This window comes from Manis javanica, unplaced genomic scaffold (assembly GCF_040802235.1).
Source record: "Manis javanica isolate MJ-LG unplaced genomic scaffold, MJ_LKY HiC_scaffold_25, whole genome shotgun sequence".
NCBI lineage: Eukaryota > Metazoa > Chordata > Mammalia > Pholidota > Manidae > Manis > Manis javanica.
The window spans coordinates 1099666-1171754 of NW_027332171.1; the positions used below are offsets into that span (position 1 = coordinate 1099666).

The window sequence follows — 72089 nt, forward strand, 5'->3', positions numbered from 1 at the left end:
AGTATGCAATAAAGTATTTTTAACTATAGTGGCATTGTTGTCCATTAGAGTTCCAGAACTTATTCATCTTGCATATCTGAAACTTTGTATCTTTGACCGACATCTCTTATCCCCTTCCCAAGTCCCTGGTAATCATCATTCTATTCTCTGCTTCCATGAGTGGAGGATGTTATGCAAAGGATGAAATGAGACAGAAAGACAAATACTGCAAGAACTCCCTTACATGTGTAATCTAACATAACCAAAGTCCTAGAAAGATAAAAGTGTGTTAACCATTTTGTTGACTCAAATTTCAGGGATTTTCTACTATTACTATATTAGAGCAAAATAGGTTTTTTCAAGTCAGATATCTGACCATCAGAGGACAAAAGTCTTTTCAGTAACAATATCTGTATGTCCAAGGACTTTCATATCCCAGATAATTTAAAAACATTCAAATAGTTGAGATGACCAAAATCCAGTTCAACAGTAGAAGGTAGATAGTCTTCATATTTGAAGCAATGGATTTATATCTAAAGAAAATAGCTTAAGAAAGGAGTAGACTAGATGAAAAAAAGAACAGAACAATTTCCCTGAAATAAAAGCAGAGTAAAGCCTTCCACAAACGATCTATTTCTCCGTGTGTATTTTTCTAGTTCTGTTATAACTGGGTGCATTTTATGGCCTAATTTCAAGAGTTAGACATACAGAAAGATTTCTAAATATAAATCTTCTCCATTTTTTCCTAGATCCCTGATGTTCTTACCATGAGAAACATTTAATTCTGTTGAAATGTGAAATTCCATCTTTAATGTTTTTTTTATGTTGTTTCAGTAGAAATCCTACTTGTGCCAGCATCCACCTAAAATCAGAATTCTGGGGTTTTTTACTGCCACCTAGTAAATATCAGAAAGCTATGTAAATGGTATACTATGTTTGGAATTATGTTATTGCTTTTTATCAAAGGTCTCGACAAAGAAGAGCCCAGTTTATGACTGTATTAAGGGCCAAATGTATTCAGTTCCCCCCATTTGAGACCCCAAGGGACACATTTGTCCTAGACCCAAGTGTAAGGAAAAACTTCCTCAGGAATCCAGAAGATTCTTCCTCTTAGACAATGAAGACTGTGTAGTGAGCCATTTCTCTTTGTTTTGTTTTGCTTTCCAGAACTTCAAAAACATATCTGTGGCTTCATTTCCTACTCTGTGTTTTCTCAAGTGTAGTCTCTTAACAGTCTCTTCAAGATCTCCTTTTGTAGAATGTGATGGTAAATGTGTTGGTCGCTGAAGACACTGGTCCTCATATATGTCCATCAGGCAGTTCAAGAATAAGTATTGGTCAGAAAGGCTAGATTGGAATGGGGCATTAGCCAGGACAACAGAGCCGTCTTGGAAGATGGGTTGAAAAGAAAATATGGAAATCAGAGGTGGGTGGGTGGCATGGGGAGTCAAGCTTGTAGAATGTGCAGGAAGTAAGGGGCCACGTAAGTCATACATTGCTCTTTCAGTTGAGCCCTAATTACTATTTTCAAATAATGCTGCTCTCAACATTTTTTTTTTTAGATAATTATTTTTTATTGAAGGGTAGTTGACACACAGTATTACATTAGTTTCAGGTGTACAACACAGTGATTGAACATTTATATACATGATAATTCTAGGTACCAGCTATCACCATACCAAGTTGTTACAATATTTTGACTTACATCCCAGTTACTTACTTATTTTACAATTGGAAGTGTGTACTTTTTTTTTTTGAGGGCATCTCTCCTATTTTTTTTGATCAAATGGTTGTTAACAACAATAAAATTCTATATAGGGGACTCAATGCTCAATGTATAATCATTAATCCACCCCAAGCCTAATTTTCATCAGTCTCCAATCTTCTGAAGCATAACGAACAAGTTCTTTCATGGAGAACAAATTCTTACATAGTGAATAAGTTACATGGTGAATAGTACAAGGGCAGTCATCACAGAAACTTTTGGTTTTGATCATGCATTATGAACTATAAACAGTCAGCTCAAATATGAATATTCATTGATTTTTATACTTGATTTATATGTGGATACCACATTTCTCTCTTTATTATTATTATTTTTAATAAAATGCTGAAGTGGTAGGTAGATGCAAGATAAAGGTAGAAAATATATCAACATTTTATAAATGCATTTTTATGTGTATAGGTAAGTCCAGAAATGGACTTACTGGGTCAAATTATGTCAGCTTTCTAATTTTAACTGATGATTCGGTTACTGTAAAAAAACCCAGCCTAACTCAATTGTGTTTGATTTTTTAATTTCTTTTTATAGACAGACACTGAGATAAAATAAATTTCAGTACTTGTTAACTTCTCATGGAAAGGGAAGACTAAAGATTATGTCATCTTAGTAATATAAATGTCAAAATGTAAATTAATTAAAATATTAGGATAAAGTTTAAGTAAATGTTTTTATTATTTTGTGGATAGAGAACTTTGTAAGCATTACACTAAAGATTATTAGATTTGATTAAAAAAAATAGGAAACTTCCATGTTTCAAAAGCATGAAAAATAAGTTGAAAAATAAGAATACATGAAAAACGGGAAAATAAAAGTAAAACAACATAATACAAAATAGGCTTAATACCTTTGGTATATAAGAGTTCTCATTAATCAGTAAGAGATAGCAGGTACTTTAAAAAATTTAAATTGCAATTTGATATCCATCCTCATCTGAAATCAGATGACTGGCCAATATTGAAAACAAGCATTACTGACATGGATGTGGGGTAAATGTGGTTGGTGGGAGTATAGACAGTGACAGACTATTTGGGGTTTACACATCAAAACTTAAACATGCATATCCTGGGATGCAGAAATTCTAATTTGGAAATTTATGCTAAAGAGTTGATAAACCAAGTGCTTAATGTCACCAGTACAAAGAAAGTTCGTCACAGTTTATATTTTTGAAGAAATTAAATAAAAAATTAGAAGTTAGTGTCTGATATATAAAATGTTTCAATGTTATGGTACAATAGAAAAATCTGTTATTTTCAGCCATTCAAACTGATAAGGTAGAACTTTACTTGTAGAGATGGTAAGATTCCCTTTTAATGACTTACTGAAGCACTGAATGTATAATATTATGTTATTTTTGGCAAAACAAATTCACATGCCTAGTAGAAATCTGGAAAGATATATATAATGATAGTAGCAGCCGTTATCTGTGAGTAACTGGATTTGGGTAATTTTGCTTTAAAAAGACATTCCATTGCATCCAATTTTAAAAAATGATTTAAAGTGGCTTCTATTCTGAAAATCAGAAAAAAATCCTACACATATTCATAACCTGAAATTAAAGATTTTCCCCGTTAATTTGAGTTCTGATATTATGCGTCTTATATAGTTATCTTAGGAAGTTATCTTAGTGAATAATTATCTGGATAGTTATCTTAGGAAGGTTGACTTATTAAGCAAAGAGGTATTCAGGGAAGACAGTTTTAATTGTTCTTTTGGTATGTTATGGTTACACGAGGCATTGGCTGGAGGCATCTCATGGAGAGCCTGGGACCAGCAAAGTCAGATCTCTAGTAACTGAGGTCAAAGCTAACTTATCGTTAGCTTCTCTTCTGAATGAATATGGTTCCACTCCCTCTTCGGACCAATCATCATATGTGGATCTAGACTGTCAGGTGCAATGTCAGGTCAGGATCCAATGGTGGCCTTTCTGTCTTGCAACCTCAGGTTGTGTTATGGAACCCAGAGACATCTTGTTCCAACGAGCACAGCCTTTGAATTCAGGATCAAGTATTTTAAATTTTGACTGGTGACCCTGAGCAACTTCACCTTTATGCACCTCAGAATCTTCTTCCGTGGAATGGGGAACATAAGGCTTACTTGGCAGGGAGGTTTACTTGTGAAAACCCAGCACTTTTTATTGCCTGTTATTAGGTATCTCTTTGTGTCCCTTCCTCCAAATGCAAACTCCTCAAAGGCAGCAACTCTACTTTGTCACCATTGTTGGCTCCTACCAGGCAATAATTCTTTCTGAATAGATGACTGAGCAAATGGATGGCCAGGGCCTGAAATGCAGCAGTTACCAAGCAAGTCTTTGTTCTCCTGTACTTCACCTTCAGCCTGCCCCTTTTGTCCCCCTATTCACTTTTGTTGTTACATTACGTCAAGTAAATGACAATTCATATGAAAGCACGCTGTGAATGCAAAACAGTGTACAAATATAGGGTGATAACATCACTGTAATGCTAAGGGAAATATTTAATTGTTTCTCTCTCTGCTTCCAGCAAACTGTTAACCTCTTTCTCAGGAAAAGGCTGTGCCAGTTATTTTCCTACACATTGTAGGTGCTCAGTAAATGTTTATGGAATGAGTTTTAATACACAAAAAAAATCACCTTCTAATTTCAATGTGTCTTGAGAAGCCTAATATTTTATGTGAGAGGTGGGAGATCTTAATCAGCCTAAAGCTTTAACAAAACCCAAAGAATTGCACATGGACATTTTACCTTTCAGAGTGTGATGATGGAACACTGTCGAAATCATAAAATTTTATGTGTGCCTTTCTAAAGTTGCCTGTAGTTGTGTTTTCAAGATGCTCTCACCTACCTTTGCATTAGAAAGGTGAGCCCACCAGGCTCCCTATCTTTGCTGCTGTCTCCCTCTTCACCCAGACACATACGCAGTCCATGCTGTTCCCTTAGACACTGAATTGGAAGTCTAATATAATAATCAGCACAGGGAATAGTTTTGGATATTTGTAGGAAATGTAATTTCTGTGGAGAAGCTGGCAGTGTGCAGATGCAATGGGAGTTATTAAAAAGTTACTAAGCAACATGTATATTTGGATTTTCCCATCTATCTGTTAATGCCTTCCAGTTTAATTCCTCTGTGGTCTGAGACATACTTAGTATGATTTGTGAAGGTGTGTTTTATGGCCCAGAATGTGGTCTATCTTGGTGAATGTTCCATGTGAGCTTGGGAAGAAATGTGTGTTCTGCTGTTGTTGGTGGGTGAAATATTTTATATCAAGTAGATCCAGTTTAATTCAACTGTACTCTTACTGATTTCCTGCCTATTGGATCTGTAAATTACTGACAGGGGTGTTGAAGTCTCCAACCATAATAGTGGGCTTCTATTTTTCCTTGCATTTCAATCAGTTTTTGCTTCACTATTTTGACACTCTGTAGTTAAGTGCATACACATTAAGGGTTGTTACATACGGGAAAATTGACCCCTTTATCATGATCATTATAAAGACCCTCTCTTCATTTCTAATAATTTTCCTTGTTCTGAAGTCTGTTTTATCTCAAATTCCTTTATCTGCCCCAGCTTTCTTTTGGTATATCTTTCTCCATTGCATTACTTTTAACCTGTGTCTTTATATTTAAAGTGGGATTCTTGGAGAAAACATACAATTGGGTCTTTAAAATAAATCCATTCTGCAGTCTCTGTCTTTTGATTGGTGAATTTAGACTGTGTGATCAGGTGACTTAAAATCAACTTCATTATTGTAAATTATATAGCTCACTTTATAGCAAAGTAAGTCATAATTTTAGAACAAACCCCATTTAACCACCATCCATATCAAGAAATGAAACATTGCTAGTGCTTCAGAAGCCCTAGAGTATTACACCCTGACCACCTCTCCCAGAGAGTGCAAATTACAATTCTGACTTTTATAGTAATCTCTTGCCTGTTTTTAAAAAAATTATCGTAATAAATTTCTGCACCCATAAGCAATATAGTTAATTTTATCTGGTTTTGGATTTGATATACATTAGATCATATTGTAGGTATTATTTGTGTCTGGCATCTTTTGCCTAATAGTGTGCTTGTAAGGTTGTCCTATGTTGTTGCTTGTAGCTATGATTTGTTTGCACATATCCCTATATGATATGCCATTGCATAATATAGCCCCATTGCTCATCCACATCTTTATGGATTATTTGCTATTGTTATGGATGGTTTACTATTTGGAGCTTTTATGAACAGTGTAGTCATGTTAGTCCAGGGCTTCCAAGAGGCAGACTCCAAGACAGGACTGATTGGCTGTGCAAAGGTTTTTAGCAAAGGAGATAAATGCCTGTGAGAGGGAATGTGGAGGGAGTCGGAGAGTTCCGGACCGGTGCCAGACCATGGTGAGAGCCCCATCTCAAGTGAAGGGCAGAGAGAAGGAAGGCTTGGGTGGAAGCTAAGTCTTGTTTCAGCCCTCTGGGTTGGCAGAAAGGGAAGGATGGCAAGAGCGGGTAGTGATTATTGGTAGGTGGGCTTTGGAGGCTAAGATGGGGCTTATTTCTGGTTCTAGCTACCATTTCCCAGTTGTATGACTCTGGGCTACAGTTACGCCAACAGGTTATTTTTCAGGCTCTGTTCCCTTTGTTCAGCAGGAATGATGTTGCTTATCTCATGGGGCTGTGGAGACTCCTGGTTCAGAGGATGAACATCAACTTAGAACATAGTTCAAGGCACAGAATGAGTGCTCATTTAAAGAGTCATATGAAGAATGGTGGTTCTTGGGCATGGATGAATTATATATCAATGGACTCTGTGCTGACACATGCTCAGTATGGAAAAAATGAGTCCCCTCTGAGACGTATGCAAGTTCCAAGAAAGGTGGTTTTGGAGGCGATGTTGGGGGTTTAGTCTTGAGATTTGAAAGTCTATCAAGGAGCTCTATTTTTTTTTTTAGGATATATTCAATTTTTTTTGTTTCGGTATCATTAATATACAATTACATAGGCAACATTGTGGGTATTAGATTCCTCCCATTATCAAGCCCTCACCACATACCCCTTTACAGTCACTGTCCATCAGTGTAGTAAGATGCTATAGAGTCACTACTTGTCTTCTCTGTGCTAGACTGCCTTCCCCGTGATCTCCCCTACATTATGTGTGCTAATCATAATGCCCCTTTTTCCCCTTATCCCTCCCTGTCAACCCACCCTTCCCAGTCCCTTTTCCTTTGGTAACTGTTAGTCCATTCTTGGGTTATGTGAGTCTGCTGCTGTTTTGTTCCTTCAGTTTTTGCTTTGTTCTTATGTTCCACAGATGAGTGAAATCATCTGGTACTTGTCTTTCTCCACCTGGCTTATTTCACTGAGCATAATATCCTCCAGCTCCATCCATGTTGTTGCAAATGGTAGGATTTTTTTCTTTCTTATGGCCAATTAGTATTCCATTGTGTATATGTACCACCTCTTCTTTATCCATTCATCTGCTGATGGACCCTTAGGTTGCTTCCATTTCTTGGCTATTGTAAATAGTGCTGCGATAAACATAGGAATGCATATGTCTTTTTGAAACTTCTTTCTTAAGGTAAGGTTGATCCTGCATTCTTAAGGTAAATTCCTAGAAGTGGAATTCCTGGGTCAAATGGTAAGTCTATTTTGAGTTTTTTGAGGAACCTCCATATTGCTTTCTACAATGGTTGAACTAATTTACATTCCCACCAGCAGTGTAGGAGGGTTCCCCTTTCTCCACATTCTCACAAGGGGCTCTTTTTAATCACTTTTTATTTTGCCTTTAAAAAAATTCCATTTAGAGAGTAACCTTGCAAATGAACATTCAAAGCTTGAGGGGAAGATTTCTTAACACCATGAATTGTATTTTCTATTGGAAAAAATGAGACCAGAAGAAAAGGAATAGGATATGCTACCCTGAATGTTACTTTAGAAACAAATTGGAGTGATTTATCATCAGGGATTTTTGATATAGTGGAAATCCCTGAACTCTTCCTGTGTAGAGGCTTCCTGAATATAGAAGAGGGGATTCTTTCCTTGAGACAGAGGGGAAAGCCCCTGCTCTCACCATAATAAAGAGGATTTAGTCTGCACACAGAACCACACAGACTGATGGAAACCTAACATAAATTATGAAATTACATATATGTATATCATTTATTTCCACAATTAAAATTGAAGTTGAAAATTAAAATTGAAATTAAATACTGGAAATTAAGAATGAATCAATTGTCAGTTAGTAGCATTCCCTTGGCAGATTTAAAGAGTGGGGATGTGAGAGCTTAACTGACATCCCTAAACTGTCAGAGTCGGCATCTTTTGGATCTGAGGTTAGAGCTCGGATCATCTGAGAAATATCCACTTTGCAGATTATTGTACTGATTATATCAAACAGCAACTGTGAGGTGTCTGGCACCATGATCCATGAATAGTAGGCACTCAGTAAATGTTAATTCTTTTATGCATATTGTGGAGGAATGGTGGGAGGCATCTTGGGAATCGAGCTTTCTTCAATTGGTTTATAACTTAGTGGTAGGCACAGAATGAGTGCTCATTTAAAGGGTCATATGAAGAATGGTTTATGTTATAAACAATTTGATTCTTCAATTGAAACCAATAAAGCAGATAAAATTTTTGTTGGTGTGCTAGACCCAGTAAGTTTTACACGTATGATTTAATTAGGTCTTACCGGTTTGAAATGTCTTAAAATGTGTGGCTAAGTTTGAGGTGTACCATTTGGGTTGCCAGTTTTGGTTTGACAGGTGTCGTGGCTGTGAAAATGACATGGCATAAAGTGATGTCAATATTATGCTACCAGACCTGTCAGGATCTTTTTGTGAGAGCGCCCTCTTCCGGTCTGGAGCGTGTCCTCATTCAGTGCTAACCTCTGACGTCCTAGGTGCTGAGAGCCTGCTAGCTTTCCCTCTCAGATCCTTACTGTGCAAATGACTGAAACTCAAAGAGTAACTGCTTTTAAAAAGGAAGGTTGGCATTTTAAGAGGAGACAAGCCTCAAGCTAACATGAGTTACAAATGGTCAAATTCCAGGCATCAGCATGCAAATAAAGGAAAGTCTGAGGGCTGGCAAACCCCTCCCAACTCCCCCAAACCCTTTCCGGGCTTTAGAATGTCTGTCACTTCCTGATGCTCTGAGTGGGGGTTGAGAGAAAGCAACCTCCTCAGAAACTTCTTTTTAATATCTCTTCCTCGGGGCAAAGATGCAAACATGGGGCAAGATGCCCATTAGAGGATGTCATCAGCGGGGCAAAGAGGAAAGGACAGCATTTGAATTGTTTGGAGAAAGACTGGAATCATGCATGAGAAGAAATGGCAGAGATGTTCCTATGTTCTGGCCAAGTCTCCGAGTTCCCAGAGGGCTTGTAAATAAGACCAGATGGTACACACACACTCAGAGAAAACGCCCACTTGTCTGTGGGCACTCCATCCTTCCCTCTCCCCACTGCCAGTCTGTTCTCTAACTACATTATGTTTTGATTTATTCTACTTTGGGTGCAGTCTAATCAGGCACATGTAGCTCCTTCCAGTCTGCAAGCTGCTCTCTCTTGTGACCAGAGAATTTGACACTGGGGTATTTATTCATCCTCCTGGTGTTGATGTGTGTGTTTGGGGGCAGACACTTCAAGTGGGAAGATAAAAGGAGTGTGGAGAGTGGAGAGAGGTTGTGGCCTTTAAGAATCTCTTGTTAACCTTTTCAGTTTTGAGCAGTAGAGAAGGGATTTTCCAAGTCTAAGCATAGGGGTGCGTTTGGGGAAATGGTTCTCTAAATCCTTGCAAATGAATCACTGCTTTACTGCTTGAATGTCCCTGTGAAGGAAGGATTTGCAGAATCCAAGATTCACGGCTTCATAAATTCATCAGTCTCTGGGGTGTAAAGGGCACATCCTCATATGTGTTCTCTAAATGCAAGTGCCTCCATCCTAGCAGTCAGACACTCAGGTTCCCCAGAGTGAATCGGTCTCAGGATTTTCCTTTGTGGTACATAAGGAAAATGGCCAAAAAGGTCTGGAAGATACGGCACAGGCTAAACACTTGATTGTCTTAAATCCTGCCTCCCCACCTCCAGTTAAGCTGGAGTCAGCATGGAGAATCTCATATTATTGAGTTTCTATTATTTGCTAACTGTTATGCCGGGCATTTTGCATATGTTAACATATTAAATACTGCAAACAACTCATTTACAGATGATTTAATGGACAATGACATTTATAAATTTGAGGAACACATTGCACCATAACCCTCACATCATGAACCCATACCTTCTTCACATCACATATTGCAACCTTTCCATCAGGTGATAGAGCACAAAACACAGAGATTTTTCTAGAATATTCTGGTTTTGTTTAATTAAAAATGTGCACTAATGTAGCACTATTTAGGGCAGGAATCGATATAAAAAAGAAAAGGATGACAGACTCATAAAAAGCAACTTCCAAGTTAAACATACCATGAAAATTTTAATTTAATAAAGATTTAATTATGTTAACTAGATTTTAATATAAATTCTAATTTAACATAATATGAAACATTTATGTTCATTTACTTCATAAACAGAAAGTAGTGTTGGATTTTTATTAAATAGCTAAAAAAAGAATAAAAAGTGATTCTTAAAACATGTATGGCCAATTAAAGGGCAAAGAGGCCTCTAGGTTAGAAAACAAGGTATGACTTTCAAGGGCTGCAAGGTTATTTTAATTTCTACCACCATAGGTAGCACTAGGCTGAATATCCTTGGACATAGATGCACATCTTAGAATACATTTCTAGAAGAACAATAGCAAAAACATGCACATTTTAATGATTTTTGATACATGCTGCCAAACTGACTTTTAGAAACTTCGTACAATTTGTATTTTTACCAATTGTATATGAGAAGGCCTATTTTCCTGTACCTTTGTTGGCATTCAGTATTATTGCTACTTCTAACACTTTTTTAGTAGGAAAAATTTCTCACTGTTATGTTTTCATTTTTCAAATATTAGTATGGTTGAGTATTTTCTCATCCGATCATTAGCCATTTGCATTCCTCCTTTTGTGAATTGCTTGCTCTTAACTGTGCCTCTTATTTTCTTTGTTGGCTTATCTTTCTCTAATTTTCTTTGTAAGAGAGATTTACATAAACTATTGTTGACTATATGTGGTACACATATTTTCCCTTGGTTAAAACATATTTCCTTTATGTTTTATTTGCCGTACAGATTTTAACACAATTGTAGTCAAGCCTATCCTTTTTGTCTTCGTGGTTTTGTTTTTTGCATTAAGTTTAGAAAGATCTTTTCTATTTTAAGACTACTTATATATTTATCTCTATTTTCTAACTGCCATGTAGAATGTTCACTTTTCAAAAGCATATAGCTCTTCACTTATTACAACTTGCTTTATTAGTGTGGTGCAAGCTTATTTGAAGTCATCCTAAAATATTTTGAAACTAGAAAGTGTACAAGTGAATAAGCGTAGTGTATATAAATAAAATAACCTTTTATCTTTGCTTAAAAACTATTTAAACGTGTTCTAGAAAATGTTTGTAGTAAAATTGAAATTGTGAATATTTTATAAAACCATTTAATACTTTAACTCAGTTAAGTCAGCTTCACATTTCTAAGGGGAAAGAGCTGCATTTCAGAGATAGAAGATTTCTGAAGAGAGGAAGAAAGCTAATCTTGCCAGAGTATTTTGTTTTCGAAAGGAGGGTTCATGCGGTGCTAACAGCAGGCTCTTTTTCTCTATAGTCAGAGAGGAAGGAGGCAGAGGAGGATGAAGAAGCCTCAAGGTAAGTTCACACTTGCTTTCAGGCACAAACCAGGTCAGATTTCTCAGAGTAGGGAAATGGGTGCTTATATAAAAATATAAATTGTGCTAAGATATCTAATGAGGATGCAAACCCCTTGAAGTCAGAAATATGGCCATCTGTCTTTCACTGCATTTAAGCAGTTCTACATAAGCTTAAGTAAGTTACGCCCAGAGACAGTTAAGGTGGAAACGGCTGCAGATTGATGCTAGAGGGCTTTTTATTTGTGCTGATGCTCTTGTTTGCTTTTCAACTATCTCTAGCCATGTATTATATTTACAGTAATTCGTACTGCCCCAAATTTGAATTGTTATGATTAGCAATTTCATTAAAGCTCTTTTAAATTTAAAAATAATATAATAATATGTAGAAAAGGTGTCTAATTTTGTTCAGTCTCTCTTTCATTGAAACAAATCTATAAGATGCCTCATTAGTTGTACCATAGGACAGTGATATAAGCATTACAGTTTGCAAAAGTCAACATTACTGTGAACAGTGAATTGTTCATTTATTAAACAAATCTGTGTTATGTGTCTACTATGTGCCAGACCCTGTGTTAGGTTCTGGGAGCACAACAGTGAGCAAGTGTCAGGCTCTGTCCTCAAGGGAGTTACAGTCTAGTGTAGGGTACAAGCTATGGATCGAGTGATTACAAACAGTAATGTTAATGCACAAATTGGGTAAATCAAATGCCATGGGCTTGGGAAAGGGGTGGGCAGATTCTAATGGAGGAAGTGCTGCTTGAGCAGAGACCTGAAGGGTGAGATGCCATCAGGCAGGTAAAAACCATATGAGGAAAGAGAAACTCCTGGTGCAAAGAGCTCAAGACAAACAAACAAACAAACAAACAAAAAAGAGTGCTGTGGCCAGCACACTGCCCAGACCCCAGAGTGCTAGGAGAGAGAGAGAGCTTGGGGTGAGGAGTTGGAGAGGTAAGCAGAGCTGTAGCAAAAAAACCCAGAAAGGACTTTGTAAACATGTTAAAGAATTTAACTTGAAGGCAGTGGGGAGCTCATGAGTGTTTTTGAGAGCTGGCCTCATAAACTGAAATCAATAAAATAACACACAAGCATTAAATGGGCTAAATAGGCAGAATAGTGACACTTCAAAGATTCCTATATCCCAATCCCAGGGGCATGTAAATAGATTACCTTTCAGGCAGAAGGGACTTTTCAGATGTGTTGAGTTATTGAAACAAATCTATAAGATGCCTCATTAGTTGTACCATAGGACAGATATAAGCATTACAGTTTGCAAAAGTTATGGGCCTTGAAATGGGGAGATTATCCCAAATTATCTGTGTGGTCCCAGTCTAATCATAAGAGTCTTTAAAAGCAGAGACCCTTTCCCAGCTGAGGGTAGGTGTGACATTACTGACTTTGGCCATGAGCCAAAGAATGCAGGTGGCCACTAGGAGCTGGAAAAGGCAAAGAAACAGATTCTATCCTGGGGCCTCCAGAAAGGAGCACAGCCCTACTGATAACCTTGATTTCAGCCCTCTGAGATCCCTGCTGAACTTCTAATCTGCAGAACTGTGAGATAATACATGTATGTTGTTTTAGGCCACTTAGTTCGTGATACTAAGTGACAGCAGTGATAGCAAACTAACACACTCACATTCCTCAGATTGACGTATCTATAGGTTAAGCTTTATTTTCTTTACATGTGAAGTTCTCAGGTGGAGGTCTGTGGTAGACGAACTGAGACAGGTTGGCAAATAAGGCAGTTGAGGAGAAGCAAAGGGTGTGTGTGTGTTTGTGTGTGTTTGTGTGTATATTTTAACTTGAAGGAGAAGGTAGAAAGATTTGATATTGAATAATTTGTAGATTTCCTTTAAGGTAAACCTTTTCCATAATTTTCATAAATTGCATCACTTCCTTTGGGAGCATAGAATAATTCTACTGAATCAAGATTATTCATTTAGATTAAAATATATCAGAATTCAAGCATGTCAATTCTAAGCTTCAAAGGTATAATTTATTCCTATGTCTCCAAGACTGCTCCGTTTGGAGCTGTGGTCCCTCCATCAGATCTCACATCGGAAATAATCACAAAGGCTTTCTCACCTTACATTCAGCCAGCTGAGGAAACATACAGTGGAAGTATCCTGGCACAGAACCCACCAAAAGAGACGATTTCCAGAATCTCCAACACAATGTGCATAGGTTCAAACATTCATAAAGGTAACTGATAAAGGAATTTCAGGGAAGTTACCCACTGGGTGCTATTTGTATGGGCTATTTTAAGTTCGCCTGATGCTGGATGGGAATGAGTTTATGAGACTGAAGAACCCAGGAGATCTGAAATACAGATTTTTCCTCCCCTTCCAGATATGAAGGAAATCATCCACTTATGTGAATCATGTAATAAAATAAAATCTTTTTGCATATCCTACAGTCCCACACTAATAGAAAAGTGAGTGTGTTGGGAAGGGGACAGAACCTCAAAGGCACAAGAGGATTTGTTGCAGAAATGGTTGTGCTAGGCCACTCCACTGTAGGTGCCCTCCATTGAGTAATGACCTGGAGATGAGAGCTGGGACACCCCTCCCTGAGATAATGGCGAATATTTCACAATGTGGGTCTGCAAGGGCTCCTCCATTTTTAGATAAAAAATGAGGATTTTATAGGAGCAACGGGCTACGATAGAAGAGAGCAAGAATTCAGAGTGTGCGATTGGAAGGGAGACAGAGATGTGAGATGGAGTCAGGGGCTGAACTGGTGAAGGAATGACATGGTTGGAATCAAAGAGATACTCACTGAGTGAGCAGTTAAGGTGACTGAGAAGGAAAAGGGAAGAGTACTGATGTGTTACCAATGGACTGAAAATTTCCAGGCCCCTACCTAGGTGAGTTAGAGAGAAATGACAGCCAAAGGTAATGCCCTTCCATACTTGCTTAGCGCATTCTTCAGTAGTCACGACAGGAGGCCTGTAGGGGTGTCTTGGAGGGAGTGTTTAATGCAGTCGGCATCGTTTTCTTGCAATTTACCTCATCTGTACATAGTGTATCTTTTTGGATTCTGCCATATGCCAGTAACAAGAGTCATGCCCAGTTTCCAGGCTGTTTGTGTTGAATGTGAGAGGCAGAGTATGGGCTCTAGAGCAGGAGGACCTGTGTTTGAGTTGAAGTTTTGTCTGTTACTTCCTATACGATCAGTTTTCCTTGCTGGGATCTCATTTCCCCACTTGTAACATAGGGAGAGTGCTCTGTGCATCAATCACAGTACTGCAATGAGTATTTAAATCGTATTTGTGCCCGGTTCATCTTAACCCCCTGATACTAGGTGGTTTCTGTAATACCGATTGTGAGAATATGGTATCCCGAGACTTTTTTTTCTGAAGTAATCTTGTCCCCCTTTTGACCATCCGTGGTGGAGTCAGTAGACAGATGACCATAAGGAGTCTGGCAGGAGAAGCCTTCACTGGTCGGGCATGTACACACGATGTCTCCCTTGCCTAAGCCAGAGGAGAAGATAGGTGCCATGGATCATTTAAATCTCCAGCAGTTTGGAGAAATATATTTTCAATCATGAACTAGGAAAATGCTTTCTTCTTCTCCAACACTTTCCCCAGGGCATCTTTGATCTCTCTGTTCCTCAAACTGTAAATGAGAGGGTTCAGCACGGGGATCCCCAGCGAGTAGAACACAGACACCACCTTGTCTCTGCCGAGGGAGTAGCTGGAGCTGGGCCGCAGGTACGTGAAGAGGGAGGTCCCAAACAGCAGGGTCACCCCCGTCAGGTGCGAGGCGCATGTGCTGAAGGCTTTCCTTCGGCCTTCCGCCGAGCGGATCTTCAGGACAGCAGCCACTATGTAAGTGTAGGAGATGAGGAGGATGAGGAAAGATGTCCCCCCAGCAGTGACCACCACAAGGAAATTCACCACTTGACTGGGAAAGGTGTCAGAGCAAGAAAGGACCAGGACTGGTGGCAGGTCACAGAAGAAGTGGTTGATGACATTGGAGCTGCAGAAGTGGAGCCGAAAGATGGAGCTGGTCTGGACCAGGGCACTCAGGAAGCCACCAACATATGCCCCGACCACCATGCGTGCACAGAGGCCCGGGGACATGATGGCAGGGTAGAGCAGGGGGCTGGAGATGGCTGCATACCGGTCATACGCCATAGCAGTTAGGAGGAAGCACTCAGTTAGACCCATGCCGACGAAGAAAAAAAACTGAGCAGCACAGCCCAAGAATGATATGGTCTTCCGCTCCTGGAAGAAGTCAGTGAGCATCTTGGGAGCCACTGCCGAAGAATAGCAGATGTCGATGAAGGACAAGTTGCTGAGGAAGAAGAACATGGGTGTGTGCAGATGAGTGTCAGCTCTGATCAAAAAGATGAGGACCAGGTTCCAGGCCAGTGTCACAAGATAGATGCTCAGGAAAGTCACAAAGAGGGGGGCCTGGAGTTCTGGATGGTCTGCAAACCCCAGCAGGATGAATGTGGTCACTGAGGAGCAGTTCCAGGCCTTAGTTGAGGACATATTTCCCCTGAACCACAAGGACAAGATGCAGACCTGGGATAATAATGATAATCCACATTGCAGGTGATCTCAACAAATAATTACAAAATGTATGAGAAGGAGGGCAGAGTGTTACAAAGGGTTACAACTTGATGCAAAGATTCTCTCAGAAGGCAGTTTTAGTCATTGTCTTACATATTTGCTTTTTTATTTGGTGTATTGTGATTGGTATGGGCATACCATACCAGACTCCCTGTGATCCGCTCCTGCCTCCATATTTAGTAGCTCTTGGGTGAAGTATCCCATGTCACTAGGCTTCAATTTCCTCATCTTTAAAGCAAGTGACAGTACCTATTTCACATATTTGTTTTAAGAATTAAATAAGACAAAGTGTGTAAGATGACTGACACATAGTAAGTCCTCAGTGGGAGTTACCAAAAGTTTTTTTTGTGTCCCAGATGAATCATATCATGCCCTGAAATACAACTATTCATTTAACTTGATTCAAGTTTCAACATTGGAATGGTTGAAAATTGAATGTAAGGGACCAGGTTCAGCTCTGTAGCTGTAAAATAGTCAGACATTTAGAATGTTTTGAATCCAAAGGAATTGGCCAGCAATGTATAAGAATGCTCTTCATTGTCAAATAGTAGATCTGAATACACTAATGTAGTTCCACTTTCAAATTTGTCTTCAGTCTGAGCTCCCTAAGCTATTTAATTGTTAGGAATATAGACTCTGCTTCTAGGAATTTACCCAAAGAAAACAAAATTTGAAGATATATGTACCCCATGTTTATCAGTGCATTATTTACAATAACCAAGATATGAAAGCAACCTAAGGGTACATCAGTAGATGAATGGATAAAGAAGAGGCGGTACCTATATACTGTTGTATATTACCCAGCCATAAAATGAAAACAAACTCTACCATTTGCAACAACATGAATGGATCTAGAGGGTATTATGCTCAGTGAGAGGCAGAGAAAGACAAGTACCATGTGATTTCACTTATTTGTAAAGTATAAAAACAAATCAAAACAGAAGGAACAAAACAGCAGTGGACTCAGAGACACTGAGAAGGGACTGGTGGTTGCCATGGGGGAGGGTTGGGGTGGGATGGTGGGGAGAGTGAGGGGGATAAAGGGACACAAAAATTCCTAATCATAAAATAAGTTGGTCATGGGGATGGTAGTACAGCGTGGAGAATACAGCCAATGCTTCTGTAACATCTTCCCTTGTTGACAGATAGTAACTACACTAGTCGGGGTGAGGATTTAATAATGTGGGTAACTGTTGAACCACGGTGCTGTATACTTGAAACCAATATGGTTGTATATCAACAATACTTCAATTAGAAAAAAGAATGTGGACTCTGAATTTAGATTGGCTTCAATTCCCAGCTTTACTACATAACAGATGTGTGACCTTGAACAAGTCACTTGAACTCCCTATTTCAATCTGTAGCATTAGAGATAATGATAGCATTTACTTTATTAGGATCTTTCTATATCATCAGTCAATCATCTGATCTATCATCTGTTTCTGTCATCTATCTATCTATCTATCTATCTATCTATCTATCTATCTATCTATCTATCTATCTATCTATCTATCCATCATCATCTAATCTCCTTTAGGACTTGGCTGGACCATAGTATCTTTCAAGATTGGGAACTTGATTCCATTCAATCTACATTGATAAGAATTCGGATCATACCCTCATACATCCACATTAAATCTCAATCCAAATAATTCAAAGAGAATTCCTGTCCTCAGCAGGTCTCTGAAGCTAGGCCCTATCTCTGCAGAAGGCTCTAGGAAGCTTGTGGTCATGGTGAATGGCCCTTACAGGTTTGGCGTATATCTTGATCCTCCTTTAGGTCTTACAAACACTTTGGAAATCAATGAAATTACCTTAACTTTCTTTTCAAACTATACTTTCAACTTCTTGAAATATAGTGAATCTTACAAATGTTATTTTATTTTTTCAAAATGGAAATTTTATTTTATGAATTTAAATGCAATATGTGAGAACTATAAAATAACTTATGAACATACATCAGTGAAATCTTGAACTTCTGATCAATACAAAAAAGAAAAAAAACCACTTGAAACTGGACGTTATGTCATTCCATTTCTTAAAATACTAGCTCTTAACATTTTGGTGTATACCTTTCATCTGCAAGTATTGTATATGCATGTGGGTGTTTTTATCACAGTACACAAATGCTCTAATAGCTTATACATATTATTGAAATCATTCCAAGTCAGTAACTTCACACTTTGGGAAGTAATACTTTTTCTGTTTGCTCTGAATTTTTCTTGCTCAGTTTAGGAGAGCCAGTTCATCCTAATATTCCCAGTTTTTCATAAATCAATTAAATCTACCCATTGCTAGTCAAAGCCTCATTGACCTTAGCTTTCTTCTTGGAACTTGCACAAGAGATAGATTCCCCTGGAACTAGGGCTCACTCTTCTCCCCCTCAATAGTTCCTGCTACAGATTTTTCAGCGCTGAAACCCACCAGCTTTGGAGAGTGAGAGGAGGTGCGGTGCCTTTCAGCCATCACCATACTGTCATTGTGCAGACCTACAGAGATCTAATCCCAGTCTTGTCAGTATGGCTTTAAGCTTTATCCCATGTCCAAACTTGATGCACCCATCAATGAAAGGTGTGTAGATTTCCCAGAATCAGGAGAGGGTTCTTTCCCCTTAAAGAAAAGAGAGGGGCCTGCAGCAAAGTTTGGCATAATCTGGTGCAGATGCGGAGCCACATGGAAAAGTTGGGATCTAAACAAAAGCCTTGCCGGAGGCCTGCCCCATTCTGTGCAGAGCCAACCATTTGGCAAGGCAGAGACCCGAGGTCTGTGATGTGATCCAAAGACATTTGGGGTCACCTATTCAGGTTAGCAGGAAGGGGAGGAGGGCATAAGGTGGTGGTTATGAATCTGGGTAGGCTTCAGGACAAGCCTGGTTCCAATCCTGACTCTGCCCCTTGCCACCTGTGGGATGTTGGGCAACTGATTTAGCTTTTCTGAATTTTAATGTCTCCATTTGTAAAATAGGGATAACAGGGACTACTGAACAGGGTTGTCTGAGGATTGCTTATATGTGAAAGGCTCCTGGGTCTTGAGACAGGATGTTTGCTTAATAAACTGGGGCTGTGATTGCTGTCAGCAGTGAGTAGTCCTTAAAGAATCATTTGTGGAACTGAGTCTTATTTTGGAAACACTTCCTCTCGTGTGGTGTGCTTATCTTACAGAAACGGGGGTTCCTGATGGGCCATGCAGGTTTGTAAGAAGTGTTGAGGAGCGAGGTTGAGGAATATAATGAGCTGGGGGATGACAGGCCAACCAAAAATCGGTTTGGAATGTTGCCATCGGTGGGGAGAACTTTCACATTTAAGGGTGAAATTTCCCATCCCCAGAAACAGAAAGTGATGCTGGAAAAATTGAAGCAAGAGGGAAAGCATATCCTGAGTTTTATTCTCACCTATGGATGCCCTGACTTTTACCTTAGGATATTAATCAGAAGGTATCTTAAGGGTTGTGTGGAGCATTTTGTGTTGCTGAACTCTGCTCACAAGTAGGTGCTTCTTCCCTTCAGAGAGCAAGGAAATCTCCTTCACTTGCAGCGAGCTTGGGGAGGCTCAGTTTGGTCTGAGCCTGGACTCCGTCCAGTCCTATAATACAGGTATAATTAACATCAGGCTAAAGAAGGAGAGCTTGGAGGCTCCTGGATTCGTAGATGCTGGAGCTGCATCTTTGTGAGTAACATGACCCTGTAAGGTCATGGTGAAGGTATAATTATACAGTGAAACTGAGTACCCAGCACAGTACCTTGAGCATAGAAGACACCCAGGAATTTCAGGGAATGGGTAGTTAATTTATGACTCAGCTCATCTGTTATCAAATATCTGCAGGAAAGTGTTACATTTTGTAAGCAAGTCTGCCTAATACGAGCTTCACAGATGCAGCTGGGGAAGAAACAAAATGGAATAATGACAAGGAGAACGGCAGCCAGACTCGAGTCGGTGTGGTTTCCTGATTTCCCCACCACTCCCGGGGTCTGTCCCTCGTGTACCTGCTCCCCTCATCCTTGCCTCCGCCTGGTGCCCTCCAGGTTTGCCCTTCCAGGTCTGTCTTTCACCTGAATGTACACATGAGTGGTGGAACTGAAAGAGTCTCTCTCGACCTAAGGTGAGAATTCAGAAGGTTGCCAAGACTTTAATCCGAGAATTAAGATTCGAATGGTAAAGGTCAAGCCATCAGTCAGAAAAGAGAAAGGGAGTTTTAGGGGCTGAGGTCTCTGTAGTGTTTGGAAAATCTGCTCAGTGACGCCTGTGCTGATTACAGACCATCCACATTGCTTTTCACACTCCTTACTAATAATTGGGGCTGTGGTCAAGGGCATAGCCATTCCTTCAGAACTTTCATTCCCTCTTAATGCTCTTCCTGGTTGCAAGGGCTCAGACAGGGTCCAGGAAACCCATCAAAGGTGCAGTAAAATTGGGGCTGAATTTGGGGAAAGACAATAGAATGAAAAAGTACATGGGGAAAAAACAAAATCCAGAGATCTCTTTAGTCATCTATGTAGGCTGATACAGTGTGCTCTTTGTAAAATATTAGTATGGACATGAAGACAAAAAGTAAAAGATGAATGACTGCACTCACCCTCTCCTTCTCGTTTGTTTGTTCTTTGGCTGATACCTGTCTTGAGTTCTGGTTCAGAAGGAGTCTAATCATGCTTTGATATCTGCTTCCAGTCTTCCAAGTGCTAATGAGTTTGGAGAGCAAGCCTGAGGCTGGTTTATTCACCAAAAACACAAATACCCACTTGGTGCGCAGAATGTATTTTTATGGGTAAAACAGTGGTGGGAAAATACACATAAAAAGAAGAGGGAGAATGAAATCTTTAAGAAGCTCTTCAGGTATCTGCTAATATCTGCATTTGGGGTCATCTTGGAGGTGTTTCAAAGCTGGTATTGGGCCTGAATTTGAGAGAAGTTTTTTCCTCTCTCTCTAGAGATGTTTCATTACATTTGCCCTTGAGGGTCTTTTTTGAAAGAGAAAGGAATGTATCATCCAAACTTCATGGATTTGTAGTTAATTGATCCCTGGGGTGATATGGAGAACATATACTCATGTAAATGCTGTGAAGACAATGCTTATTAAACTCCATCCCAGTGGCTAGCTCTCCTGGTCCCCCAGCGCTGATCAAGATCCCTGCTGGCGGTGTGTGGTGAGCTGGCTCAGGATGGCAGCACAACTCACGGGACCTACTCTGTAGCAGAAAGCAGGATTGTACAAATACATATATACTCTTTTCACCCCTTCATAGAACCTCTTTGCTTTGAAGTGTGTTAAATGGATGGGAACTCAACCTTAGTGAGCCCCTACTATGTGCTATATGCACTGTATTAGGTCCTTTATGCATCTTAAATCCTCACTAAATCCTCAAAACCCCATCTGTAGAAGAAGAAACTAAAAATCAGAGAAGCTAACTAAGCAGCTCAAAATCAAATCATACAGCTAGTGAGAGATTGATCCAATATTTGCACCCATGGCTATGTGACACTAAACTCTGCATAGGAATGGTACATACATTTATTTCAGAATTCAACTACACACAAATGTGTTGATATGATCAATTGTATCCCTCAATTCATAAATCCATTCTCTTTCCACAGAAACTTACTATCTTCTCTACGAGAGAGACATTAGATACAGAGCTTTCCCCCCCTAAATTAAAAACAAAAACTCTGATAAAGTATAAAGTTTATTCTATGGAGGGCCACATAGAAATAAAAAAATTATTTTGGAGATGGAGAGAGAGGAAAAGTTTTGATTCACTTGTTTCTTAAACAGAGAATATTGAACTCTGGTGAGAATGGAAATGGGGATCTTCGAGTAGGTTCCGATGAGGCAGATAATCTTCAGCCCCCACATGACCCTGAGCCTTCTTACCCACGGGAATAGTCCGTCTTAGTCTGTCTGAGGAGACCAACTTTTCCTGGCTCAATGACTATTCCTGCTCAACCTCCTGTGGAGCAATTGCTGTGCAAAGGGATGTCTCTTCACCCCAAGGCCCCTGGAGCCATCTTTCGGTGCTGCCTGGCCACAGTTGGATTCAAATCCCAGCATGCTCCGGGAGGACAAGTGCAAAATGTGACCTTTCAGAAGAGACATTATTCCTCCCAAGCAAGGAAGGCATTTCAGATTTATTTTGGGGCAATCCCAGGAGAATGTGTTTAGAATGGACTCTGAAAGTGTTAGCAGGAAGGATAGACTATAACATTAGCTTGAGTAAAATTTAATTATATACTCTGGATTTTGAATTTGCCTGAAGTCAGTCATCTGGGACTGACTGTAACACATTGTTTATTGGATTAAACAGTAGCCTGCATTCAGTAGGTTGAAAGGACAGATCTTCCCCGGCTCAGTTCAGAGGCAAAGAATCCAATGTCTTAGGGAAATAGGAATCTTAAAGTAGGTTTATCATGTGTGTGATCTGCATACTAATAATTCCCTTCCCAACTATGTTTACCTAGAGGGCTAAAGGGAAGTCCCTTCACTAAGGCTGGATCATATAGTGGTTTTACTTTCTAATTTTTTGAGGACTCCCCATACAGTTTTCCACAGTGGCCGCACTAGTTTGCATTCCCACTAACAATGCGCAGGAGTTCCCTTTTCTTTGTGTCTTTGCCAACACTTGCTATTGTTTTTCTTGTTAACAAAAGCTATTCTAACAGGTGTGAGGTGGCATCTCAATGTGGTTTTGATTTGCATGTCTCTGTGCGTGTGTGTGTTGGGGGAACAGAATGGACACGAAGGATGGCATGTTGTTTTCTTCATGTACTTCCCCTTCCTCACCATCACCAGTCCTTGGTTTTACCCTCTACGCATTTTGCTCTGCCTTTTCCTCTTATCTCAGAGTTTAAATTAATAATGCTCTACATCACCACTGTTCCTGCTTACATCTGCTGGAGGATTAAAACATGATCCCAATAACAGCCACAAAACAGATTTTCCAGAGTCGCTTTTCATCCCAGATCCATTCAAATTCCTCTAGGACTGGGGGCCACCAGGGGGTCTCACATGCCTCTGTGCGATAAGCTACCATGTGTCTCCCACCACTTCCTTTCTTCCTTGTCTGCATTACAGAGAGGCTTCCTGCAGACACCTGCCATGGTACTCACTGATGCACCCGCTGTCTGATGGCTGAGATGCTGGCACTGAAGATGCAGATGTCTTGTCTCAGAGGATCATTACTACTGCCACCCAAACTACTGGCACTTTCAATGCTCCATTCAGCATTAGTCAGCCCTCTGTCCACTGTTCTTATTCTAGTTCCTTTGGGTGGGAACTCAGGAATGAGTCTTTGGGTGGGCTGAAGGATGACTTATGTGATAAAAAGTAGCTCCTTCTAGAATTACCCTTCTTCTCTGAGGCTGCACCATTGTTCTGAAACCAGATGAGTACACGTTGATTCTCTTCCTTTGGGATTCTCCCTTCAAGAGTTCCCAAGGGAAATTTGCATCAATGGATATTTAGTGAGAATGGCATTCAAAGGTTTCTTAGAAAATTCATACATAAGATGGACTTGGCTCTTGTGTGTCTTCAGATGCCTTGATAAATAGGGAAAATTGTATTTTATACATTAAAATTATTTAAAACGTTTGCTGCAACTTTCGCCATATCAGTGGTTAAGAATTTTCATTTCATTTCATTTCATATTGGAAACAATTTGTAATTTCCTAATGAGTCATTTGAGTTTGTCTTACCTACCAATTCCAAGAAAATGTTTTCCAGAAGTATAATGTTCACATTATTCACAGTTTATAATAATATTAAGCTCATAATAATAATAATAATAATAATAATAAAACAATGGTGATGGCAAAGGTAATTGTTTATAAAAGAATTAGTGCTAAGATTTGCTAAAAAGGAAAGTCTTTTCAAAACTATACCCAAATTAGCTGGCATTTTAATTAAAACTATAGTTAGCTGGTATTTAATGCAAACATAGTTACCTGGGAACAATAATAACATGGATTACCTTGCATTTCTGATACACTGGTATCAGAATATTATAGCTGGAGGTGTTTCTCTGAGACAAATGGGTAATTTAAAAATAAAAATGATAACTATTCTCATATGAATAGTTCTCATATAATGGTTTTCACATAGGTTTATAGATGATCCTCACACCACTTTACAGTGTTGTTACATTTAGTTGAATCTTACAGATGGAGGAAGAAGTTATGTGCAATCGGTTGAGGTGCCCAAGACCAGACAAATAAAAACGGGCCGGCTTGTGAGACCCATGCTACGCGTTAACATCGCTAATTATTATTCTCCACCTGTGATGACCGCTCCCCCAGCCTGCTCTTCCAGTATGTCACAATGCCTCTTTTTAAGAATTAAAAAATCTCGTTTGTTTAAAATTGTACCGTGAATGTGAACTCGTGACCTACCTCCTCTCAGTTACACCCCTCTTATCTAAATATATTTGATTAGTGTTACTCATCATTTTCAGTATGTTCTGTAAGTTGCCCACGTGTCTGGTCTGGTTTTCCCAGCACGGAACTGCATGATAGCACGGAATTCAGGTACTTGAGGAGCGCATGGCACAGTGTCTAGAACCTAGCGCTTGGTGGTAGGCATGTGGTGTGTTTGAGGATGATCAGTTATCACAGCGCTGGGAGGGTTATCTTCTGGATTTTAGTTTCCAAAGGTCACCTCTTAAAACTGACCCTACAGTTTAGGCACATTTCCACCAGGGGGCAGTAAAAGTCCACAGGAGGGTCTCTGCTAGTGGGCATCTCTGCACAGAAAATGGTCTGTTAATAGAGTCTGCTCAGCTATAATCCTGCTGTGTGGGTTCTTGGAGCTCTTCAACTTCAGCTCTTTTGTTTCAGAAACAAAAACTGAGGCCCAGAGAGGTCAAGAGTCTAATCTCCCGCAGCAGAGTGGGAATTGGAACTTGGGTTCTAGGATGTGTAGCTTAGTACTTGCTGAGATATTTAAAAGAAAGACCTGTAAAACCGTTAAATGTACTTTTATCTTGTACTTTATCTTTATTTGGAAATCCTGGTGGAAAGACTTGGGATCTGTATCAGATTGTCATTTTTACTCATCACCAGTCGAAGAGCTACAAGCTGAGGTAACTTTTCAAACTCAAGTTTGAGAATCAAGATCCTGTTTTATAGCTAAACGCCTCTGGGTTTTTCTCTGGGTTTCCTTCGAAACAGTTCATAACCTCATTAAAACAGCTATGCTAAAGGCTAACCAAATGTGAAGGCAAATCATATTTTAAGAGAAGCTGCCAGCAAACAAATGCTGAGATACACAGAATCTTACTGAGATAAATTTTGAATTGAATCTCAAAGAAAAGTCTCTTAAACATCTAAAATTCTATAGTTTACTTGCTTTTTGGTGCTATTTGTTTTCATGCTTGTTGATATTTGCTTAAACTCCTGAATTCTTAAATTTAATCATATTTGAAATTCGATATTTTAAAATAAGAGTGTGGAAAGTTTATGGTTATATCCAGGTGAGTTTAGGAAGGCAAGTTTCCTCATTCTTAAATTTCTTTTAGAATAGATGGACAAATACCCTGTGTCCGCACTCTGCATTCTCCTGTCAGTGCAGACATTGCTAATTTATAATTTGCTCTTTGTTCTTGAGCTTCTCAGTCTTACTTTGTAGATAATCATTATCTCTATCATCAGAGTTGGGATGACAGGTGGAATTTATGACCATCCTTTTTTATCAGGCTTTTCTAATCCTAAAACAATGTATAGATCATAATCTAAACTATCCTGGGTCTTAATTCAGTATCAAAACTCATTTATCATTAGTTGGGCTTGACTTTCCCAGCCAGGATCTTGAGGGTCAGGGTCTCCCCAATCCTAAGGATGCTTCTCTTTGGGAAGAACCATCTTGCTTCTCTTCTTTGTTGTCTATTTTGGGAGTCACTTCATTTACTTTCAAAGATCTCAGTTTGTTACTTCCCTGTCCCCACTCCCTAAATTCAGCCTGTTACTTTGTGTGTCAGGACTGTTAGTAACTATACTCCTTTGAGTTGAAGATGTTTCTGGCATTTAATTAATTATTTTCAGGCTAAGGATTGCTAACTCCATCTCCACAGATTAACTCCTTTTTATAAACTTTATTCCTGGAGAAAAAGTTTCAAGAAACAGGAATTGAGTGTCTCAAAATTTCAGACTTTCAGAATTTGAGGGGTCCTTGGAGAGAGAGCCCACAATTTTCTCAGACCCTGTGGGGGTGGAGAGGAGCTAATTTGACTCTCCCACCACACATCCTGGTGGTGGCAGTGCTGGGAGTAGCATGCAGATATTAAAGAGTAGAGGACCTGTTTTCATCACAATAAAATGTCAGATAGAAAAGAAAGCTGTGGGTCAGGACCCAAGAGGCAGACTTAACGATGTTATTAGTGAACATTCATGGAGTGATTTCTCTTTGTTAGGCACTGGAAAGGAAGTCTTCCTGGACCCAAATCAGGGAAAGCTCAGAGGAGACTGAGGCAGGGACAGTACATAAGACTCTGGCGATGGACGGTCGGCCCCTTTCCCCATAGTCCCAGATGACAATTTGTGCTCAGAAATGTTTGGCTGTGATGATTGGCTTTTGGCTTTTACTTGGGACCCAGGAGTAAGTGACAGGACAGCCACGTGGAGGAAGAGCATGGCTACGCCTGTCCATTAAAATAATGAACTCCCAAAGGCCATTTTAAGCCCTTGGTAACCAAGAAGTATTTATTACCTTGGTAATTAAGGCAATAAAGAGATTCCAGAAGCAGATATTACTATTTGCATGAGGCCAAAGTATAAAATGTTGACTAAACCAGAAACCAGCAGAGAGCTGTGGGAAATGCAGATGAATTGAAGTTTGCAGATATTATTGGAACAAAGCAACCAAGGATTCTTCTCCTGTTGCATGAGATCTCAGGACACTTCTGCTTGAAGTGATTCAGTAAGTCCAGCTCCTTTGGTCCCACCTCATTTACCTAACAAATGACAGATAAACTTACATCCTGTTCCACATTTTATCTGCAAAAGGGGCAGAGTAACACCACCCTCAGCCAGGGAGGATTAAATGAGTTAACATAAATCAAGTCTTTAGAACAGTGCTTGGTACTCAAAAGCCCTAAGTAAGTGCATGAGATCATATCATATATTACATGTTACATTATTATAATCGAACACTCACTGTAAGTTAAGTCAAACACTGCTAAGGTCTGTGGATAAGTAGAGAAAAAAATTCATTCATTCAACAAATAGAAATTCATTCAACCCACAGAAATATACCTATGTTCTAGACACTTTTCTAGGGGCTCAGGTCAATGAAAAGAACAGACAGAACTCCTTGCCTGCCTTTGAGTAGCTTACTTCCTGGAAGGGAAAAATTCATTAAGGCTAGACACACCAAAACAAAAAGAAACATCTTATTTCCTCTGTGGTAGGATTAGTTGATTCATGTCATAGTGAAGAGTAGTCTTGGTTCTTAGTTCTGGCTGCTCAATTAGTGACTGATTGTGGGGAGATTTAAAATTCTCAGAAAACACAAAGCTAGGAGCAGTATTTTAAAATTTTACTTTGGCAACTTTATTGAGACACTGTTAACATACAGAAATCACATATATTTAAGGTGTAAGACTTGATATTTTTATATATATGCATACACTGTGAAAAGATCACCAGAATCTAGCTAAATAACTTTGTCACCTCTACATAGTTACTGTGTGTGTGTGTGCATGTGTTTGTGGTGAGAAGGTAATTTAAGAGCTATTCTCTTAGAAAACCTCAAATATGCAATACAGTAATGTTAATGCTTGTCACCATGTATTCATTAGATACCCAGAACTTACTTATCCTGAATAAGTGAAACTTTATCCCCTTTGACCAACACCTTCCCATTCCTCCCCACAGCTGCTCCCACCCCAGCCCCTGGCAAACACCATTCTACTCTATTTTTATGAGTGACTTTTTCAGATTCACATATAAGTGAGATCACGCCGAATTTGCCTTTCTGTGTCTGGCATGTTTCGCTTAGCATAATGTCCTTCAAGTTCATCCATATTGTTGCAAATGACAGATATCCTCCTTTTCAATTGCTGAATAATATACCATTACCTATCTTCCCACATTTTCTTTTTCCATTCATCCATGGATGGATATTTAGGTTGTTTCTATACCTTGGCTATTGTGAATAATGCTGTGATGAACACAGGGTATAGATATCTCTGCAAGATAGTGATTTCATTTCCTCTGGATACATACCTAGAAGTGGGATTGCTGGATCACATTGGTAGCTCTATTTTTAATTTTTTTGAGAAACCTCCATAAAATTTTCCATAGTGGCTGTACCAGTTTACATACCACCTAACAGTGTATGGGGGCCCCCTTTTCTCTACACTTGTTATCTGTGTCTTTTTAGTGACAGCCATCCTAACAGGTATGAAGTGATAACTCATTGTGGTTTTGATTTACATGTAGAACAGTTATTAATATGATGAATGATAAACACAATCAGATAGTCGTCGCAGTTGATTGCAAACATGCATGGGGAATCAAATTCCATAAAATGATAAAATACCAGCAACTTCAATTTTACTACTGAGTCTTCCCTAGGGTACTTTCTGCCTTTTTACACCCTTCTGTATCTCCCCATTTTGATCTTATGTCAGTGCCCAGCCTGCCTTTCTTAATGTAAAATATGCATGGGCTTACCTCATGTCTTAGAAATGATAATCTAATCTGGCCTGATGACATTAAAGTTGTCCCTTGCCTATCCTTAAATGTTATACTTAAATATCTAACTGTCTGCAGCTTTCCTTGCTTAGGAAATAATGGTTTCTACTTGTTTTGACCACCATGGCTAACCCAATTTCAGTCATTGTTGACATTGCTCCCCTTCCCCCCATAGAGGTATGTTCATATCCCAAATGGTTCTTAGTGGGTTAGTCCATATTTTGATCTTTTTATGCATTTTATGAGGTGATTTGTATAAAACCTTATTTTATAGTGAGAAAAAAATTTCTAGTTTAAGCAAGCCTTTAGGTGTATATAACATATGTATTGCATATAAAAATTATAAATACATACATTTCTATGTTATGTATTATATATATATTTCTTAGTTTTACTACTTAAAAGAATGGATCATTTTTATTTTGGGTTGGACTTCCTCCCTCACAATGGAATATGTCAAATATTATAGCCTGCTGTATTTGGCTCCTTTTGTGGAATCTCATATTAATTATAAGTGTATGAAATATAAAGAATTCCAAACTTTATTGTTAACCTGAGTTTATATTTTCATCAAAAAGTCTAAAAAGCTGTAAGAAACCCAAGTCCAAAGCAACCTTGAGACTCATCTGATTCAACCCTCCCATTTCTCAGTTGAGAAAATGAAGATCTAAAGAGGTGAAGTGACTTCTACACAGGCCCCAGGGAGTTAGGGATGGTGCAGGGGACAAAATTTAGATTACTGACTCCCAGTGACTCTCTACTTTATTAGACTGATTCTCTTCCCGTCAACAAGATACACGATATACAGATTTCAAATAGTACCAAGAGATTTATCATAGGCTGACTTCCTCCAAGAAGACTTTGCCTAATAGTGGCTGGATCTAGAATGTTAGCTTGGTATCAGCTGTTTGTATGATCTCCCAAGAAATATCCACTCATAAAAGAACCACCAAAATCTAACTGATCACAAGATTGCCTCCTTCCTGTATGCAGGAAGTGGCCTATGGCTATAGGAAAGAACAACACAATTGTGACAAAATTCATCCTCCTGGGATTTTCAGATCATCCACAAATGAAGATTTTCCTTTTTGTGTCATTTCTGGGGATTTACCTCCTGACCCTAGCCTGGAACCTGAGCCTCATTACCCTCATCAGGATGGACTCCCACCTCCACACACCCATGTACTTCTTCCTCAGTAACCTGTCCTTCCTAGACATCTGCTATGTGACCTCCACAGCCCCCAAAATGCTCTCGGACATCCTCACAGAGCAGAAAACCATCTCCTTTGTTGGCTGTGCCACGCAGTACTTTGTGTTCTGTGGAATGGGGCTGACTGAATGCTTTCTTTTGGCAGCCATGGCGTATGACCGGTACGTAGCCATCTGCAACCCCTTGCTCTACACAGCCCTCATATCCCATGCGCTTTGTGTGAAGATGGTGGCTGGGGCCTATGTGGGGGGATTCCTCAGTTCTTTGATTGAAACATACTCTGTCTATCAGCATGACTTCTGTGGGCCCAACACCATCAACCACTTCTTCTGTGACCTTCCTCCAGTCCTGGTTCTGTCGTGCTCTGATACCTTCACCAGCCAGGTGGTGAACTTCACGGTGGGCGTTGCTGTTGGGGTGGTCTCTGTCTTTGTGATCCTCATGTCTTACGGTTACATTGTGGCTGCTGTCCTGAAGATGGGCTCAGCTAAAAGCAGGACCAAGGCCTTCAGCACCTGTACCTCTCACCTGACTGCTGTGACCCTCTTCTACGGTTCCGGTTTCTTCATGTACATGCGACCAAGTTCCAGCTACTCCCTAAACCAGGACAAGGTGGTGTCCATATTCTATGCTTTTGTGATCCCTATGGTAAATCCCATCATCTATAGTTTTAGGAATAAGGAGATTAAAAATGCCCTGAGAAAAGTTGTGGAAAGGGATCATGCGCTTTCTCACAGGCATTCTGATTTTCTGACCCTGAGCTAATTGTTGACAAGCTAGGTTTTTACAGTGAAGCTGTGAGCTGGGCTAATTGTGCGGACTTTTACGTAGTTTTGGACTTGGTGATCTACATAATGATTTCTGTTGGCCAGGATGTGTTTTCCCCTTTTCCAATATTCCCCTAAAGGGTTTATCTTTTGTTATTGGAAAACAGTTGGGTTATTACTGGTTGCTAGAATGAATAGCAGTGTGTAAATTGAGATGATAAATGCTCAGTTTAGCAGAAAACTTCACCATGGCGAAGACTGAACAACCTGTAATATCAAAATAGTTTGTGGCTGTAGGAGGAAAACAGTGAAGAAATGGTAGTCCAGCATGCCAGGGGGGGGTGATCCTTAAGGTAGGATAGGAACATATAGCATAATAGCCTGAGGAGGAGGACACTCTTTCTAAAAGTACTTGTCTTCTCCTCTTGTGAGGTTCTAACAGGCTTCCTTTAGGGCGTGTGAGCACCACAAGGCAGACACCCTCCTCTGTTGGGAAACTATGGCTGTGGTGAGTCACTGGGACTAACAGGGGGCATGGAGCTGACTCCTTAGATGCGTTTGGTAGGAAAGAGACTGACCGAAAACTGATTAGGGAACAAATGGGACAACCTCATGCATCATGCCTGAGTCAGTCAGTTCCACGAAAAGTGGCCACTAAAATGATTAAAACAAACTCCAGGATTTGTCATTTATGTCCAAAGTAACAGCTTTCTAAACAATAATCAAAGTTTCTTGCGAATCCATAGAAGAGGAACACACCTCCCTTTGGGGTGAAAGCTTCTGGGGTGAAAACCAAATTTGTGATACATTCTAGAGGAGAATTTAGCCCAGGAATTGAAGAGAGTGATTTTCCACATTTTCTCAGAACCTATGTGTCCTTGAACTTACAGTAAAGGACTGGAATAAAGTTAGTCAGCTGTGGTCCTTCTTGAATAGGTGGCAAATGAGTAAATAATTATCTGCCTGTGTGTCCAAGCAAGTTACTTGGGGGTCTATGTGCCTTAGTTCCTCATTTGTAAAACAGGGGCAATAATAGTAAAATAGGGGCAATAATTGTAAAATAGGGACATTATGCATAGGGTTATTATAAAGAATTAAGTGAGTTAATATATGTAAACACTTAGAATAGTGCATCATGTCATAATAGCAAATGTTCAAGAGGTGGTGGTATTATTATTATATTTTAATGTTATTTTTATTTGTATATATTTATATAAATTATATATTATAATGTAGGATATATGTTACTAAATATAATACACATTTTATATTTTAATGTTTTATTACTGTTATTATTAATTATTATTATGTTCATATTATTATTCTATAATGATTTATCACCATCTGAGCCAAAGGAATGGAAGAAATTGTCTTAGTTTGGCAGAAAATGTGATCTTTGTAATGGCTCTGATGCTCTGGAAAGTGGGTCTATAGAGACTATAGCCAAGAGTGGTTAAGAGTGTTTGTTCAGTATTCTTAAGTCACCAGACCTGTGATTATTTATTAATTTCATCTGCCATTTTGTGCATATGTGACCTTGTACAAGTTACTTATGTCTATTCTTCTCATCTGTAAAAGGAGGATAGTAACTGCATCTACCTCATAGAATTGATACAACAATTAAGTGAGACTACGCATGAAAAGGACCTACCCCAGTGCCTGGTATATGGTAATATTTAGTAAATGTCAGCCCATATTATTAGCCAGTTAGGCATTATTATTAGTCAGTTTTGTATAAATCAAGAGAAATCCAGGTTGCTCTGCCAAAAAGATACAAATTAAATAGCTTTGGAATGTTGACTCAAATTGGGACCTAATAGCCTCAGTCCAGAGGCACACCCACACCTCTCCCCTCTGGTGCTGCTTTTGCATAAAGGAAACAGTCCTTAGGGAAAAACGAAAGAACTCAAGTTTATAGAAGTGGCCACACCTGGAAATGCTGCTATGTGCCAACTGTCAGCTACCTGGCCGCCTCCCTTTCCGCTTATAGCCATTTTCATCTCCACCTTCCTTTATGTATACTCTAGTTCACGGGGCTCCTATCCCTCAATTTACCCTTAATAGCTAGTGGTCTTAAATTCTCCTAACGCCAAAAGTCTTTGGAACAAAACAAATAACTAAATAATATGTCTCATGCTTTGAAATTATGTGGAACTGTCACTGGTCTGTTATCATACACTATAAACTGGTTCTGAATATAAGGTCTTTATAAAAATCTCTCTTATTTGACCACATATATGTTTGCCAATAGTGGAAATTTTGTCTTTGCATTGAGAAGATATAAGGTACTTTTGAAGTTTGTACAAATATGAAGGAAAAAGTAATGCTCATTCATTAATAATCATTACATCTACTGCATAAGGTAGGATTGGTCATCAGACTTCAATAAAGCAAAACGATCCGGGGTTTATGGTAAGCCACAAGTTAAATAAAAGACATTCCCAAATATTTCATTTATTATGGGGCATATGAACAGACATACATTAAATAATATTTTTGGCACTAAAAGAATCAGGCATTTTATAGCTATTTGAAGCAGATGAGGTACAGCTTTCTCCAGGAGATGAAGTCACTGTAGTAAAATTACCACACTCCAGGGTGTGTCATTCATCTTTGCAACCTCCAGAAACCTCTGCCAGATGGATGGGTTGAAGTTAACCAAGCTCGGAACAGCTAGCTGCATAAGCCAGAATGCTATTTTTAGTTTTCGGTGGAGAACAAAACGGCCAAGCTTGTACTTGTGCGTGTGGCACAATTCTCTCTTGTGGAGAAAACCTCATGGAAAACAAATTACAGTCAAAAGCATATTTGGAGAGAAAGGAATTAAAGCAAAGTGGGTAATGTTTATGAGTGCCTGGTGTGCTTAGCTACAGAGTCCAGACGGGCTGAGGCCCTGGGCCAGGGCACTACCAGTTCTTCTCTCTCGCATTCATTTTCCTCTCTTCTAAGTGACCATCTTCCCTTCTAATCAATATATTATTTACAGACTGATGAATGGATTGTTTTTCCTTCTTTTGATCTAAGAAATATCTTGTCTCTAAACTGCTTCTGTTACACAATTACTTGTCTATTATGACCTGCTTTTGTGGTTTAATTTTTAGTTTTCAGAAACCTGGTTATTACCCATATATACCACCTACATTTTTTGGTAGGTATATATGACTACACACACACACACACACGCACACACTCACTCACTCTCTCACTTGCATACTCAGGAATTAGTGACTGATGCATTAAATGGGCTCAGATGAGATTTTAAACATTTTTCCCCAAAGATTAATACTCTCATCTAGTGTTAAACCTAGACAAACCTAGAACTTGCCTATTCTGTGATCATCCATACAAATGAAACAGTTGCATTTACTTCCTTGTGTCCAGATAACTGATCTGAATTTCCCTGACCTTTTGTGGAGCAGGGACAGCCTGACTGTCTTGCCAATAAGGAGATTTCCCTGTATCCCAGCATTCTCTCATCAGCTTGATCTATGAAAACCATTCCTGAATTCTTGGTGAGTCTCCTAAATAACTGGAGGAAGAGAAACTAACTGTTTATATGTGACCTTTGCTGCTTTTATTCCATCCCTACTCTTCTCAGGCCTCCTCCCCTTCTAATGCTGTCCAAGATCTATGTGCAGTATTGCTTTTGGATCTGGCCAGGGTTGAGAGTCCCCCTTTTACCTACAAGCAAAGAAATAGCCATAGCAGGCTCTTGCTGGCACAGCATGGAACTTTTATCAAATGGATGCGGCAGCCCCTCTTTTTGGTGTTGGCAGATGAGATGGCTGGCACCTTCGAGTTGAAAGGCAGACAAGCCACACACTTTGGTGGGACCACACTCCAGAAATAAACAGGCATGTGGAAGCAGAGAGACCTCATGGAGAACAGAGGCTTTATCTCTCTCTCTCAGAACAAAGTTCTGAAATAGAACCACAATGTCAGATTGTTTTTAAATGTTAACATAAATAGAAAAACTGGCATGTGGAAGGCATCATGTTGATGTTGTATGGTATATTCTTGTTCTAATGAAACCATTTTCTCGTGCAAGGAGAGGCTTGGTTGTTTTCATCTTAAGAAATATTTAAGGAGCAAAATTATTGACCTATATAGATCAGAGGGAGGAAGTCCCTATATCAGACATACACTAAAACTCAGTTCATTTTGTAACAATTGTAAGTTAAGGAGTAGCCTGGCAGGGACCCTCTTGCCATTCAACTTGAGCTTCAGTCTGCAATACAATTGAAAATAAGACTCCCATCTGGGGCTGAGATGCAGCTGGGAAGTGCCCTTGAGCCTAATAAAAAAGAGGTGGGTTCTGAGAAGCCCTGCATCTCAACACACTTACCTGTCCAATCTTTCCTTGACTCTTTTCATGAATCCTATTGCAGATGTTACTTATAGTTTGCTTTATCATCTGTACTGACTAGATGCCCATTTTTTTTTCTTGCAGTACCTATTTTTACCAGAAGGCAAAGCAGATATTCCTTCTCTGTTTAACACTTCTGGTGTCTGTGGCTTTCAGATCTCTGAAGCTTCTGGAATTGTTTTTCATCATATGTGCCATCCCTGATAGCTTTTCAACAGAAAGCCATGCATGAGATTTTTCTGTTTAAGCAGTTAAGCACCTTTGATGGAGACTCTAGCCTTCTTTATTCTGGCACGGCTTGGAACTTTTATCAAGTGGATGTGGCAGCCCCTCCCTTCACTGTTGGCAGATGAGATGGCTGGCACCATTGAGCTGAGAGGCAGACAAGCCACAGTTACAACTTTGGCATTTATTTTACAATTACAATTTGGCATAAGTCACCATTGCTCTTTTTGCCGGGCAGCTGCGTCTGGGGAGGTCTCTCCCTGCACACCAGGTGAAACCTCAACTGGACAGGGAGGGTTCTTGACTCTGGACCAGAAAGAATTTTCAAACAGGTCAGATGAGTATAGGTAAGGAAGGAATTCATTAAAGCGAGAGCAGCAGGGAACGGCAGCTGCCTTGCAGGAAGCAGAGAACAGGCAAAGAGACAAAATGCAGTAATTTCAGCCACGAGAAAGCTTTATTTAAAAGTATGCACTTAAAGTGCGGGTGTCCTCAGAGAGGAGGGGTGCTGAAAGGTTGGTGATTATGTCTTTTAGGCTTCCAAGAATGGGGCAAAGGGCAGAGGGGGCTTTTTGGGCACTGGCTTGACTTGTGGTCTCAAGATGCTTATCTCTGGTGAGAGACACCATGTCTCCTCTCCTCTCGTATCAGTCTTCCAGCTAATTCTGCTAAATAAACTTAACACAAGGATTTATTATTTATTGATCCTGTTCTTTTCCAAGATAGTGGTCACCCTCAAGTAGTGGAACCATATCACTTAGGCCTACTTGCCCTGCCTGTAAGGTGGGCTGTTGGCTGATTAGCAAAGAATATGTTAGGAATCTTACTTCTCAGTGCTCTGTTTTTAGAACAGAATCTGGGCCTCAAGGTGGAGGCCCTCTTGTTCTTACTAAAGTGTTTATAGCTTAGCATTTTTCATCATAGGCAGGATACTTGTCTTATGTCCCTGCCCTACCTCACTCTCTTATCCTTTGTTTTCCCTTTTGGTATCTAGTACATGTCCTTTTTAAAATTTATTTTTACATTTTTAATTGAAATACATTTGATATATAACATTGTATAAAGTATACAATGTGTTGACTGGATACATTTGTATATTGTGGTATGATTGCCATTGTAGCATAGTTACCATCTCTGTCATCACAATGTTATCATTTCTTATTTGTGGTTGGAATAGTTAATATCTTTGCATCAGCTCTCTGGGACTTATTTACTACTAGTTGCAAGTTTGTACCATTTAACAACATCTCTGTTATCCCCCCACCTCCCAGCCCCTGGTAACCCCTCTTTTACTCTCTGTTTTTATGAGTTTGTTTTTCGTAGATTGTATTTATAAGTGACATCTTCATTACTTGTCATTCACTGTCTGACTTATCTCATTCAGCATAGTATCCTCGAAGTCCATCCATGTTGTTTCTAATGGCAGGATTTCCTTCTCTCTCATGGCTCAACAATATTCTACTGCATGTGTGTAAATTATCTATTGATCTGTTGATGGGCACTTAGGTTGTCTCCATATCTTGGTTATTGTGAACCTTGGGGTGCAGCTATCTTCCAGAAGTGGGATTGCTGGATCCACTAATGGCTTTATTTTTGGTATTTCAATTTTTAACTTTTAAGGAAACTCCACATTGTTTTTCTATTTTAATTCTCTACTTTTAATTTGGTATTTCTATTTTTATTTTTTGTTTGAGGAACCTGCATAGTGTTTTTCATAGTGGCTGAACCAATTTACATTCCCACCCACAGTGCCCAAGTGTTCCCTTCTCTCCACATCTTTGCCTCCACATCCTCATATCTTTTGAGGACGGCCGTCCTAACAGTGTTAATCACCTCGATGTGTCATTGTGGTTCTGATTTACACATCTTTGATGAGTAGTAATCTTGGGAATCATTTCATGTACATGTTGGCCATTTGGATGTCTTCAGAATGTGTCCTTAAGGCTGAGTTTGACAGTCTCCTTTCTCTACACTCAAAAGGTCACTTTCCTCTTGTAGGTGTTGTTAGCAGGGCCCAGGTGGGGAGGGGGGGGAGTCCTGATTCAGTAAATCTTTCCTGACATTATCTACCTGTTTGTTTTGGGTCCGGAAGAGGGAGGGGAGGATCGTTTCACCACACTCTGTCAGTCACCGAGGCTTCTGTCGCTTACATTAACAGGACCCTCAATGTTCCAGTATCTGAAAAAAGCCTGCCACATTGTACACACTTAATATTAGTTGAATGAATTAACTTTGATATGCAGGACAAATCTTAATATTGTGATTTTTACTAAATGGAACTTATTATTCAGCTGTAAGTCAGGAACTTAAATTTAGTAAAGTTCCTGAAAGTGTTTAACAAAAAATAAGGTGAATAATTCATGTGGTAGGAAAGTTCTCAACAGAGGGGAGTTTTCTGAGGGAATTATGGTTATCATGACTTCTTAATTTTTAGGCTATTACATTGTAAACAACATATATTTACACTTTTTTGGTTTTAAAAAAATCAGCTTTTTCTATAAGTGTAATTAATCAAAATTGTGATTCAGTAGGGCTTGTTTTTCAGTTTAATTGAAATGTGTAAGTAAAATTATTTATTTTGGATTCTATGTATGGGATACAGAATTTGTGGTTTTCAGTTAGCTCTGACATATTGTAATTTAATTTTTAAAACTATGGTTTAATTATAGTTTTGCAGTGAAAATAAAATGTGATTTTATCATATCTTAAATATACATACATATACATATTTGTTACTCAGATATAAAGCCTTAGGAACATTTAAAAAAATGTGGTTTTGTGTTATCAGGAGGCTATAGACATTAGTTAAGTAACAGTTTTATTTATAAAAATAGCATTTTTATGAGTAGAGGTGATAAGTAGAAATTAGGATAAAAATGAATATGATTAAAAATATAAGCACACAAACAAAAAGTTTCATTTCAAAGCTAATAAAGGGAAATTAAAACAATTTCTCTTCCTAATAAAATATCAGTAAAAAACAAAAAATAATTTTAAAATTACATTATCTGAATGTTGGGAAAAATACAACGAGCAGTGGTATACATTCACTTATTTCTAGTGAAAATATAAAGTGGCTTAATAAATTTGGAAATTTAGTGGTGATATTTGGTTAAACATAATGGGCTGAATCCACACATTTGTCTTTACTCCTTCTGGAGTCCATTTAATATGGACATCAAAAGTTTTTTTTTTGAATCCATAAAATCACCAAGATATGGATAACAGCAGAAAGGACCACAAAGGTTGGAAACTGGAGAGCAGATGTCTGAGGTGAAACCAGTCAGACTCAACAGGAAACTATGGGTCCTGGGTCGTGTGCAGAGAAAATCCAAGAAGCGAGTTGTTTTCTATTGCAGACGGCAAAAAGGATCTGGGATGGAAGGCACTAGGTGTCTGCACAGTAGGAGGAGGGGCTTAAAACGGGATATAATGGTGGAATACCTGTGAGGAACACCTGGAATGCTAGACCAACACTTCCCCTCTTATTGCATCCAGGGACCTCTTCACCCAGCCTCCCCTTTCATCCCTCCCTCCCTCTAGCAGAAGACTGGAGGTTTGTCCTCTGAAGAGCTGGACCAAGAAGTCTGGGGGCTCAGGCCATTAGGCACATCTAAGGGGGAGGGGTAAAAATAGATAGTATCTACACAGTGAAAGGGTGGATTCTCCCTGCTTGAGCCCTTCCTCCACCGCACACCCATTCTGTTCACTCATCAGCTCTCGGAACACTTCTGGCTGCGCCGACACTTCTTGGGCAGGTAGGTGACTGGAAACTTCTGCCTCCCCAAGAGAAAACATCTCCCGGTGCTTACATCAGAGCAATTGTGAAGTCCTTCCCAGATCACCCAGCAGGCCTAGAAAGCCCAACGGAAGACAGTCTCTGGCCATAAACACCCAGCTTCAAATCTTGCTTCTAAGTGTCTCATTTTGCAATGTGGAAGGGCAGTCAGGCGCCACTGCATAGAGCCCCTAAAATAAACGGGGGTGGGGGTGGGGGGAGAAAAAGCAAATAATTCAGAGAGAAAAAGACAGTGAACGGAGCCTAAGAATATGTAAAAAACAAAACTCTAAAATTAATACTCAGATTAAAGGATATATTGTGTCTTTAAAAGGAGATATTGCATCCTTATACTGCTATCCTTCTGGATAGAGCCAGACATTGTTTTCCTTTACAAGTCTTAAAACTACTTGACTTTCAAAGCTAGGTATACTTAGTATTTATTACATTTTTAGTTAAGCTACAAAAACTGGTAGTTTATTTATTTTTTGCTATCTAGAATTCATAATCATTCTTTCTCTGGAGAGTGTCTTGATTATATAGGAGGAAAATATATATATGACTTTTGGAAGGGGATGATGACGTTTCCTTTTCCCAGCCATGATCGTTCGCCTAAGACCCTGGGTTTCAGAGTCGAACCCTGATTGATTTAAGCCAATCAGAAAACATCCAGTCACCGTTAACAACTAGTTTGGGATAGCATTGGGAAATATATTCCAATCAAAGCCAGAAAGATGCAAGGGAAGGCTTGTTGGGGCTTCTGGGAGTGAAAACCTTTTTATGTTCTGTGGAAGCTACCAGAAGAGACACTCTTCTTTTCAATGATGTGACGTGGGACTGAGAGATCTAGGACTTGTACAGTTTTTCCACCATGAGGGAAATTATCCACAGGGTGGAACAATTACTGCATAAACCATATGAAACAGAAGAGAAGAAACTGGACACTTGTAATATTGTTTGAGCCACTGGAAACAGTTTCTCTATTTCAGTTTTATGAGCGAATGGATTCACTTTATTGTCTTGGCCAGTTTCAGTTGAACATAAATGATTCCTGATTCTTAAAATAATTTTATAATATATACCAAGAATCACAGAAATATAATTCCTTTTGGGTAAGTGGTCTCTCTTCTTGGTTATATTACCAATTATTGCACAATAAATTACTGGAAAATTTTGTGGCTTCAAATAAAAATACATGTTTATTGTGCAGTTTCTGCAGGTCAGCTATTCAGGGACAACTTGGCTGTGTGGTTCTGGCTCAGAGTCCTTTGTGAGATTGCATTCCAGTAACTAGTCAGGGCTATAGTCCCCTGAAGCTAGACAGGGTGGAGGGTCTATTTCCAAAATAGTTCTCTCACCTAGCTGGCAAGTTGGTGCTGGCTGATGGCAGGAGGCTGGTATTCTTGGTCACATGGGTTAGCACTATTAAAATAGGAGAGGTCTATGTAAACCCATGAATACCAGCAGGCCAGAGTCACTGGGGACCATTTTGGAGGCTGCCTCTCACACTTACGTGTTATCAATGCTTCAGCCTAAATATAATAAAAAATGTTCATTGAAAATTTGGAAACAAATTGCACATTACATAAAGAGAATGATTAAGTAACTTGTGGTGTAGTTGGTTTTATTATAATGCATGTGGTGGAAAATAACACTTATTATAATGCATTCATGAGGTTTTGACAATCCACAAATTAAAGTATTCAAAAAACACAATTTTCAATATCTTTCCATAACAGCAGTTCTTCTTTACACTCCCCATATTTCCCCACTGGAAAAGAAAATGAATTAATTCAAGGGTCTTTCTCTCTTCTCTCTAGTATTGTCTCTAAGTTCTAGAGGGCTTGGACGATGCCAGGGGAATCTGGTCCTTAACTTCTCTCCATAGCAGCCTCTCCTGAAATATCTGTTTCCTCATCAGATCCCCAGCTGTCAAATCACAAGTGGGTAACAGCTGAATTCTATTAATCCCCATTCTCAAGACCCTATTAGTCTGGTGACTTCTACTCACAGACCTTCTTGGTTAAATGGGAATTGTTCCGTTGCTCCCATCCTCAACTGTGGCCCCGGAAACTGCAGAACTGAGCCCTCACTGGCCAGTGGCTGCCTATTTGGACCCCCCTGACCACGTCTCCTAAGTTTCTGCCTGCCAGCTCAGGTCCTAACTGTCGTTTGTTTCCCTTAGGCTCTGCCTGTAAGACATTCTGAAGACTTACTCAGGGTTTTGGCCTCATTGCGTCTGTTTCATCTTCCTTTTGCTGTCACATCCCTACTCTGAGGCCTGAGAACCTCATGACTTAACTGTCAGAGATGTGAGGAAGAAAAGAGTAGGAAAAAAGCTAGATCTTTAAAAAACACTATTAACTTATATACAGCTAAGGGAAAGATTTGAAAAGAGGTGGGGATAAACAAGAGACCAAAGACATGTTAGAAGCGAGAAATCAAAAACTCTATAGAGACCAAAGGCTCTGTGAAATAAAAGGCTTTATTGAGCCTTTGCAGATGCCAGCCAGAATAGGGACTGAGTCCTGGGACAGGAAATTTCTGCTTCACCAGCAGCAAGGCCAGTTAACAGAGACTACTTGTCTACCAGACTCAAGAAACAGGGCAGAGTTATGAGGGGTCCCAAGGCAAGAAAGTTCATTAAACTCACTTCAGCTACAGATGAATGAGGTGGGCTAAGGTGATGTGGGGCAAGTCCATGGTAGGTGATCAATACATAGAGAAGGACTGTAGATTGGTTGTTGATGATGGTCAGACACTGGTCATGCACAAGGGGGATGTGATGGTCCTGGGGACCCTCTAGATGCTTGTTGAAATAACTTCAGCCAGAAACATGGTATTTCTGGTTGGCTGTGGCCTGGGGTTATTGACTGATGACCTTCTCTTGTCTCTCTCTCTCATTTTCTGGCCCTTATGTCACTTAATTTAGGACATTTCAGAATTTTTCCCTTGTCAGAATCATAAGCAGACCTTATTTGCTTGTACATTACAACTCACTGGCCTTCTCCATAGCCTGGCTTCTTCTGTTCCCTCTAAGATGTCCTTCCTGTGTAGTGTCTAAGGAAAGAAAAGCCAAACCTTGAGAAGCAAAGGACAGGACTTAATTCCTGTGTCTTGGGTTGCAAAACAAGAATTGCTTCTCATACATTTGGGGAGAGACAGCAAAGTGGGGTGGAGGGAGGTACAAGGATCCCTTCTTGTCTGTGTTATGGAGAGACTGAATATTATTGACCTTTTCAAAGTTTCTTATTACTTTGTCCAGGTCTCCCTCTTTTCCTCCTTGTCTTTACCCTTCATCATACAATCATTTTCTCCTTCTCTCTTTCTCCCTCTCTTACTCTTTGAATCAAGCAGCTGGAGCCATGGGAGAGAAGAGGACTATTTATATTTCTTCTTCCCCACTCCAAATCTCTGCAGGTCTTTCTGAACATGAGCCATCCATGGAATCCCATCTAAAAGTTAAAAAGCTGTTCCAGAAGAAGAAGGTAGAGAGTTGAGGCTCTGCTGCTGTTGGATTCTCCCAGAGGAGGACGCCACCCCAAATCACTCACGAAAGGTGTCTCTTGATGCAACAAGCAAGAGGAATTTATTCAGGAACCAGCTAGCTGGGGTCCAAGTTAGCCCGACGCAGCGGGTCTCAACAAAGGACCCTGAGCACACAAAGCCAGAAGTTTTTATAGCATTTTCAAAGGGGCAACATTTCTCACAACTACAATACAGTGTTTTTCCATAGACACATAAATCTTTGGCTGGCACCACATCCTGGGGGTCTGGTTAGATAAAGTTACCTTCGGAATGTTTAGGGTGGTTCTAGCAAGATAAGCTTGGTATGTATGATTAACTGGTTTGAGGTTAGCTAACTAAAGGTCACTACATTTAACACTGGCTGACTAACTTGTTTTTCAAGATTCTAATAATTTTCCTCCTTCTAGGTTAGAGGGTGGTGTTTAAGCTTTTAAGATGGCTGTACTTATGCTAACTTTTGATTTTTCAGATCCTACATTTCCCCACTTCTCTTTAGGGGCATTCCAATCATGGAATGTTTGTGTCTTCTTGTGGGGTGAGTGAATGATATTGTTGCTTCAACATCAGTACATGAACAGCACTCACTCTTTCTCTAACAAAAGTTATCAGCCGATTTAGTATGCAGGGTCCTAAAGTGAGGAACAACACAAGTATGAGTAAGGGCCCAGCCAGAGTGGATATCAGGGTTGTAAGCCACGGGGATCTAGTGAACCAAGATTCAAATAGCCCTTGGCTGGCTTCTCGTTCTTTTTTTCTCTGGTCTAGCCTTTCCCTAAGCTTTGACATTGAATCTCTTACTATTCTAGAATGGTCTGCATAAAAGCAGCATTCTCCTTTTAAAGCTGCACACAGTCCTCCTTCTTTTAGGAACAGCAGATCCAGCCCTCGTCTATTCTGCAAGACTACCTCAGAGAGGGAAGTCAGAGATTCTTCAAGTTTTGTAATGGATTGCTCTATGGTCTTTAGGTTTTCATCAATAGCTGTCCTTAGTCCTTCATAATGTTGGTTCCCTTGGACAATAGCGGCTGTCCCTGTTCCCACTCCGGCTGCGACTCCTATCCCTAACAACACGGCTAAGGTCAGCGAGACCGGCTCTCTCCTATATCTATGCCTAGGTTCAAATTCAGCTACGAATGAGAGATCATCATGATACATCAACCTGGGCACCAGCTGGACCATGATACAGAAATCACGGGAGGAGTTGAAGGCAGAAGTAGAGACACATGGGGTCACTCCAGTGTTACAAGCTTACTATCTCTCGGGAGGAGGGACTAGATACTCATTTTCACCTGAGGAGGTTACAGCTATGGTTTCATTACACAAAGCTTTATGGGTGGGGGGAACTGTACCTAAACATCTTCTTCTTCCAGTTACTTCGGTCAGGGTTAGTTTCCTATGGCTCCCCCAGCTACAGATCTCGTGACGGGTCGTCCTGTTAAAACTGCCCAACAATCCTAATCCTTCATAATAAGGCGGCCCAGAAGAGAAACACAACCAACAGGATTCAGTAGTTTTAGGATTGGTGGTGTTTAAGGCCTGAAAAGCCCCTTCAAGGAGGTTGAGAAGGCTTTGTCCTGTGCTAGGAAAAGGGGTAACTTGGCCAAGAGTGGAGACAGAGGGAGTGGTGGTAGAGTCCACAGGTGGGGCTAGGGTCTGCTCTGGGGCTGGGACTGGGAGACGCGGCCGATCCCGCAGGACAGCGTTGGGTCCCACTGGGATGGCCGGGAGAGTCTCTACCTTAAGCCTGAGCATAAACAAGACTCTATTATCATAGCCACTCTGGTAGAGTCTTAGTCTCCACGTAAGCTCTTTTTCCCAGTTTGTTGCCCTTTTTCCTGCATCTGTGAAGGAGATGTCAATAAGATTGCAGGTGGGATTAGTCCTGCATTGGGCACGAGTGGCACCCCGTTGGATTTTTATGAGGCCTGGAGGAGGTCCCTCTGTGCTTCCTGTCAGCTAATGGCATGTCCCTGTCTGCTCACAACTCCAATTTTTACAAAAAAAAATCTGTCTGCCCACCACACTGTGAGACTTCGGCATTGGTTGAGGGGGCTGGGCATACATATAAGCAGGTACTTTGGGTCTTTTTCATAGTCCCAGAGCTTCAATGCACTGTATAATCCTGAGTGCCACATCTGGGTACCCTAACTTTATCTTTGTACCAGGGGTCTTGTTTGAAAAGAGTGCATATATCTACAGTGAGTGTAGGCCACCAGGTTCTCTTAGGGTGTTGTCCTGTTAACTGGACTACTACTTGGCGGGAAGCTGGGGTAATGATTTGCCATGTCAGTAACCTGGGTTCATGAGGGTTAGGGTTCTGGTGGGTTGGAGGTAGCAGGAAGATCAGAATCACTAATAACATAGTTTTTTTACACAAGCGAAGCTTAAGGGGGTTATCAGTCCGAGTTACTCACCAGTCCGGGTCTGGTGGGGGCGCCTTCTTCAGATGTGAAGCATGTATCCAGGAGGAGACGCCATCTACTTTCACGGCTGTGGGAGTAGTCAGGAGGACGATGAAAGGTCCCTTCCACCGCGGCTTGAGGTTTCCTGTTCGGTGTCTTCTCACGTAGACAGGGTCTCCCACCTGGAACTGGTGAGGTACTGAGAGGTCTTCTGGCCGATAGGCTTCTTTAATGGAGGCCCACACCTCTTTCTGCATGGCTTCTAAGGCTCGTAACTTTTCAAGCAGAAACTTATTAGTTGCACATTCGGGGAATGTATGAAGATGAGCTGATTGGAGCGGGGCCGGGGCCCCAAACATTATTTCGAAGGGCGTTAGTCTAAAATGGCTGGGAGTGTTCCTGACTCTAAACAGGGCGAAGGGAAGGAGGACTAACTAATCACATAAGCCAGTCTCTATGGACAATTTAGTCAAGGTCTTTTTTAGAGTTCTGTTCATCTTTTTTACCTGTCTTGAGCTCTGGGGCCTGTATGCACAATGCAATTTTTAATCTGTCCCCAGGATCTTGGCCAATCCCTGACTTACCTGGGCAACAAAGGCAGGGCCATTGTCAGAGCTGATTACCTTTGGGATCCCAAACATGGGAAATATTTCTTCAAGGATCTTTTTAGACACCGTCTGAGCTGTCTCAGTTTTGGTGGGGAACGCTTCTGTCTATCCTGAAAATGTGTCTAGGAAAACTAGAAGGTACTTATATCTATACTTAGCAGGCTTAATGTCAGTGAAGTCAACTTCCCAATAAGCTCCTGGGTGATTTCTTAGAAGTCTTTTTCCGGGTATTGCTTGATTCTTACTCACATTTACTAATTGGCAGGGAACACAATTTCTTACAACCTCGTCAGCCAATTTTCTTAATCTAATAACATGATAAGGGGAGTCCCGAACTCAGGTCTTTAGGTTTTTTACTCTCAAATGTGTCAATTGATGTAATTGCCTTAAGTATTTTCTTGCCTCTCTCTGGGGCAGGACAACTTTTCCTTTTTCAGACTTGTATATCTCTTGGGGCGAGGAATTTTTGAACTCTAATTTGTTTATACAAGTGAGATCTTCAGGTGTATACTGGAAGCTCTTAATGTGGGTGGCTTCTGGATACACTTGGAGGGGTAAAATGTTCATTCCCTGAGCTGCTTGCTTTGCGGCTTGGTCCGCCCTCCGGTTTCCTCGAGCTATTGGAGAGTCATCTTTCTGATGTCCAGGGCAATGTATTATCGCTACTTTCTTAGGCCTATGGATGGCTTCTAACAAATCTAAAATTTCTTGTTTGTTTTTAACATCTTTCTCGGCAGAAGTTAACAGCCCTCTCTGTCTATAAATAGCCCCGTGTATATGAGCGGTGGCAAAAGCGTATCGGCTGTCAGTGTAGACGTTAAGTCTCTTACTTTCTGCCATCTTTAGAGCCTGAGTCAGGGCGATGAGTTCTGCTCGCTGTGCAGAAGTGCCCGTTGGGAGTCCGCTGGCCCACACGATCCGGTCATCATCTACTACTGCAGCTCCAGCCATTCTCTTACCATCTATGATGTAACTGATCCCGTCTGTATACCAAGTCAGGAGTCCTGGTCCTCTTAAGGGCTGATCTTGTAAGTCCCGGCGGGTCCCTGTCTCTTCAGCCAGGATTTCCTGGCAGGTGTGAAGCACTTCCTTCCCGGAATTGGGGAGCAGAGTGGCCAGGTTTAGGATGGCAGGGGGGGCAAACTCCACACGATCACGATTCAGGAGTAAGGTTTGGTAGTGAGTTATTCTGGCATTCGACATCCATCTCTCGGGTGGCTGCCGAATTACACTCTCCAACGCATGTGGAGCAACCACAGTGAGTTTTTGTCCCAGTGTCAGTTTGTCAGAATCTTTAACTAAGAGGGCCACGGCTGCCACTACTCTCAAACAGGCAGGCCATCCGCTACTCACTGGGTCTAACTTTTTTTGACAAGTAGGCGACAGGTCTCTTCTAAGGTCTCCATTGTTGGGTCAACACTCCCCGAGCCACTCTGCTCCGTTCATCTACAAAAAGGACGAACGGCTTAGTCACATCTGGCAAGGCCAGAGCGGGCGCCAACAGGAGGGCCTTCTTGATATCATCAAAAGCCTGCTGTTGTTCAGGTCTCTAAACAAACGGGGCCGCCCCTTTGGTTAGGGGATACAGAGGGGCGACTAAGGTGGCATATCCGGGTATCTATAATCTACAAAACTCTGCCATCTCTAGAAACTCGCAAACTTGGCGCGGAGTAGTAGGAACCGCGATCTGCGTCACAGTCTGCTTTTGGGCTTCAGTAAGCCACCTTTTCCCCTCTCTCAGGGAATATCCCAAATAAGTCACTCGTTGTTGGCAGATCTGTGCCTTTTTGGCAGATGCCTTATATTCTAATTTAGCAAGTTCAGTCAAAAGGGCTCTAGTAGCTTCTTGGCAGGCTTCCTGAGTAGGGGCTGCTATCAGTAAGTCATCAACATATTGTAACAAAGTTACCTGTGGGTTGGAGGCTTGGTAAAAGGCCAAGTCCTGATGTAAAGCCTCGTCGAATAGGGTGGGTGAATTCTTGAATTTTTGTGGCAAGCGAGTCCAGGTCAATTGCCCAGTAGTTCCTGTGGAGGGGTCTTTCCACTCAAAAGCAAACAGCGGTTGGCTACTCTGGTGCAGGCGCAAACAAAAGAAGGCGTCTTTTAAATCGAGGACTGTATACCAGGTGTTTTCCAGGGCCAGAGAGCTTAGCAGGTTATAAGGGTTCGGCACAGTGGGATGAATGTCCTGTATTCTCTTATTAACTTCTCTTAAATCTTGCACTGGTCGATAATCTCCTGTTCCCGCTTTCTTTACAGGCAGCAAGGGAGTGTTCCATGGGGATTTACATTTTATTAATATCCCCTGCTCTATGAGCCTCTGGATATGGGGCCTAATTCCATCTCTGGCTTCTTTACTCATTGGATATTGTCTCACAGTTACTGGTAAGGCTGAGGCTTTCAATTCTATGACTACCGGGGGCTGGTTTACAGCGAGCCCCATACCCGCCGTCTCCACCCAGGCCCCCGGAAACTGGTTAAGCCACCCCTGACTAACTCAGGAGGGTTCTGGTTCCTTAAAAAGGTGGTACTCGTCTTCTAATCTTATGGACAGAATACTTAGGCCTAAAGGTTTTTTCTCTCGATCAGTCACTCGGGTATCTTCAGCCTGAAAGGATATTTGGGCCCCGACTTTGGTCAAGATGTCTCTTCCTAACAAGGGTGTGGGGCATTCCGGTATGACAAGGAATGAGTGGTTTACTTGTCCCACTCTTAAGTCCACTGTTCTTTGGGTAGTCCATGCATATTGTTTCTGGCCCGTGGCCCCGAACACCCAAGACTTTTTGCCAGAAAGAGGGCCTCTAGCTTGGGTCAGTACAGAATGTTGAGCACCAGTATCCACCAGAAACTCAACGGGTTGCCCCTCCACCTTCAGGTTTACCCTAGGCTTGGGGAGGGGCTCCGAGCCCCGTCTTCCCTAATCCTCATCTTCCAGCAGAGACAACACCTTCTTCGGAGGTCCCCGTGGTGGCTTCTTAGGGCATTCTTTCACTCAATGCCCTTTTTCTTTGCAGTACGCGCATTGATCTTTATCCAAAGGAGGTCGGTTGCCCAGGTGCCCTGCCTTACTAGTTCTACCGCTAGAGGGCGGGCGTCCCTTACTTTCTACTACTGCGGCCAAGATCTTTGTTAAATTTCTCTCATGCTTCCTGTCCCTCTTTTCCTCTTTACTTTCTCTTTCCTTTTCCTTCCTTAATTCCTTCTCTTCCTCAGTCTCTCTCTTATGATAAACTTTCTCAGCTTCTTTCACTAAATCCCTCAGCGACAAATCTTGTAAGCCTTCTAGTCTCTGAAGCTTCTTTCTAATATCAGGTGCTGATTGCCCGATAAAGGCAAGAGCCACTGAAGCACTGTGCTCCTCAGAAGTGGGGTCAAAAGGAGTATACCGCCTGAAGGCTCCCATCAGGCATTCTAAGAACACTGTGGGTGCCTCAGCGGCTCCCTGACTAACCTCTCTTACCTTGGCCAAATTGGTGGGGCGCCTTGCGGTGCCGTGAAGACCTGCCACCAGAGCCTGGTGATAGATGGTTAGTCGCTCCCTACCTTCTGGAGAATTAAAGTCCCAATTGGGTCTGGTCAGCGGGAACCCCCTTTCTATATCATGAGGGAGTTGCGATGGTCATCTGTCAGTTCCAGGCACGTTTTTCTGCACCTCCAGGAGGATCCTCTCTCTTTCTTCCCTGGTGAAGAGTACCTGTAAGAGCTGCTGACAATCATCCCAAGTGGGCTGGTGAGAGAACATCAGGGGCTCTATCAGTCCCATTAGTCTCTGCAGTTCCTCTGAAAAAGGAGGGTGGTTAGCTTTCCAATTGTATAAATCAGCAGAGGAGAATGGCCAATATTGCAGAGGTTGGAAAGGCGGGTCCCCCTCTTCCCCAAGGATGGGAACTCCATAAGACCGGAGAGGAAAAATACCCGGTGGGTCCAAGGTGGCCCCTCGGTGGCGCCGAGTTCCCTGGGCAGGTCCCGGAGCCGGCCCCACTGCCTCAGCGCCAGGGGCTGGCGGTTCCGGGGGTACTGGGGCTGGCAGTGCCGGGGCTGGGGGTGCCAGGACCGGGGGTGCCGGGGCCGGTGGTGCCTTAGGGGCAGGAGGATAGGGAGGGGGATCATCAACCATAAGCAAATCTTGAGTGTCAGGGTGAACTTTAGTGGTTTCTTTTTCCTTGCTCTGCGGTTGGGTCTGGGCAGCTAAAACTCGAGGGCCCATTTTCTTCTGCACCCAGGGCTTTACCCAGGGCGGTGGGTTTTTCACTAACTCTTGCCAGACTACAATATAGGGTTGCTGATCCGGGTGTCCTTGAGGCGAATCCTGGAAGCTAATAAAGTGGGGAGATCAAAAGTCCCCTCTGAGGGCCACCCAACATAGAAGGTGGGCCATTTGGAGGTACAGAAAGTCTGCCACGGTCCCTTTTTTACTTCTACTGACAAGTTATGTGCTCTCGCTCTGACTTCCGTCCAATGATCTAACGTAAGGCTAAGGGGGGTTGTCACTGTCTGTCCCATTGTCAGTACAACAATAATCAGGCATGTAAAAGACACAGAAAACAAAGACACACACAAATTAGACACACAGTGGCCATTTTTTGTTTTTCTCAGATTTTCAAACAGAAACCGAAAGGAATCGGAGGGTTGATACTCCTGGCGCCCAAAAATCAACCCTATCTTATCAGGTTCACTTTGCCGGAAAAACAGACGAGAGGCTACCAGGCGTCCCTGGCCCTCTAACCTCCCCGAGGCATCCCCCAGGGTTGCAGCCTGCGGTGCTCCAAGTACGTCTACCGACCGTAGTCTCGACCCCTTTACGGGATCGGGACAGCTGCCAGACAACGGGTACCCTTTCAGAATTCTGACCGGTCTCACTGAAAAACAGAAAACAGAACACAGACAACTCAAGGCGCTACTAACCTTACCTCTTCCTCCAAGAACGGCTTCGGGAGTGAAGCGGGGTGAGTGCACAATCCCGGACGAGCCCCCAAATGTTGGATTTTCCCAGAGGAAGACGCCACCCCAAATTACTCACGAAAGGCGTCTCTTGATGCAACAAGCAAGAGGAATTTATTCAGGAACCAGCTAGCTGGGGTCCAAGTTAGCCTGACGCAGCGGGTCTCAACAAAGGACCCTGAACACACAAAGCCAGAAGTTTTTATAGCATTTTCAAAGGAGCAACATTTCTCACAACTACAATACAGTGTTTTTCCATAGACACATAAATCTTTGGCTGGTGCCACATCCTGGAAGTCTAGTTAGATAAATTTACCTTCAGAATGTTTAAGGTAATTCTAGCAAGATAAGCTTAGTATGTATAATTAACTGATTTGAAGTTAGCTACCTAAAAGTCACTACATTTAACACTGGCTGACTAACTTGTTTTTCAAGATTCTAATAATTTTCCTCCTTCTAAGTTAGAAAGTAGTGTTTAAGCTTTTAAGATGGCTGTACTTATGCTAACTTTTGATTTTTCAGATCCTACACTGCAAGGAGTCTGATTCAGCATTGCTGGAGGTTTGCTATTTTCTGGTATTTTTCCCAGACAGAGGTCTCTGATGGTTGTTCCCGTGTCTTGGTGGCATAATTTATTTTATGGATAACAAGTTTAGGAGTGACCTCTATCAGCCTCAGGAACCTTCCTGGGTGAAAGAAGGGTGCTTTGATATAGAAATGTCCGAAAATATTAACACCAATGAAGGGAGATCTTGGAGCCTAGACAAGGGACCAGTTAACAGACTTGGCCTCCCTCTACCACCCAGGGGGGAGGTTATGTCCAGTTTGCAGGGCTTTCACTGCCTCCTTGTTTGTGGTGGGATGTGCTCCCAAGTTCTCTCTTAGTTGTGATGGGGAAGGCTTAGCAGTTAAGGCCCTCTTCTTCCAAGGCTGGACCATTTCTGAAGTAGGCTGAGGGGTTCCACCATTGTTAACAAAAGACCATGTGCTCCTCTCAGAGAACTGATAGGACTCTCAGAAGCTGGGAGTTGAAATATCTGAATACCTGGGTATACCACAAAGTAAAAGGATTTGGATCGCAGGACAGTAAAGCTTTTCAGAACTTTTAGGTGAGTTGTTAAGGGCTCTGCTGTAAAGAATGCCAAGGGTATAGGATCCAGGAAGACTTGCGAAGATTTACAAATAGCTCGGTCATTGGCCTAGAAGTCTCATTTTTATAATGGGTCCTCTTTCATGGCAGCTTGTGTAGCCTGAGAAACAAATATGTTGAAAGAAGATCGAAATATGTAGGCTGTGTCAATACTTGAGCATAAAGCGGGGAGCTAGAAAATCTCTGACCCATTTGATCAGTGTTTAAAATTAGAGAACACAGACTCAGAGTTGCAGTTTATTTTTGAGGGGCCTATGCTACCTGATTTGTTCCACTTAAAAAGTCATATTTGAGCAGTCTACAGAGGACTCTGGGGAGGGCTAATTCCTGAACTAAATGGATCCAGTGCAGTTTTGATTAACATGCCAGGTAAGAGAGGAAGGAAGGTATCACCATTAAGAGGAAACTAATATGTGGTCTTCTGAGAATAATCCTATTCATATTGTTCTTGAGAAACTAAGCGCTCCAGATTTTGCTCCCTGGCCTACAAATATATTGACCTTTTCCAAAGTCAACTAAATAAATAAGGAAGGGCTGTTGATGAAACAATTTAAATAAAAAGAGCCTATCAAAGGGGGGCCACGTTTTTATGTTCTGTTGCATTTCCTTCTTCTTCTTTCATTTGCTAAGCAGGGTCAAATGGAGGTAAGTGTGAGGAGGCGGAATGTATTTGCCAAGAATGGTGTGAGGAAAAGCTGAAGGAAGAGAGCCAAGATAAACTTTATCCAAAAACCAAAGAAGAAAGCGTAGGAGCCCTTGATAAATAAGAGGCAATGAAAAACAAGGCTTGATTAGGAATGACAGAACCTGGGGTGGTTGAGAAAAACAGTGTGGCAATCGAAATGTGCTCTGAAATTAAACAACAACATCCCTAGCTTAACATAGGTCTCTGTGAACAGTGGGGTTTGCTGTGGTAATTTTATCTCATAGGCATTTGTGGACACAAGCTTTACAGTGGTTACCGTCTAAAGACTGACATTTCCCTCTCCCTGAGCTACGCCACTACGTTTTGCAAAACATTTTCACACTTCTTCCTGAAAGAAGATAACTTCTCTGGTTTGCCTCACTTCCTGGGCAAGCGGCCAGCATTACAGCCTTTCTGTGCAGGAGAGTATCTATGTGAAAGGATGTGGTGATCAAGATACAGACAGCATGTTCAATTACATTGTCATGTCCTGTCCATTTATACAAAAATGCCTCTGAAAGAGTCTCTGCCATTCTACAGATCTTCTGTGAGAAATTCTTGCAAAGAATATACATGGTACTTCCCCATTCTAACTTCATGCCCTCATCTAGCTGGTGACCGACTACCCATTAAGATTTTATCTCTGTCTTTCTCCAGCCACACACCCTCTCTTGTCTTCAGCTATGCCTGTATGGGCACATTTCTCATCTCTCTTCCTGGGCTGTTGGGTCATTTACATCACCCTTACCACCAAGTATAGTGCTTTGCACTCTATAGTTGATTAGAAATAAGATTAATGCAGTGGTTAGTACCATTTTAGTTAGTAGTTGAGTGCAGATATTTAAGATGTGGCTTTGGAGCTAAAATGCCTAGATGTGAATCTCAGTTCTGCCTTCATAGGTTGTGTGACTGTGGGTAAAATTGCAGTATTTCCAGAATCTCTCACCTGGCCTTAGTGCATCCCTGTATCCATAGGTAATTATCAGGGTGAGCAGGGCATATCTGGACCTGTGAGGCTGGCTGGGGCCCCCTTCTTCTGTAACCAGGTCCCAAGAGACACAGGTGAGCAGAAGTGGACTACTGCTTGTAAGAAATAAATGGGTTTCTCCCAATTTATTTCTTCCTTAGACTGATTTTGGGTTTAAAGGTGTTTTGCCCTGGGATTCACCACCCCCAACCCTGGAATGACATATACACAAAATAAATGCTAGCTGCCTAATACCATAACTTGCTTTAGTAAAAATTCAGTCATATTAGAAGCCAAAAAACAAAAAAAAGTAGCTTGGGGTTTTAGAAAAATTGACCAGTGATAAATAAGCTGCAGAAACCAAGACTTCCATGGAAATACTATTTATAAATGTATATATATTTATGGCAGTATGATGGGTTACATATTCAGAGAAACCAACAATGCTAGAGAAAAACTATAGCATATGTATTTTTTCATGGCTGAGCTAGTGAGAAAGCAAATGCATTTCTCAAGGTACAGAAATGACAAGAAAAAGCACACAACTCAGAGGGTAGTGGGCTCTGGCCAGTTTTTTCCACAGGAGGGATCTACTAATCCTTAGAGGCCTAATTCATGGGTTTTAATAGGCTTGTATATGAGGAGTAGGAGATATTGTGAGATTGGATTCAAGGCAACCCTCCCCCACACCACTGAAAACAGGGACCCCCTTAAAGGTTGACATTCTCAGAGGGAAAACTAGAAATAAACCTACCCCACAGAATGAGACATATATTTGCCTCTCTAATCTTTTGGCTTGGGGTTAAAGAAAAAGGAAAAAATTCTGCCCTGATAATTCTTTAAAAAACGTTTATTTTTGAGATATACTATGTAATTTTAAGGTGTACAATGTGTTGATCAGATATCTTTATATACTGCAATATGCTTACCACCCTGATGTTAGCTAACACCTCCATCATGTCCCATAATTATCATTCCTGTTTCTCTTTTTTTGGTGGGAATAATTAGGATCTAGTCTTTCAGCAGCTTTGAATTTTGTAATACAGTATTGTCTGTAATCACTGTGCTGGGCATTAGACCTCCAAGATTAATTTATCTACTGGTTTCAAGTTTGTACACTTAAAAACAAAATCTCCCTAATTGCCCTACCCTCCAGCCTCTGGTGACCAACATTCTACTCTCTGCTTTCATGAGTTTGGATTCTAGATGTCACAAATAAGTGACATCATACCACATTTGTCTTTCTCTGTCTGACTTATTTCACTAAGCATAATACTCTCAAGGTCCATGCCCATTGTCCCAGATGGCAGGATTTACTTCTCTTTCATGGCTGAATAATATTCCGTGTGTGTATGTGTGTGTGTGTGTGTGTGTGTGTGTGTGTGTGTGTGTGTGTGTGTACCACATCTTCTTTGTCCATTCAACCATTGACAGGCACTTAGGTTGTTTCCCTATGGTGGCTATTGTGAATAATGCAATAAACATGGGGTTGCAGATATCTGTTAGATATACTGTTTTCATTTCCTTTGGATATATACCCAGAAATAGAATTGCTGGATCATATGGAAATTCTATTTTTAATTTTTTGAGGGACCTGCATAGAATCTGAACCAATTTATACTTCTACCAATAGTGTACAAGTGTCCCTTCTCTCCACATCTTTACCAACATTTGTTATCTCTTGTCTTCTTGATAACAGCCACCCTAAAAGGTATGAAATGATATGACATCATGGTTTTGATTTATATGTCCCTGATGATTAGTGCTGCTAAGCATCATCTTTCATGTACTTGTTGGCCCTTTGAATATCTTCTTTGGAAAAATGCCTATTCAGTTCCTGCGCCCTTTTTAAAATTGCATTATTTATTATTGAGTTGTATGAGTTCTTTATATATGTTGGATGTTAACCTCTCATCTGATATATGGTTTGCAAATATTTTCTCCTGTACCATAGGTTGCCTCTTCATTTTATTGATTGTTTCTTTTGCTGCATAGAGCATTCTAGTTTGATGAAGTCCCACTTTTTAATTTTTGCTTTTGTTGCTTATACTTTCAGTTTCATATCCAGATATCATCACCCTGACCAATGTCAAGGGGTTTCTTCTCTATGTTTTCTTCTAGGAGTTCTAGGGTATCAGGTCTGATATTTAGGACCTTAACCCATTTTGAGTTAATTTTTGTGAGTGGCATAAGATGGGGGTTCAATTTCATTTTTCTGCCTGTAGTTTTCCAATTTTCCCAGCACCACTTGTTGAAGAGACTGTCCTTTTGGCATTGAGTGTTCTTGGATCCCTGGGCAAACATTAGTTACACTGTGTATGTAGGAGTTTATGCGTGGATTCTCTATTCTTCTCCATTGGCCTATGTGTCTATATTTATGCCAGTTTCATACTGTTTTAATTACTATAATTTTATAGTATAGTTTGAAATTAGGAGATGTGATGGTTCTGGCTCTGTTCTTCCTCATGATTGGCTTGGAAATTCAGGGTCTTTTGTGAATCCATACAAATTTTAGGATCATTGTATTTTTGTGAAAAATGCCATTTGAAATTTGATAGGGATTACATTGAATATATGACTTTGGTTAGTATGAACATTTTAAGAATTTTTTTGCAGTCCAACTTTTCCAGTCCATGAACACAAGATATCTTTCTATTTGTTTGAGTCTACAGTTCCTTTCATCAAGGTTTGTAGTTTTAATAGTACAGATATTTCAGTTACTTGGTTAAATTTACCTATGTATTTTATTGTTTTTGGTATTATTAGGAATGAAATAATTGATTTTCTTTTCTGATATTTTGTTGGTGGTGTATAGAAATGCAAGTGATTTCTGTATATTGTTTTTTTATATCCTGCAACTTTACCGAAATCCTTGATTAGTTCTAGCAGTTTTTTAGTTAAATCTTTAAGATTTTTTTAAGATCATATCTGCAAATATAAACAATTTTACTTTTTCCTTTCCAGTTTGGATGCCTTTTTTAAAAATCTTGCCTGATTGCTTTAGCTAAGACTTCCAGTACTCCGTTGAATAAGAGTGGTGAGAGTGGGTACCCTTTTCTTGTTCCTAATATTAGAGGCAAAACTTTAATATTTTTCAGTCTTGAGTACAAGCTGTGGGTTTGTCATATATAGCCTTTATTATGTTGATCTATTCTGCACCCAATTTGCTGAGGATTTTAATCATTAAAACATGTATTTTTTTAAATTAAGGCATCATCGATATGCAATTTTATGAAGGTTCCACATGAGCCACATTGTAGTTTCAACATTCACCCATATTATCAAGTCTCCCCTCCACCCCATTGCAGTCACTGTTTATCAGAGTAATAAGATGCTACAGAGTCATTACCTGTCTTCTCCAAAGCATGTTGTATTTTTTGCCTTTATTATTATTTTTATTGAAGTATCATTGATATGCAATTTATATTGGTTTCAAACATACAGCACACAGTTGTTCAACAGTTACCCATATTATTAAATCCTCACCTCTGGTGCAGTTACTATCTGTCAGTATAGGAAGATATTACAGAATCATTGACTATATTCTCCATACTATACTACTATCCCCATGACCAACCTATATTATGACTGAGAATTTTTGTGCCCTTTTACCCCTGTCACCAAAGCATGTTGTATTTTGTCAAATGCTTTTTCATCATCTGTTGAGATGATCATATGGTATTCATCTTTCATTCTGTTAATGTGGTATATCATACTGATCAATTTGTATATGTTGAACTATCCTTGCATCTCTTGATAAATTCATCTTGATCACTATGCATGATCCTTTTAATGTGTCATTGAGTAAAGTTTGGCAATGTTTTGTTGAGAATTTTTGCATCTATATCCATCAGGGATATTGACATTCAGTTTTCTTTTCTCATAAAATGAATTATAGTGTTCTCTCCTTTTCAATAGTTTGGAAGAGTTTGAGAAGGATTGGTGTTAAATCTTCTTTAAGTGTTTAGTAGAATTCACCAGTGAACCTATCTTGTCCTGGATTTTCTCTGGAGGGATGTTTTGGTTATTGATTTCATCTCACTCATTATTAGTCTGATCAGATTTTCTATTTCTTCCTGTTTCTTGGTAGATGGTATATTTATAGGAATTTACCCATTTTTTTCTAGGTTTTCCAGTAGGTTGGAATATAATTATTCATAGTAGTTTCTTTGGTACTATACATTTCTGCATATCAGTTGTAATGTCTTCTCTTTCATTTCTGATTTTATTTGTCTTGCTTTCTTTTTTCTTAGTCTAGCTAAAGGTTTGTCAATTTTGTTTAATTTAGAAAAAGTTATTCTTAGTTTTGTTGATATTTCTGTTGTTTTTCTGGTCCCTGTTTCATTTATTTCTGCTCTGCTCTTTGTAATTGTTTATGTTAACTTTGGATTTAGTTTATTCTTTTTCTAGTTTCTTGAGGTATAAAGTTTCTTGGGTTCTTTATTTGAGATATTTCTATCTTCTTAATATATGCATTTGGGCTATGAGCTTTCCTCTCTGAACTGCTTTTGGAGTATCCCATAGATTTTTATGTGTTGTGTTTCTATTTCTTATTTTTTTTTGAAGATTTTTTTCATTTACTTTTTTATTTCTTCTTCAACCATTGGTTGTTCAGGACTGCGTTGTTTAATTTCCACATATTTGGAGGTTAGCCAGCTTTCCTCTTGTTGTTGATTTCTAGTTTCATTCCATTAGGGTTGGGAAAGATACTTGGGTATGATTTCAATCTTCTTAAATTGCTAAGACTAATTTTGTGTCCTTTTATATGATCTCTACTAGAGAATGTTCTGATGAATTTGTATTCTGGTGCTATTGGATAGAATATTCTATAAATGTCTGTTAGGTACATTTTGTCCTAAGTTGGTTCAAGTTCATTGTCTTCTTGTTGATTCTATGTCTGGAAGATCTATTCATTATTGAAAATGGGGTACTGAAATCTTATACTATTATTTGAATGTCTATTTCTCTTTTTGGATATGTTAATATTTGCTTAATATATCTAGGTGCTCTGATGTTGGGTACATATACATTTATGACTATTATCTTCTTGATGAATTGCCTCCTATATTATGATATAATGACCTTCTTTGTTTCTCATTATCATTTTTGGTTTGAAGTTCATTTTGATTGATATAAGTATAGGTACCCCACTTTCTTTTGGTTTCCACTTGAGGGAAATATCCTTCCCCATTTCTTTTCTTTGATCATATGTCTGCCCTTAAAGCTGATATACAGCATATAGTTTGATCTTATTTTTTTTATTCATCCAGTCACTCTGTGCCTTTGGTTGGTTAATTCAATCCATTTATATTGTTTTTGTTGATATAAGGATGAATTAATGCCATATTATTAATTGCTTACAATTGTTTTGTGTTTTCATTGTTTCTTTTCCCCTCTGTTTCTGTGTATCTTTCTACATTGACAGTTTTCATGGTGGTATTTCTGAATACCCTTTCCTATCTTTTGTGGATCTACTCTAGATTTTTGCCTATGGTTACCATGAGGCTTACTAAAATATCTCAGAAATAAACTCTATTTTAAGCTGATAGCAACTTAACTTTTGTTATCTACAGAAGTGTTACCCTTTTACTTTCCCCCTTATAGATATGTGTGTATATATATTTTTTAAACAGAAAAGGAGTAATTTATTTAAGACTGCTGCAAAGGGGAGAGAGACAGAACTCAGCTCCATTGAAACAAAAGGTGGAAGAGTTCTTCAGTCCTGGGATGAAATAGCATAAAAGTACTCGAGAGCAATGGTGGTAGGGGTGGGGTCCAATGTGATTAGGTCACCTATATTTACTAATTAGTGCTTAACAAAGTTAGGTTCCTGCTCTTTCACAGAGACTGGAGACTAAAGCACTGTCTTTCTTGATGATTACATTTCTTTTTTTAAAAATTAAGGTATCATTGACATACAGTGTTATGAAGGTTTCACATGAGCAGCATTGTAGTTTCAACATTCACCCATATTATCAATCCACCCCCCCACCCCATTGCAATCACTGTCCATCAGCGTAGCAAGAGGCTATAGAGTCATGACCTGTCTTCTCCATGCTATACTCCCTGTGACTGACCTATATTGTGTGTGCTAATTATAATGCTCCTGAATCCCCTTTTCCCTCCCTCCTCAAACCCTTCCTTTTGGTAACTGCTAATCCCTTCCTGGAGTCTGTGAATCTGCTGCTGTTTTGTTCCTTCAGTTTTTCTTTGTTCTTATATTCCACACATGAGTGAAATCATTTAGTACTTGTCTTTCTCTGCCTGGCTTATTTCACTGAGCATAATGCCCTCTAGCTCCATCCATGCTGTTGCAAATGGTAGGATTTGTTTTCTTCCTATGGCTGAATAATACTCTACTGTGTATATGCACCACATATTCTTTATCCATTCATCTACTGAAGGACACTTAGGTTGCTTCCATTTCTTGGCTATTGTAAATAGTGCTGCGATAAACATAGGGATGCATATGTTAGTATTTTGGAGATGTGTGTGAGAGGTTATAATTTCGAAATATTTTCATTGACTGTAGCTCATCTTGGATAAACAATTGAGAAATTATATGGCAGCACTCTATTCGAAGAGTAGCCGAGCTATTTCAATTTCATAAAACCATAATTGATAAGATATGTGTATTTTTTAAATTTCACATCCAAAATTGTTTAAAAACAGTATGACAGGAAGTTTTCTCTTGATTTGTTGTTCTTCATGTTATAAATGTATGTGGTTTGTCTTCATGGCTCCAGGTGATTTATTTGCTTTCCCATGAGGTCTGAGTCTACATCTACATAGAGGCAATGATGCCTGAGTGTCTGCAAGGCTGATGATCTCTCAGGAAATTCTCCACGTTAACCTGTAAAGCTCTAGCACCCCTGGAATTCCCATCCATGAGAACAACTGATACTCACGGCTATCTGTAAGCAATGATATGAGAGCCAACTTCTATTGAAACAATTATGTGTGCCAGATCATGTGCTGAGCACTTTGGTGAATTTCCTCATATATATAACCCTCCAGTACCATTATGGTTCAGGAGCTCTCCTTGTTCTCACTTATTATAAGTGGCCAATCTTAGTGTGTTTAAGCCACTGGGACTGGTACATAGAGCAAGAGGGTATCAGAACAAAAACTTCAAAGTCTGAACCTCTAACTACAGTCCCATGCTATTCCTCAGGTAGTAAAATACCCTAAATTGATAATATATTGGGGTCAGTAGTGAACTGTACTAGCCTCCCTTTGGTATATTTATATGAAGGCATCACTAAGAACACTTATTCTGCAACTTTATTGGGCACACATGCTTTGCCCCCCAAATATTATCAGAGTTATAAATTGTGGTGCAATTTTCAGACCAATTTGGAGGTGAAAAATTAAATATATTTAGGAAAGTTTGAGAAATTATTACTGAAAGGGTCATTATTTTTTGTGAATAATGGAAGAAATTTAAAAAATCTATTTAGGTGTCCATGTGGAACCGAAGGGCCACTTCAAATATAATCCGGATTGATGCCACTCATGCTTTTGATTATATAAAGATTTATTAGAGGTGTTTTAAAAACCCTTTTATTTTCATCAATAATCTCTGCTTCATGTATAATAATCACAGCATTTCTACTGTTCTTTTTAAGTTCTTAGTCAAGTTTTTAAATATTCCTTTCAATTCTCATGGGACCTCATGTTTTAATTGTACCTGACACTGAGCAGGTACTCCTTGACAATTCAAGAGGAAAAGCTGTGGTTCTTCTACCAGGACAGTAGGCATTTCCCTTTTTCTGGTGCTCCATGGAGGAAAAAGACGGCACACAGACTTGTAATGCTGTCAATTCATTTGAGTCAGTGGTGCATTTTCTTGTCTCCTTTCTGATCTCAGGAGTACTGAGGCTATGATTAGGACAGGAAATATTACAGAGATCACCCACTTCATCCTCTTGGGCTTCTCCGATTTTCCCAGAATCAAAGCACTGCTCTTTATTGTGTTCCTGGTGATCTACATTACAACTCTGACTTGGAACCTGAGCCTCATCATCCTAATAAAGATGGATTCCTACCTCCACACACCCATGTACTTCTTCCTCAGTAACCTGTCCTTCCTAGACATCTGCTCTGTGACCTCCATAGCCCCCAAGATGCTCTCTGACTTCTTCCTGGAACAGCATACTATCACCCTAGTGGGTTGTGCTGTTCAGTACTTCGTCTTTTCAACCATGGGTGACTCTTGTGTAATGACAGCCATGGCTATGACCACTATGCTGCCATTTGTAATCCACTTCTCTACTCATCAATCATGTCACCCATGCTCTGTGTTGGGATGGTGTTGGGGTCCTATATGGCTGGAATCTCTGGTTCTGTATCCCAATAGTGTACCATTCTTCAACTCCACTTCTGTGGGCCTAATGTCATCCACCACTTCTTCTGTGACATGCCCCAGCTGTTAGTCCTGTCTTGCACTGACACTTTCTCTGCCAAAGTCTTACTTGCTACAGTAACAATGATCTTTGTGATAATAAAAATAAATGCCCTTATTGTCATGATATCCTATGTCTATATTGTCATCGCCATCATGAAGATCACTACAGCTAAAGGCAGGTCGAAGGCTTTTAACACCTGTGCTTCTCACCTGACAGTAGTTTCCCTCTTCTGTACCTCATGTAGCTTTGTCTATTTGAGTTTCAGCTTTGGCGGGTCTTCCAACTTTGACAGATTTATATCCATCTTCTACACAGTGATGATTCCCACGTTGAATTCCTTGATTTACAGTCTGAGGAACAGGGAAATCAAAGATGCCTTGAAGAGGCTGCAACAGAAGAGAGGGCATTGCTAACTTGACAGATTCTGATATTTTTAACATATTATACCTTCAGAATCATCTTAATCCATAATGCTGAGCATATGAACGGACTGTTACAAATTTCACACTGCCTTTGGACAAAGAAGGTTTAATTTGACATAGGCAATACACCAAAATGGACCAGCACGTGATACAAAGCCACCGAAATACAATATTTTTAAGTTTTGGAGCTTCATTGCTTTCAGTCTACATAAGGAGTGGTCTCACCATTGATCAATCTGTCCACATATATTTGTGAAGCATCAAGCCTCTTCTTGATTCTGAGACTGAAGAAATACCTGGCAGAGGCCCCAAGAGTGTAGAAACCCAGTTTCCTAAGTATTCTAATGAAATGACCTGGTGGTGACTGATGTTTTTTTTTCTGTGTCTGATAAGAATGGGAGTAAACGGAGGTAGGGTTTGGGCATTTGGACAGAAAGGAAACAACACAAAGTCTAGGTCTGATTATGCCTCCTGGAAACACCAGCCTGAGACAGCTAATCTTTGCCTAAGGCCTCTTTCAGTGCTAACCATCTAATAAATTTTTTGGTCACATACTCATCTCTACCAGCTGTAGTCTATGGGAGAAGGAGGTGATTTGAATCATAAAGTTGAATAGACTGAAGGACACAGACCCTGCAGTGCCATTTTCTCTGAGTCTAATAATTTAGTTTCTGGCCTCTAGTGTCCAATGGGAATTTTTGATGTTAGATATATGGAACTTCCATGTCACAGCCAATAGCATTTTCTGAGAGTGTGGGACTTAAACCTCTCTTTCTTTCTTCCATTAAATCTGGAAAATTTACCTTGGTTGACATAGCCAATGGTTCACACATCAAATTGTTTCTTATATTTCAGCATCTGTTCATGTTTGCTAAGAAGAAACTTGTGTGAGAATTCATTGTAATATAGTTATTGAATATTCAATATTTCCAAAATGAAGAATTAATACAGGAAACTGGTATACATCTTCTCCTATTGTCTGTGTTCTGAATTTTATGCTCTAATATTTATGGTTATATGAGACGATATAATAGAGTAGAATGCTTAGAGCTACTTAAGTGATGATATGTACCTGGAAGCCTTAAAGACCAGGAGAGAAAATTGCCAGTAGGATAGGCTGGGTTCTCAACTCCGGCCAGGTTTTAAAAAACTTTTGGTCTTTGTGGTCTGGTTGAAAGAATAACAACATATGTAATAGCACCGATTATTGATTTGCCTTATTGATATCAGACTTGAATAAGCTCATACAAAACGGATGCCATTACATTTACATCATTATCCTTGGTATTTTCATTGGATTCTTAATGTTGTTTTGGGGGTCTCAATTTTGATGAATCTCAGGAATTATTTCATTTAATTAAGAACTATAAGTAAAGAGGTGTTTTAAGGCTTTGCCAAGTATTTCATGAGCTTCCTCATAGGCATGATTGAGAGAAGGGAAATTATTGCACCTCTGGGAAAGTATGTGAGGGCTTTCCCCTGCCCAGGAAAGAAGGCAGTGTGAATGAATGTGTGGCCCTATGCAGGCATAGGTATGCTCTCTGAAGGAATGCTTCTTAAAAATGTATAAAATGTGTGACAAGTCTGTTTGTAAGGGTTCTTGAGATCCTTCTCAGGAGACAGACTACTGTGAGGTTTATAATAAAGTATTGATTATAATCACTATGCAGTGCATTAGACCTCTAGATTTATTTTCTTTTAGTGCAAGTGTGTATACTTTAAAAACATCTCCTCAATTGCCTTGCTCTCAAGGTGTTTGTAACCACCATTTTATTCTCTATTTCTATGAATGTGACTTTTAAAATTCCACATATTAATGACATTTAACAGTAGTGACATTATTCTCTGGCTTATCTCACTTGGCATAAAGATCCCAAATTCCATCTATATTGCCACAAATTATAGGATTTCCTTACTCTCATAGCTCAATAATATTCTACTGTATGTATATACTATGTCTTCTTCTCCCAGTCATCCACTGACAGACACAGGCTTTTTCTGTATCTTGGCTCTTGTGAATAATGCTGCAATAGACATGTGGTTGAGGATATCTTTTAATATCTGTTTTTATTTCCACTGTATATATAGGCAGAAATAGAATTGCTGGGTCCTATGGCAATCTTATTTGTTGCCTTTTGAGTAAACTCCATATTAGTTTTAATAGTTACTAAAAGAATTTACAATCCCAAAAGGAATGTATAAGTGTCCATTTTCTACACATCCTCACTGCCATGTTATCTCTTGTCTTCTTGATGGTGGCCATTCTAAAGGTGTGAGGTGAATCTCATTTTGGTTTTCTTTTTGCATTTGCTGGGTTGTTAGTGTTGTTCAGCACCTTTTCATATACCTGTTGGCCATTTAGTTGTCTTTTTGGAAAAATTTCTCTTCAGTTCTTCTGCCCATTTTTTATTAGCTTGTGTGTTTTGTTATTGAGTTGCATGAGTTCTTTGTATTTATGGGTATCAACCCCTTATCTGACATGGGTTACAAATACTTTCTGATACATGGTTTACAGATATTTTGTATCATTCTCTGTGTCGCCTCTTCACTGAGGTTTGATTGTTCTTTTGTTGTGCAGAGGCTTTTTAATTTGATGTAGTCCAATTTGTTAATTTTGGTTTTGTTCCTTGTGCTTTTGATGCCATATCCCAAAAATCATTGCTATGACCAATTTCAGGGAGCTCGTTGCCTATCTTTTATTCTAGGAATCTTGTGGTTTCAGGTCATAGCTTTAATTTATTTGTGGTTAATGTTTCTGAGTGGTGGAAGATAGAAGTCCGATTTCATTCTTATGCATGTGGTTATCTCATTTTTCCAACACCATTTTTTTATAGAGACAAGCCTTCCCCATTGAGCATTTTTGCCTTTTTATTTAGATATTAGTTGACTATACATGCAAGGGTTTATTTATGGACTCTGTTCCATTGGCTTATCTATTTTTATAGTAGGCCCATATTGTTTTGATTAGCATAGCCTGTGGGATAATTTGAAGTCAGGAATGTTATGCTTCCAGCTTTGTTCTTCTTTTTCAGAACTGCTTTGGCTATTGAGGGTCCTTTTTGGTTTCATGCAAATTTTAGTATTGTGTTTTCTATTTCTGTGAAAAATGCCATCATTATTTTGATAGGATTGTGTTGACTATAGAGATGGGTGTGAGTAATATGGACATTTGAAGGATATTCATTTTGTTCCAGGGACACAGGTTACCTTTCCATTTGTTTATGTCTTCAGTTTCTTTCAGCAGTATATTGTGCTTTTCATAGTACAATCTTTCACTTCCTTGATTAAGTTTACTGCTAAGTCTTTTATTGTTTCTAATGTTATTGTGAATGGGATAATGTTCTTTACTCCTTTTCCACATGTTTCATTGCTAGTGTATAGGAATGCAACTGGTTTTCATGTGATGATTTTATATCCTGCAACTTAATGAATTTGTTTGTTAGTTCCAACAGAGTTTCAGTTGAATCTGTAGGATTTTTTTATAGATAAGAATATAACATCTTCAACAATGATAATTTTCCTTCTTTTCTAATTGAGATGCCTTTCATTCCTTTATTTTGCCAGACTGTTCAAGCTAGGACTTCCAGTACTGTGTTGAATATGAGGAGTGAGATAAGGCATATGTGTTTTGTTCTTAATCTTAGACAAAAAGATTTCAATCTTTCTTTTTTAATATGATGTTAACTGTGAGTTTGTTGTAGATGGCATTAATTGTCTTGTGGTATGTTCCTTCTATATCAAATTTGTTGAAGGTTTTAATCATGAAGGTGTTGTATTTTATCAATGCTTTTTCATCATCTTTTGAGATTATCATATGATATTTATCTTTCATTCTATTAATGCAATGTATCAAAGGTACATATTTTTATATGTATAAGATCCTTGCATCTCAGGGATAAATTAATATTGATCATGGTGTGTGATCTTTTTGATGTGTTGTTGAATTAAGTTTATTAATATTTTCTTGAGAAATTATGCATCTGTATTCATCGGCACTATCAGTGTATAGTTTTGATTTCTTGGAGTGTCCTTATCTATTTTTGATATAAGGATCATGTTAACATCATATACTAAGTTTAGCATTAGGCTTGGGGTTAAGATTAGTTTTATCTCTTTTGGTCTTAGGCTAGATAAAGGTTTGTCAATTTGTTTACTTTTAGAACACTACCTTTTAGTTTCTTGATCATTTCTATTGCTTTTAAGATCTTTATTCCATTTATTTCCACTCTGAGCTTTGTTATTTCCTTGCTTCTGCTAACTTTTGCATGGTCTGTATTTTATTATCTATTTCCATGAGATAAGAAGTTAATTTGTTTATATGAATCTCTAACTGTACAGATGTGCTTTTGCTGATGTGTGGATGCTGAGTCTTAGTTAAAAGGGGACAGGAGGTTCTAGTTCAAGTAGGTGGCAAAGGAGAATCCTGAACTCATCACTTCCCAGATAGACCCAGAATCTGCAGTTCCATAGAGTGTAATTTTTCTCTGAGAGAAATTCATCAACAAGCTGACTCTTACATGTTGGGCAAACAAGAAAAAATCCCATGTTGAGACAGGTAAGATAGGTAGAGACACTATCTTGACAATAACCCCAGCCCTAGGCGCAGTCACATGCAAGTCCCAGCTTCTCTTGAATAGTGAGGAGGTTGGACCCATCAGCCAGTGTCCCAACTTTCAAGATTCCTTCTGAGGGATGAAGCCCCAAAACACCTAGCTCTGAAAGCCAACTGGGCTTAAATCCACAAGACCCACAAGATTAGAGCAAAGAGACATTTCTTACTGATTTTCTTCCAGGTCTTAGGCAGAGGTAGCATTCAAAAACCCCCACCTCACAGCATCTCAATGAAAAAGGCCTATTTGCATATTATAAAAACAGCAGAATAAGTGTCAGGCTTCTAATTTGACCTACACCTACCAACAGAATGTAGTCCTTGCTGGAGACCAAGGAGGTCCTCAGGTGCCACCTTTGCATTCCCTCTCTGCCCCACTCCAGGTCACTAGTCTCTCCTGGGAAGGAGCTTGTGCACACACCTGGTGCCCCAGGTTTTGTGATTGCTGCTCAGAAGATACATCCATTGTCAGCCTGGCACTGTTGGTCATTGGGGCTTGCACATGAGTCCCAGAGGACTGAAGCCCACAAAGAAACAATTCTTAATTAACTATCCTCCTGGGGGCTCAGTGCAGAGGGCATAGAAAGAAACACCCGAGCCCAGTAGTTCTCCAAAAAAAATCTATTTATGTATTTTCAAAATGCTTCCAGAGTGTCTGGTCCCAATCACCCTGCATCTAGTTGTTGAGTGAGACCTCCCTTTCAGGTCACTGACAGTCCTTGTTATGCCATAAACTACGAGGAGCTACTAAGAAGACCAAAGGCTGCTGTAAAACCACACAGGATTGAGAGATAACCATGAGATAGCATCTGGGTGGATGATAAGTTTCATTTACACAAGATACCCCTTGGGGACTAGGAGAGGTGGCTGTTTTATTTACATACTGATACCAACACAGAGAATCAAGAAAAATGAAGAAAGAGAGGAATATGTACCAAACAAAAAAAGAAGATAAAACTCTAGAAATAGACCTTACTGAAATAGGGATAATTGACTTACCTGATTAACAGTTCATTTATGGAGATAAAGATGTTCACCAAGGTTAGGAGAATAATGCATGAATAAAGTGAGAATTTCAACTGAGTTATAAAATATAAGAAATTATGAAATAGAATCACAGAGATGCAGAATAAAATTAACTGAAAAATTCAAAAGAGATTCAACACATTATTTAAGATGGCGGCATGAGAGGTGAGACAGAGAACTCCTCCTAAAACCACAAATAGTACAAAAATATAGTTAATTAATACAACTAACCCTAAAACAGCAACAGGAAAAAAGGCTGAACCAGACTGCATACAGATCTCATGAACAGAGCAGACCTCACGAAACAGGGTAATGTACCAAAGCCTTGATCTGGCAGAACCCAGACCCTTCCCCTACCCCAGTTCACTGGTGGGAGAAAGAGAAATGGAGCAGGGAAAGGGGTGGAGGCCTGGGACAGCTGAACACCTAGCCCTGGAGATATGTTTTATAAGCAGAAACCTACATTGTGTGGTGCTCTGGAGGTTGTGAAGGTGGGACAGGTGGAGTGCTTGAGAGACTGACATTCTGGCCATTTATGGAGGACAGGATCCACATCTGGCCACTCTGGGACAAAGGAAAAGCAGGTGGTCTGAGAGGCTTCCTATCAGCGAGAGGGCTGCTGAAGGGGCAGTGTTTCCATGGAGCTTGCTGTGCAGGGGAGAGGAGAGCTGGACAGGGTTGTCTGAGTGCACTCTGCCCAGCAGGTTGGGAACTTTGAGGAGCTTCAGGTGCTCCACCCCCCTGGCTGACTGCCAGCTCCGAGGGCCCCCACCATGACACACAGCCTGCCAAGACTTTCTCCTGGCCTGTCAACAGTGGTTCACAAACCTGCAGTCACTGTGCTGTCATCAGGCCAGCCAGAGGAGGCCCCACCTACAACAGCTAGAGATGCAAAGCCCAGAGGCTTACACCTGTGTGCTCGGCCCACTGGCTCTGATACTGGAGACAGGCATCACAGACAGGATCAGGAAACAGCTCTTTCCCTCCCCCCCCCAGGCACCAGCTCTGTTCCCTTACAACCCCCAACCTTACTCTAGGGGCTGAGCAGCTCCAGAGACTGGAGCTTCTGGGCACCAGTGGGTACCACATAGAAATATGAAATGTCAAAAGAACCTGGTTCAGACCAAAATCTCACAAAGCCCAGAAAAAAGGCCAAATGAAATGGAATTCACCAATCTTCCTGAAAGAGAGTTCAAAATAAAAATCATAAACATGCTTATGGAGGTACAGAAAAATATTTAAGAACTCAGGAACAAATTTAAGATGGAGATTCAATTATTAAGAAATTCCATATCTGAAATGAAACATACAATGGAGGGATTTAAAAGCAGATTAGTTGTAGTAGAAGAGATGGTAAATGGAATAGAAATTAGAGAAGAGGAATACAAAGAAGCAAAGGCACAGAGAGAAAAAAGAACCTCTAAGAATGAAAGAATATTGAGAGAACTGTGTGACCAAACCAAATGGAACAATATTTGCATTATATGGGTACCAGAAGAAGAAGAATAGAGAAAAAGGGATAGAAAGTGTCATTGAGGAGATAATTGCTGAAAACTTCCCCAATCTGGGGAAGGAGATAGTCTCTCAACCATGGAGGTGCATAAATATCCCAACACAAGGGACCCAAGGAAGACAACTTCAAGACATATAATAATTAAAATGGCAAAGATCAAGGATAAAGACATATTTTTAAAAGCAGCTAGAGAGAGCAAAAAGATCACATACAAAGGAAAACCCATGAGGCTTTCAGATTTCTCAACAGAAACCTTACAGAAGGGAGTTCCATAATATATTTAATGCAAGGAAGCAAAGGGCCTTGAACCAAGAATACTCTACCCAGAAAGGTTTAATTTAAATTTAAATTCAAAAAGATAGAAATTGTACCAACCAGCTTCTCAGAGTCACAAATGTATGAAACTAGAAATAAATTACACGAAGAAAACAAAGAAGCCCACAAACATATGGAGGCTTAATAACATGCTCCTCAATAATGAATAAATCAATGACCAAATAAAAACAGAGATCAAGCAATATATGGAGACAAATAACAGCAATAATTCGACACCACATAATCTGTGGGATGCAGCAAAGGCCATGCTAAGAGGGAAATGTATTGCAACACAGGCCTACCTCAGGAAAGAAGAACAATCCCAAATGAACAGTCTAAACTCACAAGTAATGAAACTAGAAAAGGAAAAACAAATGAGGGCCAAAGTCAGTAGAAGAAGGGACATAATAAAGATTAGAGCATAAATGAATAAAATCTAGAAGAATAAAACAATAGAAAGAATCAATGAAAGCAAGAGCTGGTTCTTTGAGAAAATAAACAAAATAGACAAACACCTAGGCAGACTTATCCAGAAAAAAGAGAGTCTACACACATAAACAGGATCAGAAATGAGAAAGGAAAAATCAGTACAGACACCACAGAAATACAAAAAAATTATGAAAGAATACTATGAAAAATTATATGGTAACAAACTGGATAACCTAGAAGAAATGGACAACTTTCTACAAAAATACAACCTTCCAAGGCTGACCAAGGAAGAAACAGAAAATCTGAATAGACTAATTACCAGCAAATAAATTGAATTGGTAAGCAAAAAACTACCTAAGAACAAAACCTGTGGACCAGATGGTTTCACTGCTGAACTTTATCAAACATTTAGTGAAGACCCAATACCCATCCTCCTTAAAGTTTTCCAAAAAGTAGAAGAGGAGGGAATATCCCCAAACTTATTCTATGAGGCCAACATCACTCTAATACCAAAAACAGGCAAAGACACAACAAAAAGAGAAAAGTACAGATGAATATCTCTGATGAACATAGATGCAAAAATACTCAACAAAATATTCACAAACCAAATTAAAAATCACATCAAAAAGATCATCCATTATGATCAAGTGAGATTTATCCCAGGGATGCAAGAATGGTACAACATTCGAAAATCCATCAACATCATCCACCACATCAACAAAAAGGACAAAAACCACATGATCATCTCCATAGATGCTGAACAAGCATTTCACAAAATTGAACATGCATTCATGATAAAAAATCTCAACAAAATGGGTATAGAGGGCAATTACCTCAACATAATAAAAGGCATATATGACACACAGCCAACATTATACTTAACAGTGAGAAGCTGAAAGCTTTTCCTTTAAAATGGGGAACAAGACAAGGGTACCCACTCTCTCAACTTTTGTTCAACATAGTTCTGGAGGTCCTAGCCATGACAATCAGACAAAACACAGAAATAAAAGGCATCCAGATTGGCAAGGAAGAAGTCAAACTGTCCTTGTTTGCAGATGACATTATATTGTACATAAAAACCCTTAAATAATTCACTCCAAAACTACTAGAACTAATATCTGAATTCAGCAACATTGCAGGACACAAAATTAATACACAGAAATCTGTTGCATTCCTATACACTAGTGATGAAGTAGCAGAAAGAGAAATCAGGAAAACAATTCCATTCACAATTGCATGAAAAAGAATAAAATACCTAGGAATAAACCTAATAAAGCAAGTGAAAGACTTATATTCTGAAAACTACAAGACACTCATGAGAGAAATTAAAGAACAAACCAATAAATGGGAACACATCCCATGCTCATGGACAGGAAGAGTTAATATTATTAAAGTGGCCATCCTGCCTAAAGCAATCTACAGATCCAATGCAATCCCTATCAAAGTACCAACAGTGTTCTTCAATGAACTAGAGCAAATAGTTCTAAAATTCATATGGAACCACAAAAGACCCCATATAGCCAAAGCAATCCTGAGAAGGAAGAATAAAGTAGGGGGGATCTTGCTTCTCAACTTTAAGCTCTACTACAAAGCCATAGTAATCAAGACAATTTGGTACTGGCACAAGAACAGACCCATAGACCAATGGAACAGATTAGAGAGCCCTGATATAAACACAACAATATATGGTCAATTAATATATGGTAAAGGAGCCATGGATATACAATGGGGGAATGACAGACTCTTCAACAGCTGGTGTTGGCCAAACTGGACAGCTATATGTAAGATAATGAAATTGGATTATTGTCTAACCTCATACATAAAAGTAAACTCAAAATGGACCAAAGACTTGAATGTATGTCATGAAGCCACAGAGCTCTTAGAGAAAAACATAGGGAAAAATCTCTTGGACATAAACATGAGCAACTTTTTCATGAACATATCTCCCTGGGCAAGGAAACAAAAGCAAAAATGAACAAGTGGG

At 39.9% G+C, this 72089-nt stretch overlaps 3 protein-coding genes across 3 annotated transcripts; 1 reads left to right on the forward strand and 2 right to left on the reverse strand.

Annotated features, from left to right (window-relative positions):
* Positions 1-15053: 15053 nt before the first annotated feature.
* Positions 15054-16001, reverse strand: LOC108403122 (olfactory receptor 5A1). The gene has a single exon (XM_017670058.3). It carries the CDS (start codon positions 15999-16001, stop codon positions 15054-15056), a length of 948 nt encoding a protein of 315 aa, XP_017525547.2.
* A 13758-nt stretch (positions 16002-29759) lies between these two features.
* On the forward strand, positions 29760-30731 carry LOC108403119 (olfactory receptor 5A2). The gene has a single exon (XM_017670056.3). It carries the CDS (start codon positions 29760-29762, stop codon positions 30729-30731), a length of 972 nt encoding a protein of 323 aa, XP_017525545.1.
* Positions 30732-38863: 8132 nt separating this feature from the next.
* Positions 38864-50143, reverse strand: LOC140847627 (uncharacterized). Its single transcript, XM_073228344.1, is given in 4 exon segments — positions 38864-38937; positions 45004-47008; positions 47010-49957; positions 49960-50143. Coding segments are annotated over 4 exon segments (5211 nt in total).
* Positions 50144-72089: the final 21946 nt, after the last annotated feature.

What these genes read in the sequence shown, in the direction of transcription:
- LOC108403119 (XM_017670056.3), top strand. Translation starts at nt 29,760, where the DNA reads ATGGCTATAGGAAAGAACAACACAATTGTGACAAAATTCATCCTCCTG.
- LOC108403122 (XM_017670058.3), bottom strand. Translation starts at nt 16,001, where the DNA reads ATGTCCTCAACTAAGGCCTGGAACTGCTCCTCAGTGACCACATTCATC.